The sequence below is a fragment of the Schistocerca gregaria genome, chromosome 10 (assembly GCF_023897955.1).
Source record: "Schistocerca gregaria isolate iqSchGreg1 chromosome 10, iqSchGreg1.2, whole genome shotgun sequence".
Taxonomy (NCBI): domain Eukaryota; kingdom Metazoa; phylum Arthropoda; class Insecta; order Orthoptera; family Acrididae; genus Schistocerca; species Schistocerca gregaria.
In genome coordinates, this window is record NC_064929.1 from 66,201,635 (window position 1) to 66,273,723 (window position 72,089).

The 72,089-nt window shown below is 40.4% G+C and overlaps 2 long non-coding RNA genes across 2 annotated transcripts; one reads left to right on the forward strand and one right to left on the reverse strand.

Annotated features, from left to right (window-relative positions):
- The first annotated feature begins 9,593 nt into the window (after nucleotides 1–9,593).
- On the forward strand, nucleotides 9,594–14,621 carry LOC126293506 (uncharacterized). Its single transcript, XR_007552298.1, has 4 exons — nucleotides 9,594–12,410; nucleotides 12,694–13,032; nucleotides 13,114–13,311; nucleotides 13,420–14,621. It is a non-coding gene; the product is annotated as an uncharacterized LOC126293506 (long non-coding RNA).
- A 6,780-nt stretch (nucleotides 14,622–21,401) lies between these two features.
- LOC126293505 (uncharacterized) lies at nucleotides 21,402–31,839 on the reverse strand. Its single transcript, XR_007552297.1, has 2 exons — nucleotides 31,489–31,839; nucleotides 21,402–23,103 (listed from the first exon to the last, which is right to left on the reverse strand). It is a non-coding gene; the product is annotated as an uncharacterized LOC126293505 (long non-coding RNA).
- Between the last annotated feature and the right edge of the window lie 40,250 nt (nucleotides 31,840–72,089).

Consider the following 72,089-nt stretch of genomic DNA (forward strand, 5'->3'; position numbering starts at 1 on the left):
TGGCCCTTCAGACCTGTGCCATCCCCGCCACACCCTGCCACGGATAATGTCCTGATACTGGCCTCACCGTTTGTGGTTGAAATGCTAATGGATTGTTCCAGCAGCAGGGCAGATTCAGACAGTTTCTGCAAGACGAGGAAATTGATATCTGCCTCGTCTGTGAAATACATCTGAAGGCTGGCGTAAATGTTAAGGTAGCAAACTACTCCTGCTACCGTTATGATAGGCCAACAGCTGGAGGAGGAACGGCCATATACACGAACAGAACCCTCAGACATGACCAGACACACTTACCAGACCTCGACACCCTAGAGGCCCCTGGGGTGAATGTGAACACTGCCAATGGGCAGATCATGTTTGTGGCATCTTGTGGACTACCTAGGGATATACAACACCCAAACCAACATAAAAAGGCGTTTTTCCATTTTGTATTTAATCGTATATTCTAGTTACCATTATCCGGTGAAAACCATGAGAATGAGCTAAATGTAGTCAAACACATTGCAAAAAACAATTATTACCCATCAAAATATGCCATGGACATTTATAAGATAGTCTCCAAAAATATAGTAAAGACAATCTAGAACCAAAAATTTATCACTTTACCATTTTATGGTCCTATTACTAATAAAATAGCTAGAGTATTCAAGAAGAATATTAAAGTGGGTTTCTCAACTGCAAACGGGCTACGTCGGCTTTTATTGAGTAACATTCATAAATGCAATTACTTGCAAGAATCAGTTGTTTGCAAGCTCACGTGTACCATGTGCAACGCAGGTTACACAGGGCAAACCAGAAGTAAATTAGAAACGAGGTTCCATGAACACGTTGCACTTGACGGGAAGACGTTGCGGAAAAATCAAAATTTGCTGCCCATCTGATAGCTACTGGACATACAACCCCAGATTTGACGTCTCAATTGAAGTTGTTGCAGAAGGGCGAAAAGGGACACTTTCTCGACTTTATGGAAGAGATGGAGATTTTTTTGCCATCAGAAATCTCCAGATATAGCGTTACTTAACGAACAAACGATTTCGAGAAGTACGCACATTGAGAACGCTTCCCTGCTTTCCTGTGTAAAAAAGCCGTCAACCAATGGCCAGTCATCACAATTGACAATCCGAAATCAATCGCTTATAAATCCCTCATATATAACGCTTCACTCACAGTCATTACGAGAACATCTACGTTAGTTTCTATTTTAGCTATCTTAATGCTTAGGCATATATGTTCTGGTTTGCACCAATATAGTTCACTAATTTTGTTTTTATAAAAGTATTCTCTATTTTGTTCTTCCAATTCTGGAAGTTTAGTATGCTTATTGGAACATAGTTTTCAATGTAGTCGACATCTCTGAGGCACTAACACGCAGTAAATAGTAACTATTTTCACTTATATGTAATTACTTTTCATGTATCCTTTGAATTCCTTTGCCGTTTGAATGAGTTTACATTAACATGTTGTAATAAGGGGTCTGATACAGCACATATGTATATATCTCATAACAGCATTACAGTATTTTATTATGTTAACATTGTTCTCCCTTGCTAGGTAATACGCGTGAATCAGATAGCTGAACCGTATTACCCATAATTTTCATTAGCTAACATATTTTAATGTACAGCATTTTTTGAGGTTCTTTGTTGAGATTAATTGACTGGTACTTTTAGCACCAGTTTTGTAATAACCTCTGTTAACTGGTGGTCAAGTTACATAACCGACAGTCATAACAGGTCTCTAATAAAATCCATGCACACTACACATTAAGCGTTTGGTTATGACAATCTATATGGTTTCCCAATAGACAAGGGATCAAACCCTCATCGCTTTTATGTAATTTTTGACGTTGCTAGTTTGTCACTACATTTTAATTGCTTCAGTAATTGCTGAAAAATGTGCTTAATGCAGTATCTGATGCTGCAGCTACAACAACAAAAACAGCAACAGCCACAGCCAGCAGCAGTAGCCACTGCTAAACCAACGGTGCTAACATTTCGCACCTTCAACGAAGAGTTTTCATGAGTAGAAAGTAATTGTTGGCTAGTGTGTTTGAGCTGGCATATCAGCAAGAGGATATTCTTCAGAAAGTTCACTGTTAGCACAGTTAAATGCCTGTTTCTTGGTAAGAATTTCATGATAGTTTCATCTTTCTAGAATTTATATTTTAGAGACTCAAGTCTGACTTAAGGGACACTTATTCAATGGGGGCAAGTCGATACGCGTAGCTGGGGCAAATTGATACAGCGTATCAACGTACCGGTACCCCAATATTGTAAAAATTAGAGTTGTCTTTTCTCACAGAAACATGGTGCAGAATTATACCAGGAAGACAGATCGAGGGAAAGTCCCAAATGAGAACTTAGAAAAAGCCTATGAAGCTGTCAATACCAAAACCATGTCTTACGGGAAGCAGCTGTAGCCTTCGAGATCGACAAAATGATTTATAAGAAAAAAGATAATTTGCAAGGTCAATGGGGTATGCCAAACCAAGACAAATTTTTCCAGACAAATTAGAATCTCAATTCGAAGAGTATATAATACACTCTTCTAAAATCTGCTACGGACTTACACCACAAAACATCAAAGTTTTAGCTTACGAACTTGCTGTGGCTAATAGGAATATCATTACATTTCCTGATTCATGGTTTAACCATAAAATGGCTACAAAGGATTGGTTTAGCTTATTTATGAAAAGACACCATCAACTATCAATCAGGGAGCCTGAGGCTACGAGCCTTAAGGTACGATTCTGAACACGGCGACAGCGACCGACCGTGGCTGCAGAAGACAGATGGCAACGCTGCCGCCCGCAGTCAGTGCGTTGCGGAATGCAGCGACAGACAAGCTATGCAATTGCCGGGAAAAAATGCGCGAGGCGACATGTTTGTAAACACCACTGCTGTTGTTGGAAGAGGAAGATGATTACATTTTTTGAGACAGCAGAGCCTGTTCCTAATTTGCTGTTCTTCTTGAACCTCTGGTAACCACCCCTTAAAAATTTCCACTTCTTCTTACAGTCAACACCTGTAAATGGAAATTATATTAGCTGTATGTTTTCCTTTGTTTCAGATTCTTGCCCACAGGAGAAAGTTACCGGTCTTTATCATTTGCCTATCCTATGTCACCATGTTACATATCAAGAGTTGTTAAAACTGTTTTGAAGATATTAAGAATAAGGCTGCTGCCCATGTTGATGCCACCTTCTACTAAATCAGATTTCAGACACATTGAAGAATTTTGACTTAAAATGCAAAATACCTCATTGTGTAGGTGCTATAGATGGAAAACATGTTCCCATAAGGGCACCAGAGAAAAGTGGATCTCTATTTCTTAATTACAAAGATTTTGTTTCAATTATTCTGCTGGCTATTGTGGACACAAATTGTAAATTAATTAGCGTTGATGTCAGTACATACGGAAAAAGAATCTGATAACGGTATATTTCAGAAATCGGCTATGAGCAAGAAAATAGCCGCAAAGGAGTTTAATATACCTCCACCAAAATGTTTGCCAGGCACAAATGTGATATTATCACATTTCCTGATAGGAGACTAAGTGTTTGCTCTCAGTGATTGTATGATGAAACCTTATTCCACAAGAGTTGCTGCATCACATCGAGACAAACAGATCTATAATTATAGATTATCCCGTGCTCGTCGAGTGACAGAAACGCCTTTGGTCTATTAATCCAAGTATTTAGGGTATTTTATAGTCTTATTGCTGTGGCGCCTGAAGTGGCTGACGACCTCGTTTTGTCGGCATGTTGTTTACACAATTTGCTACGAGACGGTTATCTTGAAGAAAATGGTATTCCATTTTATAACTGTAGATTTAACGAAGCAACCAGCCAAAACAACATGCATAGCTTTTTCTCGTTCTGGAGGACTTCTAAAAAGCAGTGATTTTGAAATTAGAGACAAACTTACAGATTTTTTTCTCCAGTGAATATGGTTCTGTGGCGTGTCAAGAGGCAGCAGTTAACAATGGGTTGTGAATAACAATGGATTGTAAATAATGATTTATGTAAGACGAAACATATATAATGTTGACTTTTTAACACCTTCACATACGGATCTATTTGTTAGTAAATAACTGGTTGAATATACGTACTAGTTTTATTCAACTATTGTGTTATAGCTTTCCAGACGTTATCTTTCACTAAAACATTTCCACATTCATCACGCCCTGCGTCATAAATTACGGAATATTTCGCCACACTGTTAATTAACTTTTCTTCATCGGAGTCCGAGAAACTCATTTTCACTGAATTGGATATGTTCAGCCAGTAAAAGCAGTCTCCGGTTGCTATGCAGTTCGGCGGCAGCGGCACTACTGGTCCCTGACCGGATGTGCAGTCTGCCGCCAAAGCAGGTATAGGGCTGCAAATGATGTTGCCGCCGCGTTCAGCACGCCTCACATTGAAAGCAATGGCAACCAGTGGTGCCGCCTGCAGCCGGTCGGTGCAGTCTGCGGTCGTGTTCGGAATCACACCTTTAGTCGCACTACCAGTTTTAATAAAGCCAATGTTTATCTATTTTTTGACAATTTGAAGAGTACTTTAGAGAAATTCAAATTTGAACCTAAGGATATTTGGATTGTGGACGAGACCGGTGAGCAAACAGTTCAGAGACCAAACAAAATTGTTGCTCAGAAAGGAGTACGCCAAGTAGGGAAAGGTACGTCAGTGAAAAGGGAGCAGACTGTCATTATGGTATTGCCTGTCAGTGCTATCGGCAACTCAGTTCCTCCGACGTTCATATTTCCAAGAGTATTCTTCAAGGATCACTTCATCATTAACAGACCACCAGGATGTATTGGAACTTCCTATCCATCCATATGGATCACATCTGGATCGTTTTTGAAGTCCGTTAAAGATTTACATGGCCACGTAAAATCTACCAAGGGCAATCCCTGCTTGTTGGTTTTGGGTAACTATGAATCACATTTATCTATTGAAGTGCTCAACTTCTGCAAAGAAAATGGTATCGTCATGTTTCCCCCACACACTTCCCATCGCCTGCAACCGCTTGAAAGGTCAGTTTATGGGCCTTTCAAGAAATTTTACTTCACTTCAGTCAACGACTGGATGATCAACAATCCAGGGAAAAACTGTAACAATCTACGATATTCCTGGCATAGTAAAGATGGCACTACCTAGAGCAAAAAATCCTACAAATATTATATCTGGATTTCAAGCAACAGGAATCGCGCCACACAAGAGAGAAGTGTTTCCTGATGACTTCTTGTCCAGCGCAGTCATGGATAGAGAGATGTCTTCACAAGACAGCACTGTTAAGACTTCTCAGGCTGGGACAAGCAACGCTGATGGTCTACAGTCCAAAGTGAACCGAACTGAGACTACAACTGCATTTCCATCTACAAGTAAGGATGTTCCTCTAGGTGTCGTCACTGTAAGCCCTCAAGACATCCGGCCCTACCCTAGAGCTGGAGAGCGAAAAAAATATCAAAAAAGGGAAGAAACCTTTAAAATCCGCTATCCTTAGTAGCACACCAGTAAAGGAGAGATTGGAAGAGGAAGCCAAAGAAAAGGAAGCTAAAATGGTAACGCTGCTGGCTGCTACGAGGTCAACAGGACAGACCAAACGCACAGCCAGGGTGAGATCAGCCCGAACTCGTGTAAAACCACCTCACACAAAACCACCGCTGTGCGGCGGCCGAAATACACAGACGCAGTCGGATTGGCCACGCCTGAACCGACCGCACCTGCCAACACAAAGGGACCACGTGTAGCGGCAGTCAGCCAGGCTGGACAGCTGAGCAAAGCGCCAGCGCTGCAGGGGGCTCCAGGCGTCCTGAAGTGGCCGCATGGTTACGTGTCGATGGGGATACGCGGAAGCACGAAAGCTCGGAGGCAGATATGTGCACGCGGTAGAAGGAAACCGATGCCGCTGGTGCAGGTTCACTGTTGCACGAGAGTGTTGGAGCGGAAGAACCTTCGCGCGTTGTCAAAGAATGCGCTGAGGGGGGGAGGTGGGGGGACAGCACGGAAACAGCACTGGAAGCAGAACACACAAAACAAACAACGAAGGATGACAGATGATGAAGGATTCCAGCTGGCAAGAAAAACCACCAGCCGATCTCCCATCCTAGTCACGCTACCCGCAGTCCACACCACCAACAGCTTTGACGTTATGCGAGAACCTGCAGATGACGAGGTAAACAAAGCAGACGATACTGAGGAGAAAGATCAGGAAAAAAAGCCTCAGAATCCCACCTATCGTCGTGCAGTTCGACAGCAACTACAAAGAACTGTACGACATTATAAAGAAAACACTAGGGGAAAACAGGTGCACCGCCAAAACAACCGGTGGAGACAAAGTAAAATTCAGCCTCAAAAATGTCGATGATTACAAGGCAGTCGGGAAGGTGCACGAGGAAAGAAAATTTCACTTCTACACCTTCCCACTAGCTGCGAGAAAACCAACCAGACTCCTGTTCCGTGGCATACCACACACCACTGACACTGCGGACATCGAAAAATTCCTGCAGGAGGAAGGGTTCGAGGTTAGCTTGGTCGTCTTGACGTGACCGAAACAACCCTGGCCCCTCGATACGGTCACCCTCCCAGACTCTGCACAAAACTGAAAGATCTGGGAAGTCAAAAAGATCTTAGCATCAGTGGTCATGCCCGAAAAACTAAAACAGAAATCGTGCCCAGAGTGCTGCTACAACTGCCAGGCCCTTTGGCATCGTGCAGTCTCGCGCGATGTGCCCGTGGTGTGGGTCAGATGGGCTGAACAACACACCTATGAGCAGTGCAAACTACCAAGGGGGGAGGGTAAAGAAGTACGCAAACTGCAACGGAGCGAACCCAGCTAGCTACCTATGATGTCCCGAATACAGAGCTTTAAGGGATAGGCAGAGGGGTAAAAACAACAACAGCAAAACGCCGAATTACAATAACAACACACCAGCACCCAGGCCACCTCCCCCACCACCCAAGAGACGACAAAAGAACACTGTCAAAACACAGGTACTCACTTCCACTGCCTATTCTCACGCACTTGTCGGTGACTCACCAAACCCACCAAACCACCTACACCTCCACCACAACCCAGTAGTAATCAGGTCTCCTTAACTGATGAAAGTCTTCGGGAAGCCCGTACTCCCTGTCCCCCAAAGATCAGTCCACGAGAGGCAGCCGAGTGTCGTCCATCCAACTGCTACAGGCGCAGATGACCCAGTTAGCAGGTATTCTAGCAACACTGATCCAGCTCCCCGCTGACCTCAGATCGGCAGCACAGCAGTCGCCTGTAGCAGCGACAACCACAGGAAAGCCCGTCCCCCAACCATGAATAGAAGACCTAATACACAGGGTCTCAAAACATGCGCATTTAACGCAGATAACCTTTCCCATCAACCCACGGAGTTTAGAGGCCACAGTATGTCAAAAATGGAATTAAGCACCACCAAATACACCCCCCCCCCCCCCTCCTGGTTACAACAGAAACAGAAAGTGCAGCAATAGAAGTGGCTACAGAAACTGGCCCCCTTAACAGTCGTTGCAGTGCATTGGCCCCCCTTCCCAAAGGATACAAGAGGACAACACAGCTGCATTAAGCCGGATTAGAGGTAAACTATTAATCGCAGGGGACCTAAATGCCAAACACACAGACTGGAACTCGAGACACAGAAATCAATATGGTCAACAACAGCAACGGCTCGCCCACACACACACGTGTTACAAATATGGGGCCCAGAGGAACCGACACACTTCCCAAAGAACGGAGGAAGACCAGACGTCCTCGACATAGCCATTACAAAGAATCTGGTGGGCTTTGTATCCGCGACATCAGTAAACACAATGTCGTCGGACCACAAGCCTGAGATTTTCGAGGTTCACGTGGGAGAATGGCTCTCTATCCCACAACGGCATGCGACGTACAAGCGTATCAATGAAGAGGAATTCAGCAATGCAAGAGCTGCTGAACTTGCCCAGACAACACCTCCAACCGCAGAGACCGCAGAACAAGCACTAGACGACGTCACAAGGGTAACCCTACAAGACGCTGAGGGAGCCACACCACCTCCTGCGACAGTAGGATCAGGTCAGAACTCAGGGCTAGACTGAGGTGGTGCTCCGAGAAAGAAGGTACCACGTAAAAGACATCCACCAATATAGACAAAGGACCGATACCGGTCTACGTGGTGTCACAACCAAAAAAGAAAAAAGATCAGAAGATATACAACAAGAAGCTCATGCTCGACACTAGGGTCAGGATTGAAAATTATGAGCCATGCGACGGATCACGCCAATGCAAGAACTACCAGCACCACAGACATAAGGCTAAATACTGCAGACTCCCACCAAGGTGCATAAAATCCACCTGTCATCATCCATCAGCAGCCAGCACAATGCCGCAGATGGAACCGTGCACCTGTATTGAGTGTGGAGCGAAAGGTCACCCGGCAAACTTCAGAGGATGCCCTGTGTTACACAGGGCATTAAAACCCTTAGACCAACAGTAAACTTAAAAGGAATCCAATCGAGCTGCCCAATAACAGCAACAGGACCACCGCCACCACCATCAGCTGCCAGCAAACACGACAACAAACTTCCTCCCACGACGGCAGCGACAAGCAACATGAACAGCAGCCTGAGACTGCCAACTAAACCAGGATCAACAACCGCAACAAAACCAACCGACCGCCGAATCCATCAGCGATGCAATTTAACAGATCACGTCGCTGGTGTTTTCATTCTTCAAACCTGACACACTGACAAAAATTAAGAAGACCACCCAAAACATTAAAAACGCCACTGATCTGTTCTTAAAGATACTCACTCTGGCCTAAGGTGCAATGCCTCTATTCGAGTATTATGGCGCAAAACAGACCAACACAAGACATCACCGTGGCCACATGGAATGCGAATGGTATTAGAGGCAAGAAAATAGAATTATAGCAATTCATAACAGCCCACAAAACTGACGTCCTGCTCGTTAACAAAACACACCTAATAGGCCATGAGCCCTTCAAATTAAGAAGTAAGTACGCATATAGGAAGGACCACTACCTATGACCAGGAGGTGGCACACTGGTGTTCGTGCGACAGTCCCTGATACGTCAAAAGGAGGACCTCCAATTACACAAACGCTCTAGGAGCCACGGCTGTCACCGTCCACACAAACTCTGGGAACATCACCTTCGTAGCGGGTTACCTACCTCCACGAGCGGAGCTGCGGAGACAATATCTCTAAATCATAACAAACCATTCCCTAGCCGTCCTGACGGGGAGGGAGACCTAAACCCCAAGCACCAGATGTGGAACTCCCGAGTAAACAATGCAAACGGGAACTGACCACACGAATTGGTAGATCTGAAACTTAACGTCCATGGACCAGAGGACCCAACATACATCCCAAGATACACAAGAAGCATTCCCAACATACTGGACATTATAATCTCCAAAAGCTTCCCAACGCACATAGAATTTACAGCAATCCAGGACCTCTCATCAGACGACGTATCGGTGCTGATAACACTGAAACAAATTCAACTATCAATAATCAATAATGGACCACCAGAACCACAGACTGGTGCTCCTTCCAAAGGATTCTCAACAACACGGTCTACCCAACACTACAGCTCCAATCAAAAGAAGAAATTGAGTCAGCAGTGGAATATATGGAGCGGAAGATCCAGACAGCGATTGGCAAGGCTTCCACAACAACAGTGAGGCAAGCCCCACATATGTCAGAGAATGGAGAAGCGAACAGTGGGAAGACAAACTGGAACAATTCCACCTTCAACAAAAACAACAATGGGATCTAACAAAAGCAATTAGATGCCTCAAGGATCCCAAGCGTGTAATTCGTACCAACCAAGGACTGAAGTTTGACACCCTGGAGATTGTAGAATCCTTCACAGAAGCCTATGAAGTACAAAACACACTCCCGATCTATGATCTAACAGAAGAAGAAAGATGAGAAGAGCAACAGACGACACAGTTCATGCAAGGCTACAGTAGCAGACCAGCCATCACCCATCCACTCCTTACCAAACCAACAGAGGATAAAACCATCATCAGGAACCGGAAAGCTAAATCTGCACCTGGCATGGATGGCATATCAAATGCCCACCTAAAGGAACTCCCCTGAAAACCCCTGGTGCTAACGACCAGAATTTTTAACAGCTGCCTGGTCCTCAACTATTTCCCACAAAAACGGAAGACAGCACAAATCATCCCACTCCTAAAACCTGGGAAGGATCTCAAACTGGCAACTAGTTACCACCCTATATGTCTACTAAAGAGATCCTAGAAAGAGTGGTGCTCAACTGCATAGAACCATCCCTGACAGAGGACAGAACAATTAGGGCGGAACAGTTTGGGTTCCAGAGTAAACTCTGTGGAAATGCAAGTTATGCAAGTAATAGAGCACATCTCCAGGCACTCCGACGTCTCGGCCTCCACCACTGCGGCATTCCTCAACTGGGATAAGGATACAACTGAGTATGGTATGCAAAATTTATCAAGAAGCTGGCAGCCCAGACGACAATACCCGATTGCTACATACACCTCATCGCAGAATACTTGTCGAATCATAACAGTCACAATTCAAAGGAAAAGATCAAGCACCAAATAACTGGCAGCAAGTATTCCACAAGAGTCAGTGCTATCGCTGATACTATTCAATGCGTTCATGAACAAATTGCCCAGAGCAAACAATGTGTAACTAGTGCAGTTTGCAGACGACACAACATTGTTCACAAGTGGAAGACAACACTTTGGAAAATTTTGTTGACGATATTCTGGTCATTTACAAAGGAACCGCTGACAGTGTTGATCGTATCTATAACCTATTCAATGATCTTCATGAGAAAATATCTTTCACTATTGAATTTGAAAATGAGACCCGGCAATTAAACTTACTTGACTTGACGCTTACCACAGAAACAAAGTTTCTTTCAATATTCTTCATCAAGTAACATATACTGACCAGATCATTCCTGCATCTTCTACTCATCCACAAGTGCACAAAAAAGCCTTCCTTTATTCTGCTGTTCACCGAGCCATTTCCATCCTTCTTTCTAAAGAAAAGTTCAACGATGAAATCAATTTACTTAAAACAATAGCAGTTAATGAGTATGAACAGAACGTTTGCCATATTACTGAGGAATACCCCTTAAAAAGATACGCCGGACCTGTCACTGAGGTTATATATGTGAAACCCTATGCTTTGGATTGGCTGTGCAATCTAGATATTGAGCTTTAAATATATGAATGAGTTTCTAGTCACGCTTGCCATGCTTTTAACGTGTAGTTTTTTGTCTTGAGTGTTTGTACTTTATTCTATTGTGCTATTGCTTGTTCCCCTCCCCCCACATGTACTATTTACACATTGTTTTGTTTTATACATTTCATTTACATAGTGTTTTACTTATATAAAATATTGTCATATGCGAAATAAATAAATAACCTAACATAGTAGATGACGTCCTTAAAAAGAAAACTGCTTAAAGAATTACTATGCAAGGCACTTCTGTTATCAAGTCTCACTCAAGAAAATATTTCTCTATTCCTTTCGTGGGGCCTCTCTCTTATCAGATCCAACCCATTCTTCGAAAGAAATACGATTGCAACATTGCTTTTTCTACTAATAACAATTTGGGGAAAAAAACCCACTTCATAATTTACATTCTATTCGTTCCCCTATAGAAAATTCTGGTGTCTACAAAATTGTCTGCGATACTTGCTCCTCTTACTATACAGGACAAACTGGATGTGCCTTCACTACCAGATATAAAGAACATTTGCTAAGAAAAAATGGCACTACCCTCCAAAATTTGTCTTTTGCTGACCATCTGTGATAGCAACATTTTGCACACCAAAAAGAAAGGGCACAGACTAGATATTCCAGAAGAATTAGAGATTTTCAAACATCTTGCTCGAAAGGATAGCCTCATCCTTAACGAACAGCTACAGCTACGTAACAAAAATTTTTTGAACAGTATAAAGCCATTATTCGATATGTGACTTCGGGTCTCCTTGTGCAGGTTGCTGAAATGTTCTTTTCCTTCTAAGGTTGTCCCGTTTTCTAATTGAAGGGGTTGGAGAGATATAGTCATAAGCCACACTTTTGTCGAAATTGAGATATTCACACTATGACCCTCTTAACAATGCCCTCCTCATCTTTAATTGAAAAAGTTGTCTTTTCCAACAGGTGGCAGTTGATGACAGCGCAATTATTTACTCGTGTCTTTTTCAGAAGCTACAGTCACAAGCCACATCAAAATGCCTGAATGCTCACGTACACCTGAAGGTGCTTCGCACGTTCTAAGCGTACGTGGCAGTGACAGTAGTGTAAATGAGGATTGTGATCCTTCTGGCAGTGATGGTAAGGAGTCTGTGTCCATAAAGCAACAGTACCAGCTCAGAAGATGGTTCGGTAAGTATACAAAAATATTTTTACTGGTGATCATTCTTCAGTGGCTTGTGAATTTGTTTCTCATAACATTGCTCTCACACTTGATCGCCGTCTTTTGTGTTAACGAGATACCTTTAGAGGCTAATTTTAATGACCACTGATTGCAGTAATAATATAGTTTTCATGGGTTACAAACTTTTAAGAATATTTTTATTGTCAATGCCACTTCAGTGGCATATAATTTGTGTGGCTTGTGACTATATCTCACGAAAGTGCTGTGACTATTTTTCTGTTCATATTACAGCTTGAAATAAATAGAGCAAATCAAGTATCACACCAGAAACGAAGCTCTTCAAGAAAAAGAAAGAGCAATATTGATCAGTGAAAAATAAATAAATAAATAAAAATAAATTATTAAAGCCAAATGTCGACGTATCGCGAGTCAATAGTATGTGTCTTCTAAAACCAACAACACTGTCCAGGCAGGATCTTTGGGAAGTCTCTGTAGTTGTTCAAATAAGAGCTACATGAAACTACTTGTAGAAGAAGAGAATATTTTCCACTCGTTTTGGGACACAGGAAACTTCAATTACCCTAATACTTATGTAATGTGTTGTATGGAAATGGTACCAAAAAAGCGAAGGTTCGTTTCACTTTTTTAAATGGACCAATTGTCACAAATTTACTTTTTTTTGTTCTGCTTCACATTCTTTTTTTTTCACAGCTATCCAAAAAGACTAAAAAGCAAAGATCATCTAGAGCCGCGAAATTTTCATACAATGTGAAAGTAAATGGAATGGAAGTCACTATTTGCAAGCAAGCCTCCCTCAGGGTTCATGGCTTACAGAACCACACAAGAAGAGTGGGATTTTGCAACAGCAAATGAAGTTGGTTCGCGCAGTTTCAAAAGAAGAAGGAAGAGGTTTGTATATTACGTTCTTGTATAAGGTATCCATTTTAACCAAATAAAATACTGTTGAGGTATAACAACACAAAGTAATGTATCAACTCATGTGCTCTTTTCTTTCAGGTGTGAACATGTCAATTATCCACATAAATTTCAAGACGAAGCTGTGCAAGGTATCAGAGACTTTCTCAATGCTATACCAAAATATAACAGTCACTATACCAGGCAGCAGAGCCCCAACAAAGTAAATTTTGGATGTGACCTCACAATTGCATCCTTATTTTGAGACATACTCTGAATACTGAGAGGAAAACGGTGTCCCTACTGTATCACAAAGCAAATGCAGGGCAGTTTTTGTGTCCGAATTTAACATAGGCTTCAAACTGCTGAAAAGCGGCACCTGTTCAACTTGTAGTGCCTTTCTGACAGCAACGAGTAACGCAGAATTATGTGCAGAAAGAATTATACAAGGGAGCAAACAACACGAGTCGCATCTAAGAAAGGCTGATAGCAGGCAAAATATGATCATTTCTTTAATTTCTATGGCTAAAGAGAACGCGAAAGAGTACCACGTAATGGAAATGGACATGCAACAAACGTTTCCTCCGCCAAAACTAACAGTTGGCCCAGCGTTCTAGAAGAGAAAAATATGGACGTAGAAGTACGGAATCCACACTTGTATCCACAGTTGTGTGTCAAATAAGGGATACATGTTTCTGTGAAGTGAGAAGGGCAGAGGAAGGAGTTCAGATGAAGCTGGGAGTTGTTAAATACTTGAAGCTAACTAACACTCAAGACAAACATCTCCACATAATCAGAGATAGCTGTAAGGGCCAGGCAAAGAATTGGTCTCTAACTGCCCTGTGGAGGACTCTCGTTGCCACCAAAAGATTTGAATCTGTGCAGCATTATTTCACCATCGCAGGTCATACTGGACTTCCTCGCGATTGTGATATTGGTCGCATTGAAATTTATGTGCTACACAGACATCTAATAGTATTCACACCAGATGAATGGGCGGAAGCAGTTCAGTCTGTTAGTCCAAAGAATTTCATTGTGACAGAAATGCACAGACAAGACTTCAGAAGCTTGGGCAATCTAAAGTCATTAATCTCGATACCCAGTCTATTCAGATCTGGAGATCCCATTCGTTTTAGTGAAGAGACTCAATTTAAATTTGAGTATAAAGATCCCTTCACACTAAATGTGAAGCACTGGTACTCAGATATAGGAACCTTCACGTCAGTGGATCTACGTAGCAAGAGAAAAGGAAGACGTGCTTAACCAGACCTGTTCTAGCTGCCGGTAAAATAAAGAAAGTTGCTTGACATACTGCCTCTTATGGCATACATACCTGCAGCACACCAAAGCTTTTTACGGTCATGTACTTGACATAATGTGAACAAGCATGACATAGAAGAACTTCCTTGATGTCACATTTACAATTTAGAATAAATCATTACACTGATTTATCTGTTATGTATGTGTGTATGCGAATGGGCAAAAATTTTTAAAACTTACTAGTTGTTACATAATTTTCAAAGTAAAACCTTAAAAACGTTTTTTGTGTTCTAAATTATTTTCAGGGAGACACAGTCATAAGCCATTTTCGACAACATCATAATTAAAATGACTCAAATTAATATTACATAACAGAAAGAAGGTGGTGTATTTTACACAAGGTTTGCAATGCATTTAAGTATAATTGAAAGCATAAAGGAAGTGCGCATTTTGTCTTTAACATTTTTACACTTGCGTGAAACTTTAAAATCGCTTTATCTCAAAACTGGTTGAGTGTGGTTTATGACTATCTCTCAGACCCCTTCAATTATCAAATGTTTCTTGGCTGTATTTCACGTCAATATTGCCTTCTACAAGTTGTCATTCAGTTCTATCTACATTTTCATAATGATGTTTTCATGTTTTATGTTACTGTTTATAAGCTTCGATGTAGATTAAATGTTATATTGTATGCTACTATGAAACAAACATTACTTTCCATTACGTACCAAATACCATTCATTTATAATCATTTCTGCCTATATTTCAATGTGAAGTAGCCTAATTGTACCTAAGGCTACTAGATGGTGTGCTTGTTGCAGTGCCACGTTCACCTGGCCGCATCTGTTAACGCGGGCACTTCAGTCCATTTGCAACCTGTAAGCACGTAAGTAACGAGCAGCTCTTACTGGCTTGCCATCACAATTTTTTATCTTAAGTATCTTTGTGACTAATGCGCTTTTGGCATATTTATCATTTTATACTCTATATCAGTCATAATTATGTGACCATTTTATAGACCATTCTTTGATTTAAATTCTGAGGAAGACAGTCCTAGCAGTAATGAAACCTGGTTAATTCGTTAAAAAATAGTGACCAAGGGCTGTTTTCTTTCAATTGACACTTTGCAAACGTCGACTGGCTGCAACACCAAATGGACACGGTAATAGCACGGTGCCGAGAAAACAAGGTCACCCTCAACGCCGAGAAAACGAAGATGGTGTACTTTTCCAAGAAGAAGCCAAGGATAGACTCAGTCCACGTATTAGGCCACAGGATCCCATGGTCGCACTCTATCAGAAACCCAGGAGTTTAACTAGACACAAACCTGTTCTTTCACAGGCACATTCAAGGGAAGAGAGAAATGTATACAAATGGCCAAAACTCTTACCCAATTCTTCATCAGTGAAAGGCTCAATTAAGATACAAAAATCTGCCTCTACAAGGCAACAGTACTACAAGCCCCCCCCCTCCCCCCGTACGGGGGCTCTGCATGGGGTATAAGCATCAAAGACCCAAATTAACTCACTACAAGTTGTCCAAAACAAAGTCCACAGATGGATCTTTCAAATTAATCATAAAAAGATTTATGACATACTGCCTCTTATGGCATACATACCTGCAGCATACCATGTACTTAACATAATGTGAACAAGCATGACATAGAAGAACTTTGTTGATTTCACATTTACAATTTAAAATAAATCATTACACTGATTTATCTGTTATGTATGTGTGTATGCGAATGGGTGCTGAAAATGTTGACATAATAGCACAAAAACAAAGAGAATGGCACATTCGTCGTCCATTTTCAAGTGCTATCGCAAGTGTGGTGACGCGTTCTTGTATCACATTGTGACCGGTGATGAAACATGGATTCCACTCTACACTCCAGAGAATGAATGTCATTCCAATGGGTAGCACCATTCAAAACCCCCTGACGAAACCACGAGTATTCGAACAAGAATCTTCAACACGGAAAATCGTAGCCATGGTTTTATGGTAAAGGCATTCTTCTATTAAAATATTTGGTAAGAGGAATGGCAATAAATGCTAAGAGGTACAGTGAAATGTTATTTTTATTGAAGTTTAGGCGCGCTATTCAAAATTGCCAGTGGGAACTGCTCTCTAGCAGCACTGTTCTATTTCACGACAATGTTTGGTCTCACGTTGTAGTAAGAACAAATATGCAATTGGACAAGTGTCATTGGGAACTACTGGATCATCCATCATACAGCCCTAACTAACTTTCACACGTTTCTGAAATTCAAGGATTTTCTTGGTTTTACTGTTTTGTTTTAGGGTACAAAACAACTAGAATCATGCACACTCATGTCAGAACTGTAGAGCACTAAAACAAAGGGGAGTTAAAAATGACTACACATCAGTTCCAATCAATGGAAGAGAAGACAGCTAGAAACAAGGATGCCATATAGAAAAGGAGGTCCAGAACTAAAAATTAAATGGCCTTCACCATACTGCTATGACGGTACAATGGATAAAGGTAAAGTGCGGTCAACAGCCTGCATGTCATTTGCTGAAACGGCTGATAATTCCAACGGAAAACACAAATGAGAACGTAAGCAGTTGAAAAAGGGCATTCGGACAGGAAATGGTGGACCGTCAAAAGTTGAGCGCAATGGGCACAAAGTGGTGGGGGAGCACCACTTAACAAATGGTGATGGCTAAAGAGACAGTGCTCAATACGCAACCGAGTTAAAATGACATCTCGCACAGCAACTGTTTTGCAGAATTTTAGCTGGGAGCTGCTCTTTTCTTGCACCTCAAGAAATTTCCGTCTTCTGGCCATCATTTTGACGACAACAAAGAGCTGAAGATGACTGACATGCTGGTTACATTCACAGACAGCAGACTTCTATGGCAAGAACACAAAGTTGATCCACGATAAGACAAGTATTTCAGTTCTTTTAGTGACTATTTCAAAAAATAGCTCAAACACTGATGTGCCTGCTGCCAATAAAGTTTTTCATGCAATTATGTTGTCTTTGTTTAAAAGAAATAGGGAAACTTACCTACTGGATGCGCCTCGTAATACTGGGTTACGAGACTAATAATCTACATATGTTTTAATGAAAAACAATGTTGAACCAACTTACTAATCAAACTAAAATCTCTCTTCATTTGTTTATCAGTCTTGCTCAAGGCACTCGAGGGACAAACAAAAATGTGCCTCAGCAGCTACATTCAATACGTAAAGGTGAGCTCCAGATGGAAGAATGAAATAAGTCTGAACAATCAGTTGCAGTGTTGGCTGTCTGAAGGATGCACAGCTGTGGTGTGGTATATGCACTGGTAGCTTCTGTCAAAGGAGCCAGATGGGCAGCCAGATCCACCAATAAATAAAAAATAAAAGTAAAGGTTTTTAATTATTTGTCACACAAGTGATATAACAGCCACCAACTGTTTGACCTTCACATGTTACCCACTACATCATCTGTCACTCATCTTCGCATCTAACATATTGGTAAAATATAGAAGCTTTATGAGACCATTTTCATCCATCAAAATGGCGCCGATAGAAAAGTGTAGTGGCACTCTGCTCTTGTCAAAAAATAAGCAGTTCGTCATGTAAAGAACGTGAAAAGTGAGTGATGAAAGGTATTTTGTGTGTCAAGTGCAACTATTGGTTACACGAAAAGCGCGCGAATATAAACTTCAAATACACTAGTGAGGATTTACCATGGACTTGTCACTTGTTTACGTGACAAAATGGCCGATGTAAGTACAGTGCACTCCAAAAATGAAATTATAAAGTTACTATAAAATGACATTGAGGCATTAAAAACTGAAATACTATATTTATAGGGAGAAAATGCTAGGTTAATACGTGAAAAACAGTCCTGTGTGGGTGAAATCCATCAAACAAAACAACAACAAGAATAGAAAACCACGTGTGAAAGTGCAACTTCAAGTAGTGTCACCAAAACTACAAAAAATTGGCCTAAGCTTAAACAAGCTCAATTTCAGTGTAAAACAAATGTTAAAATTTACGGAGATAGTCATGCACACAAGATTTCAGATTGTATGCCTAACTCAACCACAGAAAACGTGTGAATTTCATCTGTTATTAAACCTGGGGCGAAGCTGGTTGACGTGACAAGCTCTGTAAACAATGACTGCACCGATTCTACAGAAAGTGATGTCGTCGTTATTATAGCAGGTTCAAACAACGTTTATTGCAACGAGGCCAGTACATTTATTAAAAAGTTGATTGTTATGTTAAAGATGTTGTCCCATACAAATGTGATCGTGTGAAATATTCCGGCGAGATTTGATCTGCCTGACTGGTCGTCGTGTGTGAGCCAAGAAATCCGATCTACAAACAAAAAATTAAGCATTTCTGCTCCAAGTTAAAAAGTGTGAGACTGCTGGACCTTAACAGTTATCAAAGAACCAGCTTCACTGTACATGGACTACATTTTAATCATCTGGGTAAGAATACTCAAGCAAAAGACATCAACAGAGCTATTGAGGAAACAAAAAGCAATAATTCAAATCTACTACGTTGTACCTCAGATGTCACACACACAAAAGACGGAAGTGGTAATTATATATACCTGCAGAGCAAGCAAACGGAAATAATTCCTCACTGCAATGTCAAGACTGCTGATTTTTAAGATAAAGTCCCTCGGTGTTCCTAATATAGAAACTTTCAATCTGTGTGATAATATTAACCCTGACAAGGATATATCCTCTCATGATTGTACTAATGTATCATTTTTACATTATAATTTTGAGGGCTTGGGTAACAAAATCGATGTATCTGAGGCCTTAGTTACAGATCTAGCTCCTCATGTAATCGTGGTTACAGAGCATCAAAAAACTAACCATAATATTCAATATTATAAGTTACAGGAGTATAATCTTACATCGTTTTTCTGTAGTACAGAACATAAAGGAGGGGGAGTTGCTACTTATGTAAGGAAATGTGACCTAATATGTCCTGTAGAAAAATTATCATGGGTTATTGATTATTGTATTGAGAAAGATTTTGAAGCAGTGATAATTAAGTTAATGATTGTGTCCATCCCACTTATTGTGGTAGGTATATATCGAGACCCTTCTGGTACTCTCGAGGTTTTCCTGGAAGCACTGGATAGTGTATTGGGGAAGCTAAGCAAGGGTGGCAATACAGTAAATATTATAATGTTAGAAGACTTTAATATAAACACACAAAGCAACAGCCAATAATGCAAAGGTTTACAAGACTGCATACAATCCTATGATATTAAAGATCTACTTGGTCGTGTGCCCACTAGAATAGCTGAGTCAAGCAGCAGTTACACAGATCATGTAATGACCAATTATGAAAATGTTGTGTCGGCACAGACCATATACGGGCACATAACTGATCATCTAGGACAATTATTAGTGATTGGTTGTCTTAATAAACTTAAACAAAACAAAAATATGAGAATAGAAGATTATTTTATGAATACAACATTACCTTGCTAAAAAAAAACTTTGGGCCAAGAACCTTGGGAATCAGTTTATAGAGAAGGGGAGCTGACAGGAAATGGGAAGTATTTGTAAAAAATTTAACTAGACATATAGATATTACTATCCCGACAAAGAAGATAAATGTAAATAAAAATAAACCACCAGTAGTCAAACGTGTAAAACTGCATGAAAAAATGAAAAGACTCAAAGAAGGAATGGAGTATATGTATAAGCTACACAGAGAAACCAGTCTTGTTTTATATGAAGAGGCTTATAAAAAATATGAGTGTCACAAGGAAGTAAGGAGAACGAAAGTAGAACATATTAGCAAACAGATCAGAAATTCTGACTGTGTCTCAAAGTCGTGCTGGGCAGTAGTTAATGATATGAGGGACACTGATTCAAGAACTAAAATTTATAATAGAGTTAAGTATACATAATGATAACTTTTCTGGTCCTTATATAGTTAGCAATATATTTAATGATTACTTTATAGATGCTATTGAAAATGATACTTGCATGAAACAGGACAGGCAGTTTAAATATGATAAGGAAAAGGAACGGGACTCTTGTAAGCTACCTACAGTAACCATGAAGGACGTAACACAGCTAATTGACAGCCTAAAAAATAAAAGATCAGCTGGATGGGATGAATTTCCTCCTTTTCTACTGAAAAAATGCAAGGGTGAGTTAGCTAGACCATTAGTCCATCTAATAAATTGTGTACTTGAAGGTGTGTTTCCGAAGCAACTGAAACTTGCTATAGTTAATCCTTTATTTAAAAAAGGGGAAAGAAAGCAACCACAGAAGTACAGACCAGTTGCCTTAACCTCAGTGTTTGGTAAATTAATTGAAAAAATAATGCTAGAAATCTTAATCGAGCACTATAATACAAATAACTCAATAGGAGATTTCCAACATGGCTTTAGAAGTTGTCGGAGCACCATATCCGCAGCTGTACAGTTTGTACACTGTCTGATGGAGAAAATAAATGAGGGTCACAAACAGCAGCAGTGTTTTTAGATCTTTCCAAAGCGTTTGACAGAGTCCAGCATGGCGCTCTTTTAAGTAAACTTGCTTGTAATGGTGTCAGTGGGAAACTTGTTTTTAATAGAATCTTACCTTAAAGATAGACAACACTGCACAGAAGTTGTGTATGATTATGGAGAGGTAATCTAAAAAAGAAGGTCAATGATAAGAAATATAAATTTTGGTGTGCCACAAGGCTCTACCTTGGGCCCCTTCTTGTTTATTTGCTACGTGAATGATTTCCCAAAAGTATTAGACATCAGTCGTCATATTACTATGTATGCTGATGACACCTCTGGGGTTTGCTGGGTCACAATATGGCATGCTGTATCATGTCATGCTGTTATCGGCCCTTATTTTCTTGAATGTGAGGATGGTAGTGCAGTGATAGTAACATCTGCTCGATATGTTGAAACGCTTCAAACATTTTTTACACCAAGACTGTACGAGCTTGTGGTTTCAGCAGGACGGATCCACGTAACACATTGCTCGACAATCGATGGCAGCAGTTCGTCAATTGTTTGGAAGACTCATTATTTCACGTAATAGTGACATTGCATGGTCTGCGAGATTCCCTGATTTTAGTGTGTGCGACTTCTTCCTGTGAGGTCATCTTAAAGACAAGGTGTACCATACACGTCCTGCAACAATCCATGAACTGAAGGAGAACATTGAAAACAAAATCACTGCCATTCCCCAAGATTTGCTACACCGCACATTCCAGAGTTTTATAACAGGCTGTTAGAGTGTGAACGCCGAATGGGAGCACATCTTTCCGATGTCATCTTTAAAAGTAAAGACACACTTTTGGACATTTTGATTGTAAAGACATACTGAATAATGGCATACTGAATACATTCACTTTCGTTAATAAATTTCCCCGTTTCCCTGCGCCACCCTGTAGATCATGTCTGTGGTAAAATAACATCTAGTCTGTATTTACTAAGGAGATTAGTTCAATATCTAGATATTGAAGCAATAAAAATAGCGTATTTTGGTTTGGTGTATCCTCATCTACCTTATGGAATTGTATTGTGGGGTGGGTGTAGCCAATACAATATAAGAAGGGTATTTGTATTGCAGGAAAGAGTAATAAGAACTTTGGCAAAAGTAAGACCCAGAACTTCATGCAAAAACCTGTTTATTAATTTTAATATTATGACTATCTATGCAGTATGTATGTTTCAATCAATATTATTAGTGAAAAAAGACAAAAAGTGACAAACAGGAATATGGAAATCCACGATTACGAAACAAGACACAAATCAGACTTTCATTTGGTGAGCAGAAGATTGAATCTAACAACAAATACCCCGGTCATTAAGAGAGCAATATTTTATAATTCTGTCAAACAATATGAAACAGCTATCTGGTAGAATTTTTAAAAATGACAAAGAAATGGCTTATATTGAAGTGCCCATACAGTGGTGCTGACATGATTTGACCTCAGGAATGCTATGTTAAATATACTTAAATGATCTTTTACTTAATAGCATGTTATCTATATATATTGTGTATCAATAATCTAAATGTAATTACTGTAACACTGCCCATGCATGTTAAATACATGTTTCGAGCTGTAAGATAGATAAATAAAGAACCTGCAGTAAGAGAAAATTTGGAAGTATTTTAATTCTTCACCACAAGGGGGGTAACGGCAGTGATAATGACAAATGGAAAACATTCCAAGCCGCAGTACTCACAAACATACATAGCCAGGTGCCTTCATTTTGTGTAGTTAGCAAGGTAAAGCGGTAACTACAGAAGTTAACAACCCTAATCTTGCAACAACCGTAGTTTAAACATTACCAAAGAACATGCTATTTTGCTAGCACTACTTCACACTTTGAACAGTCAGAACTGCATAACACACTTTTACTATGTGGGCTACTCACAGTTGCACTGGACTCTGTAGCTGCCTTCTCTTTGCTACAGCTGAAGCTTGTGCCTGGATGAGGTCTATGTACCCAGCGCAGGTATGCTTCAGAGCCGCTAGCTCTCATCTGATAGCAGAAGTTGTTGCACCACTGAATAAACCTGTAACAAATACTGCATTACAACACACAGTAAAACACTTTTGCGCGCACACACGCACACCAATGTGCTGTATTGGATTTGCTCAGCAGGTAAAAGTCCAGTTAGGGTGTCGTGGCTGCTTCATTGTGATCTGCTTTTGTTAACCATTCACATGACCAACTGTAATTAGTCACTAGGAAAAACACAAGTAAGATGTCCATAGTGAATGATTTTCTTGTTAATGACTTTCTATGGTTTGTAAACAAAAGGTAAGTGCTCTGTTGGAATTTTTGGCAAGATTGGAAAGAACAAAAACAAGTTATTGATGTGACAAATTTATATCTTGAGCAACACTACAGATCAGCCTATCATGACAATTGTATTTCTGTGTTGAGATTAACTGGCTTTGTCAACTCTCAAGTACATTATCACATTTCAACCTAACCTAGACCTCAGACTTTACTAGAAGTCGGTCTATCAGCACATCTAATTTGTTCGAATCACTGAAAAAGTCACCAAAAAAATGTGAAAACCAGTAATAAATCTCAGAATTGACAATAACCAGGTCGGAAGGAATTATTTTGGCACTCTCCATGTTGAAAACAAGTGAAATCAATTCACAACTTATATCAAAAGAAATCATTAGCTTCAGGAATTACCATTACCTTCCATATACTATCATCAGAATGCCTAAAGAGACATTATTAACAAACTGGTAACATCAGCATGCAACACAAGAGTCACTGACACAGTAAGAATACTTTAGTCCCTGAGCAGGGTTGTAACAATTTTGTCACTTTCCTGTGCACTTCAGTGATGAGTTTAGGGCATTGGCACAACAGACCCATGCTACACATAAAAACAATGCAGATGACAAAAATTAATCACAACAGTTCCATTACCCACTGTAAGTGTAATCAGCAACTGACTGCCAACTGGTACTTGAGTTACTACAGTGATGTAACAATGTTGCTGTTACTGTTGTGGTCTTCAGTCCTGAGACTGGTTTGATGCAATTCTCCATACTACCCTATCCTGTGCAAGTTTCTTCATCTCCCAGTACCTACTGCAACCTACATCCTTCTGTATCTGCTTAGTGTATTCATCTCTTAGTCTCCCTCTATGATTTTTACCCTCCGCGCTGCCCTCCAATGCTAAATTTGTGATCCCTTGATGCCTCAGAACATGCCCTACCAACTGATCCCTTCTTCTAGTCAACTTGTGCCACAAACTCCTCTTCTCACCAATTCTATTCAATACCTCCTCATTAGTTATGCGATCTACCCATCTAGTCCTCAACATTCTTCTGTAGCAATACATTTCGAAAGCTTCTATTCTCTTCTTGTCCAAACTATTTACTGTCCATGTTTCACTTTCATACATGGCTACACTCCATACAAATACTTTCAGAAACGACTTCCTGACAATTAAATCTATATTCGATGTTAACATATTTCTCTTCTTCAGAAACGCTTTCCTTGCCATTGCCAGTCTACATTTTATATCCTCTCTACTTCGACCATCATCAGTTATTTTGCAAATAGCCAAACTCCTTTACTACTTTAAGTGCCTCATTTCCTAATCTAATTCTCTCAGAATCACCCGATTTAATTTGACTACATTCCATTATCCTCGTTTTGCTATTGTTGATGTTCATCTTATATCCTCCTTTCAAGACACTATCCATTCCGTTCAACTGCTCCTCCAAGTCCTTTGCTGTCTCTGACAGAATTAAGTCATCGGTAAACCTCAAAGCTTTTATTTCTTCTCCATGGATTTTAATACCTACTCCGAATTTTTCTTTTGTTTCCTTTACCGCTTGCTCAATATACAGATTGAATAACATCAGGGAGAGGCTACAACCCTGTCTCACTCCCTTCCCAACCACAGCTTCCCTTTCATGCCCCTTGACTCATAACTGCCATCTGGTTTCTGTACAAATTGTAAATAGCCTTTCGCTCCCTCTATTTTATCCCTGCCACCTTCAGAATTTGAAAGAGAGTATTCCAATCAACATTGTCAAAAGCTTTCTCTAAGTCTACAAATGCTAGAAACGTATGTTTCCCTTTCTTTAATCTTTCTTCTAAGATAAGTCATAAGTTTAGTATTGCCTCACACGTTCCAACATTTCTTCGGAATCCAAACTGATCTTCCCCAAGGTCAGCTTGTACCAGTTTTTCCATTCGTCTGTAAAGAATTTGCGTTAGTATTTTGCAGCCGTGACTTATTAAACTGATAGTTCGGTAATTTTCACATCTGTAAACACCTGCTTTCTTTGGGATTGGAATTATTATATTCTTCTTGAAGTGTGAGGGTATTTCGCCTGTCTCATACATCTTGCTCACTAGATGGTAGAGTTTTGTCGGGACTGGCTCGCCCAAGGCCGTCAGTAGTTCTAATGGAATGTTGTCTACAATATAACAATGAGGAACAAAATAGGACACGGACTGAGCTCATTCTCCGATTGGTGTTGCTAGAGCATATGTCTCGTAAACTAGTAGCTGACAACCACGATACTTGTGTTCCATGTTAGCTAACGCCTGGATTTATATTTTAGTAATGTCCCAGCCATAACTCAAACAACAAAGATGATTTCCACAAACATTAATACCGTTCAAAAATCTGTAACCTTCACCTCTCTAACAGTAGATTATTTTTCTTTCCTGTCCGGCAATAATTTTACAGATTTAAAATTTTTATTTTATGGGTGAGACAACCAACACTAAAAAATAGAATAACCAAAAATGTGTATCAAAGCACACATAAGAAAACAATTTATGGTTTAGACTTTAGATTCAAGATGTGCTGTGTGTCCAATAACCTGGATAGTAGCAAGAATGAATGACTTTGCAAGGAGTCACAAAAATGCATACAATGATGTACAAAATACTGGTTGCAAAGTTAACACTTGACATAAGTGAAAATTGTGATATAAAAAGATGTTACACTCCACCACCACAATGACCCAAAAAATTAAGGCTCTCTCTTACATTCTGGCCAATATAATGCATTTTTTTTTTTTGGGGGGGGGGGGGGGGGGGACACTGAGGTTAAAATGTAGACATGTCCATATGAACAAAATTAGTTATATCTGGTGGAAAATTACAATAAACGCTACAGCCTAAATGGAAGGCATTAGTGACTGTTTCATGAGAGACCAAATTACATCACAAATTAAAGGTTGATGTTATTCATGAATGACTACAGAATCAAAATTAAGAAAAACATAAAAATAAAGAAATTAAGAATACCTGACACGGAAATGAATAATATTAAAATATGGTATCTGCAAACCACTGTGAGGTGCATGGCAAAGGGTACATCCCATTGCACCTATTATTACGGTCTCTTCCTGTTCCACTCATGTATGGAGTGCAGGAAGAATGGGTGATTGAATAACTCTGTGTGTGCATTAATTATTCTAATCTTATTCTCACATTCCCTATGTGAGCAATATGTAGGGGTTTTAGCATATCCCTAGGGTATGCATTTATAGCCATTTTGTAAACAGACTTTTTCGGGATAGTTTACATCTGTCTTAAGGATTCTTCTAGTTCAGTTCCTTCAGTATCTCTCTGACACACTCCAATGGATTAAACAAACCTGTGCCCATTTATGCTGCTCTTCTCTGTATACATTCAATATCCACTGTTAGTCTTATCTGGTATGAGTCCCACACACTTGGGCAAATATTCTAGAGGCAGTCGCAAAAGTGATTTGTAAGCAAGCTCTTTTGTAGACTGACTGCACTTCCCCAATATTCTACCAATAAACCGAAATCTACCATCTCCTTTACCCAGAACTGAACCTATGTGATCATTTCATTTCATATCCCTACAAAGTGTTACACCCAAGTATCTGTACAAGTTGACAGATTCCAACAGTAACACACTGATTTTATACTCATAAAATACTAGTCTTTTTTGGTAAGTGCAAAATTTTACATTTCTGAACATTCAGAGCAAGTTGCCAATCTCTGTACCACATTGAAATTTTATCAAGATCTGGCCGTATATTTATGCAGCTTCTTTCGGATAATACTTCATTACAAATAACTACATCACCTGCAAAAAGCCTGATTTTGCTATTAATGTTGTCTGCAAGATCATTAATATACAACATGAACAGCAAGGGTCACAACACACTTCCCTGTAGCACACATGAAGTTACTTCTACATCTGACAATGAGTCTCCATCCAAGACAACATGCTGTGTCCCTCCTACCAAAAAATCTTCAGTCCAGTCAATAATTCCACTTTATACCCCATATGACAGTACTTTTGAGAATAAGCATAGGTGCAGTACTGAGACAAATGCTTTTTGGAAATCAAGAAATACTCCATCTACCTGGTTGCCTTGATCGAAAGCTTTCAGTATCCCATGTGAGAAAAGTGAGTTGAGTTTCACGTGATTGATTTTTTTTGAAATCCATGGTGGTTGGCATTGAGGAGGTTGTTCTGTTCAAGATACCTCATTATGTTTGAACTTAGAATATGTTCTACGATTCTGCAACAAATCGTTGTCAAGGATATTGCACACTAATTTTGTGGGCCACATCTATTACCATTCTTGTAGACAGGTATGACCTGTGCCTTTTTCCAAGAACAGGGCACAGTCCCCCCCCCCCCCACCAGGGACGTACAGTAGATTATAGTTAGAAGAGGGGGCTAACTCAGCTGCAAATTCAGTATACAATCTGACAGATTCCATTGGAGCCTGGAGTTTTGTTCAATTTTAACAATTTCAACAGTTTCTCATCACCACTGACACTTAATACTTATTTCATTCATCTTTTCAGTGGTACAAATGTCAAATTTGGGCAACTCTCATGGATTTTCCTTTGTAAAATAACATTTGATAATGGAGTTAAGCATTTCAGCTTTTGATTTGTTACCCTCAATTTCAGTTCCTCACTCATTCAGTAGGGGCTGGACACCAACTTTGGTGCCACCAGCAGCCTTTACATACAATCAGAATTTCTTTGGCTTTTGTGGAATGTCATTTCGCAATACTCTGCTACAGTAGTCACTGAAGGCATCACACATTGCTCTCTTGACAGCCAAATGCATTTCATCAGAATCTCTAGCCCTATGCTATTACACCTATTATGCAGTACTCTGTTTCTCTAGAAGTTTCTTTAAAGTGACTGTATGCCATGGAGGTTCCCATCCATTATGCACTGTTCTACTGAGTAGATACCTATCCAGTGTGCGGTCAGCTATTCTTTTAAACTTGAGCCAGAGTTCCTCTACATGCTGCAGGCATGTGCTGAAAGTTTCAAATTCCTCATTGAGATATAAGTAGTGATTTTTTATCTAGTTTATGGAAAATCTATATCATCCTCCTTTGTACTTTGGTCCTTATTGTTACCACGATAATGTCATGGTCACAGATAACAGCTTCTATGTGAACATCCTCGAAGATGTCAGGCCTATTTGTTACCATCTGAACCAATGTATTTACAGCATGAGTGGGGTTCCTAACTATCTGTTGTAGGTAGTTAATCAGAGAAGGCATTTAGTAAAGTTTCGCTGATGTCTTATCAAGCCCACCACTAACAAAACTGCAATTTTCGTAATTGTTGAATTATTAAAGTCTCCACTGAAGATTACAGTATAATTGGGGAACCAATCCTCAAACAAACTTCATTTTATGCCAAACCCTGATACTGAGTCTTGCCCAAACAATCCCACATGCAGCTTCAATTTCTACCTTGGCAGATTTAAGTTTCTTGTCTACTGCAACTAATTCAACACCTCCCATCCCCATTTACCAGTCCTTTCGATACAAACTTAAATTTTCCCCAAAACTATCACTGCTATTCAGGTATTAACCGCCTTTCTGTACATAGTATTATGTGAGGTTCACTGCTTTTCATGAGTACTTCAAACACTGGCACTTTGTTGCGAACGCTTCGGCAGTTTGCCATTAGGATTTTAATACTCTCACCTGTGGGAGGCATTTCTTTCTATCTTACACTGGTACTTCTGGGTTTCCTGCAATTATAGTTATCTGGATTGGATGGAGAGGAATCTAATAATAATAAAAAACACACACACACACTTGTGTGCACCCCAGACAGTCAGCTACCTGAGTAGAAGCCTCTGATGTATAGTGCACACCTGGCATATTTAGGGGGACCCTACAGTTCTCAACCCTAATGGTGTTAGTCCAGGAAGTCTCTACCTAGCTTTGAAGTCTCTCGTTCAGTCCTTCCACTGGACTCTGAACCAAAGGGCCACAATCAGTTCTGGGGACAATGCTGCAAATTGCGACCTTCATTGAAACTCTATATGCAAGACTTGTATTCTCAATCTTCTCGGCCAGCCAGTGGAATGACATCAGAGACCAGATGACAGGCATAATTTGTTTCAACATGTGCCACAATCTACAGTTGGTTGCACCCTGTTCCCTAAATGGCAGTGGGATAGCCTCTTTAACTTGTTGACTGAGGCTTCCAGGCATACACACAGAACTGCCGACAATTAATAGACCCTATCGTTTTCCGATTGCCTCCTACTGACACCAAACAATGTTTCCCCAAAACAGGTGAAGTGTGGCCCACTGGCTCAGTTTCAGTGAAAGACAGCACCGCAGATTTGTTGGTTTGTGGGGTCAGTAAAACACTGAGTCCTACCTGATCCCCATCCAGCCTCTACAGGATGCCTACATCTACCATTGACACACCACCCACAGTCAAATGGACCAGTAATAACATCCTGTACTTTCTGCAGAGGAGACAGGATCCACAGGAGAGGATAATACTTGAAGTACATCTGGTAAAGGTATCAAAGGTACACAACTCTCAGGAGCTCTACCAGCAGGGTCCCCTATATGGTGAGTAGTTGCTACCCTTTTCATAATATTGGTACAATAGGAAGGCACACTTTCAGAGAAAGGCAGTATTACTGAGCAAACCACTTTGTATGAAAAGGAAAGAAAGAAAAAGATAGTCTCCACAGGCATTACACATGCATCTGCACAGTTGTGGAAACAGGACACTTCCCAACAGACAAGGTAACGTCTCTTGGCTACCGAGAAATGGGAAAGATATAACTGGACAACACTTTTTCAAGAGACACTCGACACAGACTGTTCGGATATTCTGCTTTCTCTCTTTGTAAGTCAACAACAAACCTATGACAGTGCAGAACATTTCGACTGAGGCCTTTATCCTAAGGATTTCAAAAGGAGATACATTTACTGAACGTAAGAATGAAAATAATTATGAAATGAAGAGCACAACTCTGAATAGAATGTTACAGTCATAAAGTATTGCTTGGAGAAAATAAATTGTTTCATTTCAAACTTCATCTGGTATGTCACTTTTTCAAAATATGTGTGTTACATGTGTCAGGCATGGCATTTTTTTAAATATTTGTCTGCAGGTAATAAACATTTGATTGTTGGCAGATGCCATTAAACAACAGGTAAAATTGCGTGTACTAACGATTCAAGATCTTCAACACACATAGTCAAACATTTCTGAGAGGTAGGGATACTCGTTTTCAAAAAGAGGAATAACTCAATTCTCTGTAACTAGTCAGATTTCTGTACACATTTCACAGACGCCACTATAACTTATCTGCAAAAACGCAACAAAATTGCTTAAAATTGCCTTTCTTATATTAACTGCTTTGCATATTTACAGTTGACATTCACGTTTATGCCACCTTCCGATGGCAAATCTACTTCTACTGGTTTTGCACCATACAACAAGTTAAGACCTTTATGACACACTACAGTTCTACCACACAAAAAAAGAGCATACCAGTAGGCCTACATCACAATGCAGAACTTCAACTATCTATTGTACTTGTTTGCAGACTCGTTATACTATGTATTGACCATAAAAAGGTCGGAAGGAATCTGCTACAAAACCAGCAAACCTCTCAAAAAAACTCCTTAATATCTGTTGGGACACTTCCATACAATCTGCATGGTAAAGGGATTCCGATAGTTTCGTGGTACTCGGCGACAAATAACATACACAATATGTGGAAGTTTCCTATCGATTATTTCATTATACGGTATTCTGCGTTTAGAAGCAAAAGCTGTGTGTTTCAAAGAAATTTGAGTTTTCATGTCGAACAACTGAATCTACAGTTGCCTCTTTGTCTAAACGTTGGTTCACTATACCGAAAATTAATGAAACAAGAAACAGACCACTTATTTCATAGGTGAATTACAGCACAGTAAAAAGACTTCTCTCTCATGTTACAATTTTTCAAATACAGGTTGAACTGCACAAACTTCCATTTTGTAACGTGTTCTGGTTCAGCTCGACGTAGGCGTGATACATACTATCCAATTCCGAGAACAGAAAATGAGACTAAGACCTAAACGAATGCTGCAATTCATAAGAAGGAAATTGCAGAATGTACTGAAAGAATGTACAACACTTACCAAGTTCTGCAAAGAAGGGTTGCATTAAGTCACAAACAACAGCACTATCCACTGGGAGTAATTGTTTACACCCGGTCGAGCATTAGGCCGATATTACACTATCATTTTTATTAGACAAAATTGATTTGTCCAATATACTGGACGTACAGTAAATAGGAAACTTTAGTCACATGTCACCTTTCGTCCGACGTATTTGATCAAATTTAGCGCTTCCCCATTCATTTGAACATGCAGATCGTTCGTCTTTTGTTTTCTGCAATGCAAGAAGTAGCCACGTGGAGCGCTCGCACAACTGCACCAGTTAGTTTGAGATTTTGAATAAACATGGATGCCAAGTTTTTTCCGTGTGTTATATCACCACTGGTAACTAATCGCAAAGTGGATAAGTATGTACAGAGTATATATAACAACGATGGAAAAGACCTCTCTCTCTTGCTTTAACAATAAAATTCGGAAAATGCTGAGGAAGCAAAGATTCTTGCATTCTCGGTTCAAAAAAAGACGCGCTAATGTCAACAGCCAAATGGTGGTAGAAATTCGAGCGTCTGTAAGATCAGTGCATCTTGAGGAGAAACCGAGAAAATTCTGATTTTAGGTAAATTCGCCAAGCTGGTCAAAGGCTTCTATCCATTCAATTGTCGATCAGTCTGATGTGGCAATAAAAGACAACAAATGGAAAGCTGCAGTTTTAAATTTCGCATTTAAGAAATCGTTCACGCAGGAGGGTCGTACAACCATACCACCGTTTGACTGTCACACGCACTCCTGCATGTAGAGCATAATAATAGGCATCCCTCTCGTAGAAAACAAATAAATTGCCAGATCTGGACGGTTTTAAAGACCATACTCTGTGGCATTATCTTGCATTTACCTCGAATCTCTCACCTACTGTAATCTCCCAAGCGACTGGAAAAAAAGGCAGGTAGCTCCCGCACATAAGAAGCGTCAAAGAACAGACCTGCACACTTACAGACCAATATCCTTAACCTCGGCTTGCTGCAGAGTTCTTGAACAAATTCTGATTTCGAATGAAAAAAATTTTGAGGCAGAAAAACAGCACGTATTTAAAAAGCATCGGTCATGAGAAACTCAGCTTGCCCTTTTTTCGCATGAGATCCTGCGAATCATGGTTGCAGGGCAACAGACCGATTCCAAATTTCCTAAATTTCCGGCAAACATTTGACCTGTGGACCATATGAGACAATTAACGGAGGCACGAACATACGCTATAGGTTTCCAGATGTATTAGTGGCTCAAATACTTCTTATGTAATAGAATTCAGTTCGTTGTCCTCGGTAGCGAGCGTTCGTCAGAGACAAGGTTATCATCAGAAGTGCCCCAGGCCATATGCATAAATGATCTGAACAACAGGGTGAGAATCAGTCTTAGATAAAAAAGTAAACGAGGCTGCGGAGGATGTATGGCAAAAATACATGCAACAGTTGAGCAACTGGCAGCATAGATGAACCAAGGGGCTACCAACATTTTCTCCTCAACGACCTTTCAGCGAACTTTGCTGTGCACGGGCCTCCACAAAATGTGCCTGGTTCATGTACCTATTCTGACTACTGCTCATAGGCATCGAAGACTGGAATTCGCATGCCATCACCGAAACTGGACACCCATTGAGTGGAGACAGATACGCTTTTCAGATGAATAATATTTTATGGTTCATAGGGCTGATGCTGTTGGAGCTGATGGCGTGAAAAGAATGAAAGCAAACACCCTACGACCCTGAGTGGGTGTTATGAGCTGGGGAATGTTTTTCTGGCATTCCCTGATCGATCTCATCATTCTGGAAAACAGACTGGATAGCACAAGTATTTATATGCCCTTGGGAAATAATATCCATCTCTAGATGCAATTTGTTTTTCCTTGACATGATAGCATCTACCAGTAGGACAATGCATCATATCACACAGCTCGCAGTGTACGTGTGTTGCTCGAAGAACACAGAGATGAGTTTACCGTACTTCCCTGAGCCCCAACCGCACCATGGTAGAACCCAATCAAGAATCGTTGGGACCACCTCGATCGGATTGTTCGCTCATGTATCCTCAACCGCGAAATCTAGCACAACTGACCATCAAAACGAAGTTGGTATGGCTCCACATTAGGCTTTTGACAGGTGGTCACATTAATGTGACTGGACAGCCTAAATGACTTTGATAGCTAAAAAAATCCGATTTTATTCATACTTCAAGTTTAATAAAACAGCTTAGTCTGTCCTGATTCTGTTTTGTGATTAGCCGCCAAGAACACGTGCTGCTAGCACACTTTTGATTTCAATGCTTGCGACGCCAACGTGTCTTACTTGATATATTTCGTATTTATACTTGCAGACTACGAAAGTATGCAGTTTAAATGAAACAGCACACTAAAGATCTCACTAAAACACTTCGTTTAATGTACGGTTTGTTGTAATAAAAGTGGCAAAAAGTGCAATACCGGCATAGGATACTGTTACAGTAAGGATTACACCAACATGTATAATTTACCGAAGTAGAATAGACCGTCTTTCGTTTCTCATACATAGCAAATATTAAATATGTACAGATCTCTCGTAGCCAACAAAAATATGACAACAAACTGCACAATAAAGAATTACAAATCAGAATGCGTACCAAGAAGTGACATTACAGCAGAAATTACCATTATTTCACTGCGACATAACCTAAAACACCGAAGGTCTTTGCTACATGATGCACTCATCAGTGAATCTTAAATCTTATAATTTACATCAATGCTCAAAAACTGTAATTCCTGCACACAGTCGAGTTCCTCTTTTGGGCTGCTGGCTGGCTCTGCAGATTTTCCTCAGCTAGATCATTCTTCTTACTGCATCTATCCCTTCAGAGTTTCCCTCCCTTCTAGACTTGAGAACCACAGCACTGTGGCATTATTCAATACAAAACTTACTCAAATACACCAGATTTCCTATGTTACACAAATAAATTACAGGATCAATAGAAGAATTCTTGATTAGAGATAATTAGTCACTTTAAAGGGAAAAACCTGTAAGTGGCGAGTATGATTAATTGATTGATTTATTGATCCATTTTCATCTACGGCTGCACAATGTGCAAGAGATATTTGGATTTTTTTGTTAATATTAACAGTTTTACGTATAATATACCTTTGTACATAATAACACACATTAATATATCAATTAATGATGAATACATAAATAAATGTTGTTACGCTATATACAGAGATATAAAATACAAATGTTCTTCTGAATGAGACTACATTGGGTAAACACACCAAAATTTAGTTTTGTAGGTATTCATTTGCTGTGTAAAAGCAGTGATCAACCAAGTATGACTTCAGTTTAGATTTGAAGTGACCAATGTTTTGTATGTGTTTAATGGTATCTGGTAAGGCATTGTATAGTTTGATACTAGGTTGGATAAGGCTGTTTTGAAATAACTTTGTGTTGGCGCTTTGAACATGTACATCCAATTTTTGTCTTGTATCATAGCTGTGTATTATGTGATTTTGAGTGATGAGTGGTCCTTTTGTATATAAGTTTTGCTTTAAATACATTATATTTTCAAGTATATATACGCAAGGAAGTGGCAGGATCTTCCTTTTTTGAAACAATGGTCTACAAGATTTGCGATTATCTACCCCTTCCATTATTCTTACAATTTTTTTTTTTTTTTTGAATTTTGAATGTTTTGATGGCATCTACAGAATTTTCCCAGGACATAATCCCATACCGGAGGTGAGAGTGTACAACTGCATAATATGCACACTGAAGGGTGTTGTAGCTGGTACAATTGTTTAATGTACACAGCACAAAACAAGAAGTACTTAATTTTTTGTTCATCTGGTCAATCTGTGCTTTCCATTTCAAGTTGTCTTGTAGGTGAAGTCCAAGAAATTTGGTACAGGCTGTTTTGACAATTGTCTGTCCATATACCTCTAGATTGGGTGATATCAGATTTTTTGTTGGTGCTGTGTGTATATGCATAACTACAGTTTTTTCAGTGTTTATTACTAAGTCATTGTCATCAAAGTAACATGTTACCCTGTCAGTGGTTTCTTTTATGTTTTTACAAGAGTTTCTTTCGAGTTTCTTGTAATTAGAACACTTGTTTCATCTGCAAATTGAAATATTTTACTGCTGTCATTGCTTATGTTTAGGTCATTTACATAGAGTAAGAACAGAAAAGGATCCATTACTGATCCTTGTGGCACTCCATATTTAACAGTAAGTAGCTTGGAATTATATATCCTAATGAGTTTGTCCCTTTCTTGATCTATTTCCACATATTGTTCACTGTTTTCAAGATAAGAGCTGAGACAGTTGTTAGCTGTTCCCCTAATGCCAAGATTTTCTAGCTTGTGTAGCAATTTGTCATGATTTATGGTGTCAGATACCTTTGACAAATCTAAAAATATGCCCATGGTAAGTTTTTTGTTGTCTAATGCTATCAGTGCCTCTAAGAGAAAGGAGTGAGCCGCAGATTTGGTTGAGCAGTTTGCTCTGAATCCATGTTGAGATTCTGACACAATGCCATTTACCTCTAAGAAGTCTGTTCGCCACTTATTGAAAAGTCATGTTAACATATTTGAGAAAACAGAAAGAAGTGCCAGTGGTTTGTAGTTGGAAACATCATCTTTGTTTCCTTCCTTTTGCTATTTTCAAACATGAAGGAAAAGTTCCTGTAGCAAAAGATAGGTTGCATAGGTGGGTTAAGGGCTCAGTAATCAAGTCCCCACACTTTTTTATAATGAAATCAGGTGTATCATCTACACCTGCAGAGTATTTCATTTTGAGATTTTTTATTGTATTTCTTTTACATTTGTTGGGTACAGAAACATTGATCTGCTTGAGACTGTTTCCCTGTTTCTGTATGCTATTTTCTGTTAGAAATCTGTTGTAGTTGTTTCTCTGTTACATTTATAAAATAGTTATTAAACATATTAGCTACTTCTCTACTTTTGTATTGTACTATACACTATGATTCTTACTGGAGATAGTTCTGGAATGTTTGTACTGCAGTATTACTGAAAGTTCTGCCCATGCGTGTAGTCTTCTTCATATAATTATAGGATGGATTAGTGTTTACACAAAAGCTGTGCATGATGGTCTGCCAGTCCAGCTTTTATTACAACTGATTTATATTTTGTTTTGGAGCTTATTATTATTTTGTCTATGGAAGTGCTACAATGATTCGTTTCACGTGTAGGGGACTGGATTGTAATCTCCAAATTATTGGCTGTCAATATGTTCATCAGCTCAGATTTTGAATTGCTTCGCTTATTAAAGTCTACATTTAGGTCTCCACACATAAGAACTGTTTTTCGATTTGTTACTAGTTTATTTAGTAAAGTATCAAGCCGAGTATTGAATTTTTTTAGGTGGGAATCTGGAGAACTATATGAACATATTACAACTAACTTGAATGCTGGAATTTCTATGCCTGATATTTCAAAATCTTTCTCAGTGTTTAAGGATTCAACATTGTCTAAGTTATTGAATTCGATATCTTGCTTTATGTATATGCAGTCCCTCCACGTGTAAACTTATTTCTACAAGTTTGTGCTGCTAACACATAATCCGTTATTTTCACTGTCTTTAACTCATTTTCTTTCAGCCAGTGTTCAGTTAAACACAGTATATTAACATATCTGAGTTCATTTGATAGCAAGATTTCAAGCTCTCTTACTTTATTCTTAAGTGACTGTATATTGTGATGAACAAGAGTGAATTGGCGAGATTTTAGGTTTGTTCTGATTGTACTTGATTGACCACTTACCTTTATTCCTTAATTTAAATTGTGTGAGAAATCTTCGTTCTCATCTAGAAGCGCGAGTTGGTTTTTTTCCATTGGTTGTAAGAAACTGTCCTGATGATGAAAAGGGGCAGTTTTCCATCTCTCTGGCCATTTTAGTTGTCTGGTCGATGTTGAGGTGGTTTCTGTTTTTGCTGCAAAGACTGCTACTGTAGGTAAATGAATGAATGAATATAGCGAGAAAGCGCCGGCAGACAGGCACATGAACAAAACACACAAACACACACACAGAATTACTAGCTTTCGCAACCGATGGTTGCTTCTTCAGGAAGGAGAGGGAAAGACGAAAGGATGTGGGTTTTAAGGGAGAGGGTAAGGAGTCATTCCAATCCCGGGAGCGGAAAGACTTCCCTTAGGGGAAAAAAAGGACAGGTGTACACTCACACACACACACACACACACACACACACACACACACACACACACACACACACACACACATATCCATCCGCACATACACAGACACAAGCAGACATATTTAAAGGCAAAGAGTAAGGGCAGAGATGTCAGTCGAGGCGGAAGTACAGAGGCAAAGAAGTTGTTGAAAGACAGGTATGAGCGGCGGCAACTTGAAATTAGCGGAGGTTGAGGCCTGGCGGATATCGAGAAGAGAGGATATACTGAAGGGCGAGTTCCCATCTCCGGAGTTCGGATAGGTTGGTGTTGGTGGGAAGTATCCAGATAACTCGGACGGTGTAACACTGTGCCAAGATGTGCTGCCGTGCATCAAGGCATGTTTAGCCACAGGGTGATTCTCATTACCAACAAACACTGTCTGCCTGTGTCCATTCATGCGAATGGACAGTTTGTTGCTGGTCATTCCCACATAGAAAGCGTCACAGTGCAGGCAGGTCAGTTGGTAAATCATGTGGGTGCTTTCACACGTGGCTCTCCCTTTGATCGTGTACACCTTCCGGGTTACAGGACTGGAGTAGGTGGTGGTGGGAGGGTGCATAGGACAGGTTTTACACCGGGGGCAGTTGCAAGGGTAGGAGCCAGAGGGCAGGGAAGGTGGTTTGGGGATTTCATAGGGATGAACCAAGAGGTTTCGAAGGTTAGGTGGACGGCGGAAAGACACTCTTGGTGGAGTGGGGAGGATGTCATGAAGGATGGATCTCATTTCGGGGCAGGATTTTAGGAAGTCGTATCCCTGCTGGAGAGCCACATTCAAGGTCTGATCCAGTCCCGGGAAGTATTCTGTCACAAGTGGGGCACTTTTGGGGTTCTTCTGTGAGAGGTTCTGGGTTTGAGGGGATGAGGAAGTGGCTCTGGTTATCTGCTTCTGTACCAGGTTGGGAGGGTAGTTGCGGGATGCGAAAGCTGTTTTCAGGTTGTTGGTGTAATGGTCGAGGGATTCAGGACTGGAGCAGATTCGTTTGCCACAAAGGCCTAGGCTGTAGGGAAGGGACCGTTTGATATGGAATGGGTGGCAGCTGTCATAATGGAGGTACTGTTGCTTGTTGGTGGGTTTGATGTGGACGGATGTGTGCAGCTGGCCATTGGACAGATGGAGGTCAACATCTAGGAAAGTGGCATGGGATTTGGAGTAGGACCAGGTGAATCTGATGGAACCAAAGGAGTTGAGGTTGGAGAGGAAATTCTGGAGTTGTTCTTCACTGTGAGTCCAGATCATGAAGATGTCATCAATAAATCTGTACCAAACTTTGGGTTGGCAGGCTTGGGTAACCAAGAAGGCTTCCTCTAAGCGACCCATAAATAGGTTGGCATACGAGGGGGCCATCCTGGTACCCATGGCTGTTCCCTTTAATTGTTGGTATGTCTGGCCTTCAAAAGTGAAGAAGTTGTGGGTCAGGATGAAGCTGGCTAAGGTGACGAGGAAAGAGGTTTTAGGTAGGGTGGCAGGTGATCGTTGTGAAAGGAAGTGCTTCATTGCAGCGAGGCCCTGGACGTGCGGGATATTCGTGTATAGGAAAGTGGCATCAATGGTTACAAGGATGGTTTCCGGGGGTAACAGACTGGCTACGGATTCCAGGTGTTCGAGAAAGTGGTTGGTGTCTTTGATGAAGGATGGGAGACTGCATGTAATGGGTTGAAGGTGTTGATCTATGTAGGCAGAGATACGTTCTGTGGGGGCTTGGTAACCAGCTACAATGGGGCGGCCAGGATGTTTGGGTTTGTGAATTTTAGGAAGTAGGTAGAAGGTAGGAGTGCGAGGTGTCGGTGGGGTGAGGAGTTTGATGGAGTCAGGTGAAAGGTTTTGTAGGGGGCCTAAGGTTCTGAGGATTCCTTGAAGCTCCACCTGGACATCAGGAATGGGATTACCTTGGCAAACTTTGTATGTAGAGTTGTCTGAAAGCTGACGCAGTCCCTCAGCCACATACTCCCGACGATCAAGTACCACGGTCATGGAACCCTTGTCAGCCGGAAGAATGATGATGGATCGGTCAGCTTTCAGATCACGGATAGCCTGGGCTTCGGCTGTGGTGATGTTGGGAGTAGGATTAAGGTTTTTCAAGAAAGATTGAGAGGCAAGGCTGGAAGTGAGAAATTCCTGGAAGGTTTGGAGAGGGTGATTTTGAGGAAGAGGAGGTGGGTCTCGCTGTGATGGAGGACGGAACTGTTGCAGGCAGGGTTCAATTTGGATAGTGTCTTGGGGAGTTGGATCATTAGGAGTGGGATCAGGATTGTTTTTCTTCGTGGCAAAGTGATATTTCCAGCAGAGACTACGAGTGTAGGACAGTAAATCTTTGACAAGGGCAGTTTGGTTGAACCTGGGAGTGGGGCTGAAGGTGAGGCCTTTGGATAGGACAGAGGTTTCGGATTGGGAGAGGGGTTTGGAGGAAAGGTCAACTACTGAATTGGGGTGTTGTGGTTCCAGATTGTGTTGACTAGAATTTTGAGGTGTTGGGGGGAGTGGAGCTGGAAGTGGGAGATTGAGTAGATGGGAGAGACTGGGTCTGTGTGCAATGAGAGGAGGTTGAGGTTTGTTGGAAAGGTTGTGGAGGGTGAGTGAGTTGCCTTTCCGGAGGTGGGAAACCAGGAGATTGGATAGTTTTTTGAGGTGGAGGGTGGCATGTTGTTCTAATTTGCGGTTGGCCTGTAGGAGGATGCTATGTACAGCCAGTGTGGATGTGGGAGACGAAAGATTGAGGACTTTGATTTGGGATACGAGTTGACGGTGAAGCAAAGCAAGCGCTGTATCATGTATAAGATACAGAGGCGAGCGAGTGCACGGGACTTACCCTAGTTCACTGCTAGTAGCGTCACGTCATCGTAACGCGCCTGCATATAGTATTGCACCACATTTAACATAAAAGTAAAAATTAAGATTTGTGTGTAAAACTTTGTTAAAGTATAGTTCTATGTAATAATGTTTCAGGTAACAAATCTTAATGTTATAAAATTAGTAGTTTACGTAAAATTCACGTTTTGAAAGAAAAATAGGAGGCGCTAAATAATAACGCTAGGAAGCCAAAATTTGGTGAGAAGGTGCAGTAAGAAGTCATTAATGAGTGGTGCTGGTTTCCAAAACCATAAAACTAAAATTGACTCCAGAATCCGCGTTTTTCGGAAAAATCAGAGGCGCGAAATAATAGAGCTACAATATTGAAAATTGGTAGGATGCTTCAGTTCACCCTAATAATAATAATGGAAATACCACAATCAGTTACCTCTTCTAGTTTTTTAGTAATTTAGTAAAAACTACTTTTGTGAGTAAAATGTACATAAGCATTATAGATTAAGTACTTTAAATTTTAATGATAAAACAAATTCTTTAAGACCAATGATCAGATAGGACAATTAACAAAGCTACACCAAGTTTTAGTCTTGTAGCATAATTAACAGCTGATACAAGTCTTGATAAAGCTATGGTTCAGAGGTAACAATCTACCGTTAGTTCCATTGTAAAAATTCTAGAGAGTAAAGTTTTAATTTTAGCGGGCTGAGATTTTCTACGTGCTTCTGTACTGCTCAGATGTATGTATACAAAAATTGAGAAGTTTGTAAAGCTATTATTAAATGTGATATTTAAGATTATGTGCCTGAGATAGCGATCATTTGGACGCTGCAGGCATCTGCATAGGAACGGAAAGAACAGATGCTCTCTTGGCGGTACGCGCCGGAGCTATATAAAAAGAGCGGCAGAGGCAGTAGTAAGCTCACTCCGCATTAGACCAACGCCTAGTCCACGCGAGCTTAACGTCCGATCGCGCCTCGCCTCGGGTGACGTCATAGCGGGCTGTGACATGTGCGTACTTAGCAATGTAAACGGACATTGAAAATCGCGAGGACTGTACACCGTCCTGGATCGTTTAGACTTCGGTAACAAACTGTTATTGTGCCGTCCGTGTGAAGTATAATTCCGCGTGGCAAGTGGTGACTAACTCCACTTTTAAGGCGAGCATTAATCTTTTTTTTTAACATTATTGCGAACTATTAATAGAGCACCGTTAGTTAGAGTAATGAACTATTCGGGAGGAACTTGCTGTAGAAGTCGCCTCTGAACTATTAAACGATTGGCTGAATTAACAATATTTAATGTCTTTAGCATTTTCAGAAGTTTCGAGTAATTTGTGTGAGCCTTTAAGATAATAAAATCTTGTTTGGAACTTTAAATTTTATTGAAGCAGCCCTAATCCCGTGAAGAACTATGGATATTTTTCGTTTAGCTGGGCTGTACAGGAATGTGGCCGTGCAGACTGGGAACTAAGGTCAGTAAGTTTCCCTTCGCTTTCTGACTGGCCACCAAATTAGTTGCCAGGCTCGCGTGATTTAAGGTGGCAATGTTCAACTGTCATTCAACATTAAACAACGACTTCTTCGCCGTCCCACATATGTTGCATCGGCAACAGTCTGTTACGTGAAATGAACATTCAAACAACTCATTCGACGACTTCTTCGCCGCCCCACATATGGTGCTTATCGGCCGGGAAAACTGAATTAAAAGCAAATAAAAGTGCTCGATGTGTGAAAGCGATTGGTATAAATTAACGAACTTGGTAGGCAATAACAGGACACTGAATTGAACTAGTGTGGGAACAGTGTTACCAGTAAAGGCGGGTGTAGTGTATAAACAATAAGTGTCTACCGCTGTACGTTGGTTAGTGACGATGGTGAGGAAGGCGACGATGCTGGATCGCGGCTGCCGACGGCGCTGAGACTAAAGGAAGACGGTGCGTCATCGCGGAGCTGCGCTGATCTGCGAGACAGCTGCCGGCTGCGCCGAGCGGTCAACGGTGCCTTGCTGCCCCCCCCCCCCCCCCCCCCTGGAGCTATTGCAGTAGGCGATTCCTGTGGCGGTACTCGACGCTACGGCTGCTGCTGCTGCCTTCAATACGTCGCGACGCGTCGCATCACGATTGCTGGTACACCGCGACGACATCATTCGTCGAAATCAAGCATTTAAGTTAAGTCAAAGACTTTTAAAATATTTATTAACTGCTGCTAACAAACTAAAAGATATGGAAAGTAGTGTACATTTCAGAAGGGAACCGGTCTCTGACCAAGAATCCTCACGATCAGGAATTGAGTTTAATGAGGATGGTTCCATTAATCCCTCAAATATTGAACTAGAACGTAATTTGTCACCAGTAAATTATGACTTTAATTTAAATGAGAGTGCAGGGATGCAATCAATAAGTGAAATAGAAGTCAAAAGGGAGCCAGTAGAGTTGCTAACTTTGTCAGGTAGTGAAACTGAGCTCAATATATCTCCAGCTCAGTCAAGTCAAGAGATACAAAGTATCAAGGTAGAAGCTCCGGATTGGATGCAAATACTGTTTGCCAAACTCGAATCAAACCAAAATAAAATTGAGGCTAAAATTGAAAATAGTAATAAAGAGTTGGAGAATAAAATTGAGGTTAGTAATAAAGGGTTGGAAAATAAAATTGAGGATAGTAATAAAGAACTAAAAGAAGAACTGCAATCAAAATGGAATAGTTTGAATTATAAGATAGATGCTATTCATCATGACATTCAAGTAAAAGTAGGGCAACAGTTAACTAAAATGCATAGTACTTTCAAATGTGAAATAGATCAAATTAAAAAAAATTATCAAGAGGCAGATGAACTTTTGGAAGTGAGGTTGTCCGAAAGATTGAGCAACGAGTCCAAACTTTGCTCTGACAAAGTTAAAGAGGTACAAATTAAAGTAGATACTTGTCAGAAAAACATTGAGAAAGTAAAAGAAACCTGTACCGAAATTCGTGGTGCAGTGGAACAAAGATGTTCTGCCAGGATAGAAGCAGTAGAGTCACAAGTAGAGGAATTAAATACTAACATTGCTAACCTAGAAAATAGAGTAACCTCTGTTAATTCTAGTCATTCTACTGTACAGCATGTGACTTCAGTTGACGCCGCTTTTATAGGGTGTCGACAGTTTTTGCGCTTTGATCCTGATAAGTACATTCACCCTCTTGAATTTTGGAATGACTTTGAGGATGTTCTCCCCAACACTTGGTCAGAAAGAGAAAAAATTTCATTTATAAGAAGTCATTTGTCAGGTGATGCTTTGCGATGGTCAGCGGATGTAATGATCAAATGTAAAACTTTATCTGAATTTAAGTCTGCATTTCTCAACGAATACTGGTCACATAACAAACAAAATGATGTGTTAAGGGAATTCTGGAGTGGTAAGAAGTTTTTCCCAGGGCGTGAATCAGTAAAGGATTTCGCTAGGAAGTGGGTTTCAAGACTGTCACATTTGACAGAAAAGATGAAGCCAGATATGATCATTATGGGTTTAGAAGGTAAGCTGCCGTGGTACTGGCAGAAGAGGATCATTTCCGCCCCTAGAGATAATATAGACAAATTTATTGAATATCTGGAAAGAGTGGAAAGAGTAGCTGCTGCTGAGGAGCAGGTGCAGCAGAATAACAAATCTTCTAACAATCACGTACAAAATAATGGAAACGTGAACGTTAGAAATATGGAAGTTAGGCACACCAAAACAAACTATCGAAACCAAAGCCGTGGCAGAGGAAGAGGGGGTAGATACTCACCACGCTTTCGTAACAACTACTATGACGAAAGTGGAGAAGTAAATCCTATGCCATTAAGACAAGAAGGGAGTCATGATGCTACTATATCTAGTGGTGTCACAGATGAACACAACAGGCCGCGTGTGGGAAACTAAATCCCGTCTATGAGGAAACTGGCGCTCACCAGGCGGTAACAGTAACACAGCCAGTAACGGAAACACAGACAATCAGCCAACATACACAGACAGACAACATGGATGACGAAATAAATACAGATAAAACCAGTGATGTGTTAAGCCACTCTCACAAAATAGTGGATAGTATTTTGGATACACTAGAAAAATGGGTCAAGGAAGAACAGGAACTCAAGGTAGATAATGGGGAAGAAATAGATAATGGGTTTGAGTCTGATGGGAATAATGATGAAGTAAAAGCCTACATCTTCGATGAAAATGGCAATCTAAAAGCTGAAGTAGAAGTAGCAGAAGTAGAATCAGTACTGCAAAACTTTTGAGAGGAGGAAATGATGAATGAAGGGGGTAGAAATAGTAACGAGGTGAAAGAATCTAGTAGCTGTGTAAACGTGCCACAAATGGTTGAAGGTGACGACATTCTTATGAACAGCAATATTGCGCAGGGACGCAGTTGCTCAGAGGTAGAGGATAGTTTGGCTGATGTGCAGCAAACAAAAGTATAAAAAGTCGTCAGATGCTTCGATTTAAAGTTAGTGGACAGATTAGAGAAAGCAGCTAAGATTATAGAGCATGATGAGCCCCAGGATGTAAATGTAAATGTAATTGCAACTGATCAGAATTACTTTAGCTGGAAGAACATAGAACGAGATTTATTAGACGAGGTGTGTGAGCAACCTGTTCAATGTAAAATAACTCACCCTGTTATCAAAGTAAACATATCAGGAGTCACTGTGCGTTGTCTGCTTGACAGTGGCAGTGAAGCAAGTGCTTTATCACAAACATTTTTTGACACCATACCCAATAAAGAGAAGTTAACAGTTATGAAAGTAAGTGGCTTAAAGATTATAGGTGCTACTGGAAAAGTCTCTAGACCAGTTCAACACGAAGCTTTGATACCCATTGGTATAAATGACGTAGTAATAGATCATCCTTGTTTGATTGTGCTAGGCTTAAGTGTTGATATGTTGATTGGTACTGATTTCTTATCAAAGTACCAGGGAAAGATCAATTTTGATCAGAACAACTTAATTTTAACTTTACCTGACTCTAAAGTGATAAGAGAGTCTTTTATAGGAAGTCATATAGGCGGTAGTAATGAAATTTGGGAACTGCCTATTAGAGTAATAAAGAATAGAGGATACTTGCAGGAAAATTTGGTTTTCTGTGAGAATGAGGAAAGTACATTGGATGAGAAGAAAGCACAGGCCAGGGCAAATATACGCAAAAGAGCTTTAGATAGGAAAAAGAGGCATGATGCAAGGGCTTCCCCCACTAGTTTTAAAATTGGTGAGCTAGTGCTGGTCAAAACAAAAGAAAAATCAAAGAAAATTTCTGCAGAAACTAAAAAGTTTATGCATGTATATCATGGACCATTTAGAATAGTAAGTAAACCTCATGCAAATGCCTATCGTTTGGAATATCCAAAGAGTAAGAGAGAACTAGGTCTAAGAAATATTGTGGATCTAAAGGAATTTAAAATTAACAGTAATTAATTACTGTAGGGAGTCTGCCACTCTTTGGCGGATACACGGTTTGGCGTACCGTGCAGTCCCAGCTGGGTGAAACTTTATTTCCTTTTCAAGTTTCATTCCCTTCTTCTGGTCTATCATAACAGGTAAGAATCACATATGTCTTCATGTTGTATATATGCTATTAGGTTTTAAGTATTCTTAGTAAGGATCTACCTAGTGAATGGCAAAACAAAAGTCTGAGTACCAATAAGAGGCAAACATGGCTAAAATAAATAAATTAAAATATTTCATGTAATTGTAAAGGGTTAGAAACTACAACTAAGAGAGACACTTTGCAGTATACGAAGTACGGTATGAATATGAATAATCCATGAGATTATGCAGAAGGTAGTATGTTGCTAGAAATAAGGTTGTCTGAAGGAAAACAGCGTAAGAAGGTAATGCTCATAGAGGCAAGCAATGGCGTTTTAGAATTAAATAAATGGAGATGTGTGGAAGTGGTGTGAGGATCGCACCAAATATATAGAAACAGGACGTCAATAGGCTGACAAAAGGAAAAGGGAGAAAGAAGTGGAGAAATGAAGTATTTTGAATCTGGAAGAAAAGGGAGAAAATGAATAAGGTGAAGAAGTGAAGTAAGTAAATTGAAGTAAATGATGTAGGATTAAAGAATAATTCCCTCACGTCTCGTGAAATGGTGAAAAACGCTAAATCTTGCTTGAGGCAAATAAATAGTTAAACAGACAACAGAAACACACAAATATTGGAAAATGCAGAAATTTGGAATCGGTATACTGAAAATAACTAATTTCTTTAGTAATTCATACAATAAAGCAAAGTGCTGGCAGCAAATGACTTCTTTGATGAACTAATCCATACGATAATTAAGCCAGAGTACATTAAAACTAAAAGGTTACTCAATTTTCTAAGTTGAAGCAAGATCTTAATATATTAATTTGCTAAAAGAATTTTCACTATTTAGGAACCTAAAAGATTATTTATGAAAGAAGAAAGTAGGAGCTATTGTATCAGATACGACTTAGTGCTAAATGTCTTTCTGACAACTTCACAATTAGTAAAATAGTGCCAGAATATAAACTATAAAATGTACTTTGTCCTACCTTAGATATAAGTTGAAAACAGAAACTTAGACTGTATTGTCTGTTTCTCAGGGACATGCAGGCTGCATGAATGACTGACAACAAGCGGTAGGGAGATTGGAAGTAGAGACGCAAACCACAGTGAATACAATTTCCTCCCACAATTTTGTCAATCAGTGAAATTAAATGAGTGTTACAATAGGACACCCACCACAGTGCCGAGTATTATAGTAAAAGAAAAATGTGAGTGCGTTGCTGTGATAAAAGTCGTGTGTATTTTCTTTTTCAGGAAGAGACTGATTTTAAAGAAAAAAAAATAACTATTTTGTAACCATTGAAAAATTTATATTTCCATGTAAATGTATGTAAATAATTTGTGAATATCTTCTGTACTAGGTTTTCTATGTGTATATGAATATGATTATTTTGTGTATGTAGTAATAAGGAATTTCCTAAGAAGAAGCAACTTAAGTTGAAAGAGGTATACTAAAGTAATCCATCGCTTGTTTGTTCTTTTAGAAATTTAATTTTGTTCAAAAATAGATTTTCACGAAAATTAAAAAGGGGGTGATGAAGCAAAGCAAGCGCTGTATCATGTATAAGATACAGAGGCGAGCGAGTGCACGGGACTTACCCTAGTTCACTGCTAGTAGCGTCACGTCATCGTAACGCGCCTGCATATAGTATTGCACCACATTTAACATAAAAGTAAAAATTAAGATTTGTGTGTAAAACTTTGTTAAAGTATAGTTCTATGTAATAATGTTTCAGGTAACAAATCTTAATGTTATAAAATTAGTAGTTTACGTAAAATTCACGTTTTGAAAGAAAAATAGGAGGCGCTAAATAATAACGCTAGGAAGCCAAAATTTGGTGAGAAGGTGCAGTAAGAAGTCATTAATGAGTGGTGCTGGTTTCCAAAACCATAAAACTAAAATTGACTCCAGAATCCGCGTTTTTCGGAAAAATCAGAGGCGCGAAATAATAGAGCTACAATATTGAAAATTGGTAGGATGCTTCAGTTCACCCTAATAATAATAATGGAAATACCACAATTAGTTACCTCTTCTAGTTTTTTAGTAATTTAGTAAAAACTACTTTTGTGAGTAAAATGTACATAAGCATTATAGATTAAGTACTTTAAATTTTAATGATAAAACAAATTCTTTAAGACCAATGATCAGATAGGACAATTAACAAAGCTACACCAAGTTTTAGTCTTGTAGCATAATTAACAGCTGATACAAGTCTTGATAAAGCTATGGTTCAGAGGTAACAATCTACCGTTAGTTCCATTGTAAAAATTCTAGAGAGTAAAGTTTTAATTTTAGCGGGCTGAGATTTTCTACGTGCTTCTGTACTGCTCAGATGTATGTATACAAAAATTGAGAAGTTTGTGAAGCTATTATTAAATGTGATATTTAAGATTATGTGCCTGAGATAGCGATCATTTGGACGCTGCAGGCATCTGCATAGGAACGGAAAGAACAGATGCTCTCTTGGCGGTACGCGCCGGAGCTATATAAAAAGAGCGGCAGAGGCAGTAGTAAGCTCACTCCGCATTAGACCAACGCCTAGTCCACGCGAGCTTAACGTCCGATCGCGCCTCGCCTCGGGTGACGTCATAGCGGGCTGTGACATGTGCGTACTTAGCAATGTAAACGGACATTGAAAATCGCGAGGACTGTACACCGTCCTGGATCGTTTAGACTTCGGTAACAAACTGTTATTGTGCCGTCCGTGTGAAGTATAATTCCGCGTGGCAAGTGGTGACTAACTCCACTTTTAAGGCGAGCATTAATCTTTTTTTTTAACATTATTGCGAACTATTAATAGAGCACCGTTAGTTAGAGTAATGAACTATTCGGGAGGAACTTGCTGTAGAAGTCGCCTCTGAACTATTAAACGATTGGCTGAATTAACAATATTTAATGTCTTTAGCATTTTCAGAAGTTTCGAGTAATTTGTGTGAGCCTTTAAGATAATAAAATCTTGTTTGGAACTTTAAATTTTATTGAAGCAGCCCTAATCCCGTGAAGAACTATGGATATTTTTCGTTTAGCTGGGCTGTACAGGAATGTGGCCGTGCAGACTGGGAACTAAGGTCAGTAAGTTTCCCTTCGCTTTCTGACTGGCCACCAAATTAGTTGCCAGGCTCGCGTGATTTAAGGTGGCAATGTTCAACTGTCATTCAACATTAAACAACGACTTCTTCGCCGTCCCACATATGTTGCATCGGCAACAGTCTGTTACGTGAAATGAACATTCAAACAACTCATTCGACAACTTCTTCGCCGCCCCACAACGGGTGTGTTCATTGGCCGAGTCGATGTATAGGTGAAGGATTAGGCGCGTGAGGGCTATGGATTGTGCTGTTTGGAACTGGTATAAGGACTGATGGAAAGAAGGATTGCAGCCAGAGATAGGAACTTTAAGTGTGAGGCCTTTGGGAGTAATGCCAAATGTCAGACAAGCCTGAGTAAATAAAATATGAGAGCGTAATCTGGCTAGGGTGAAGGCATGTTTGTGGAGGGAATGTAAATAAAATTTAATGGGGTCGTTGTAGGGATGTTGTGAGGTTGACATGGTATTAGTAGGTGGAAAGGGTAATATGAGGTTAAAGTGAAAGTAAATAGAGATTTATATAGGGAGAGATAAAGGTGTGAAAAAGGTCGAAAAAGTGTTGGTTTGAGATGAGCTATGTTGATCATGTGCTGAACTTAGGTTGGTGAACAACAATGGGTGCAAAGGTTGGGTAGTAATGTTGTCTCCAGATCACGTTAAAGGGTTGGGAAATTCAAGAAAATTTCGAAAAAAATTTTTTCGAAAAAATAATTTGCGAAAAAATAAAATTCGAAAAAAAATTTTTCGAATAAAATCTCGTAGAATATGTGTGTAAATGTATTCAAAGGACTGGTTATGTACTGGCAGGTTATGATAATGAGGCTAACAATTGTTTGATGAAGAAATAATAACGTGTAAACCTGTGGGAAGCTGCTAAAGAATGATCGGTTATGTGGGAAAAATGGGAATGGAAATAAAACGAAAGTTGTTGGAAAAAACTGAGATGGTTGTGTAATGGGTGAAAGGAACTGAAGCTGTGAAATAGTATTCACGAGTTTACACGAAATGTTTGTAAACTGGGAACAATGGATTTTATAGCAGCGGTTATGTTGAAAGCATTGAAAATTTTAGGTTATGGTTTGGAAGTAAATTACGTATTATTGAGTATAATTAGGCAGGATAAAATGTATGGTAGATTACGGAAAAATGGAAGATGAATACAAATTGAAACTTCTTGTACAAACGAAAAGAGAAAGTAAGACGATAGAGAAGATTTCGAAATGCAACAGAGACAATAACAAACGTAATTGTTGGGTTCAAATTAATGATGATGTAAATAAAATAGAAAGAAACTTCCACATGGGAAAAATATATTAAAAACAAAGATTCCAAGACTTACCAAGCGGGAAAGCGCCGGCAGACAGGCACATGAACAAAACACACAAACACACACACAGAATTACTAGCTTTCGCAACCGATGGTTGCTTCTTCAGGAAGGAGAGGGAAAGACAAAAGGATGTGGGTTTTAAGGGAGAGGGTAAGGAGTCATTCCAATCCCGGGAGCTGAAAGACTTCCCTTAGGGGAAAAAAAGGACAGGTGTACACTCGCACACACACACACACACACACACATATCCATCCGCACATACACAGACACAAGCAGACATATTTAAAGGCAAAGAGTAAGGGCAGAGATGTCAGTCGAGGCGGAAGTACAGAGGCAAAGAAGTTGTTGAAAGACAGGTATGAGCGGCGGCAACTTGAAATTAGCGGAGGTTGAGGCCTGGCGGATATCGAGAAGAGAGGATATACTGAAGGGCGAGTTCCCATCCTCGGAGTTCGGATAGGTTGGTGTTGGTGGGAAGTATCCAGATAACTCGGACGGTGTAACACTGTGCCAAGATGTGCTGGCCGTGCATCAATGCATGTTTAGCCACAGAGTTATCCTCATTACCAACAAACACTGTCTGCCTGTGTCCATTCATGCGAATGGACAGTTTGTTGCTGGTCATTCCCACATAGAAAGCGTCACAGTGCAGGCAGGTCAGTTGGTAAATCATGTGGGTGCTTTCACACGTGGCTCTCCCTTTGATCGTGTACACCTTCCGGGTTACAGGACTGGAGTAGGTGGTGGTGGGAGGGTGCATAGGACAGGTTTTACACCGGGGGCGGTTGCAAGGGTAGGAGCCAGAGGGTAGGGAAGGTGGTTTGGGGATTTCATAGGGATGAACCAAGAGGTTACGAAGGTTAGGTGGACGGCGGAAAGACACTCTTGGTGGAGTGGGGAGGATGTCATGAAGGATGGATCTCATTTCGGGGCAGGATTTTAGGAAGTCGTATCCCTGCTGGAGAGCAGGCTCTGGCTCCTACCCTTGCAACTGCCCCCGGTGTAAAACCTGTCCTATGCACCCTCCCACCACCACCTACTCCAGTCCTGTAACCCGGAAGGTGTACACGATCAAAGGGAGAGCCACGTGTGAAAGCACCCACGTGATTTACCAACTGACCTGCCTGCACTGTGACGCTTTCTATGTGGGAATGACCAGCAACAAACTGTCCATTCGCATGAATGGACACAGGCAGACAGTGTTTGTTGGTAATGAGGATAACCCTGTGGCTAAACATGCATTGATGCACGGCCAGCACATCTTGGCACAGTGTTACACCGTCCGAGTTATCTGGATACTTCCCACCAACACCAACCTATCCGAACTCCGGAGATGGGAACTCGCCCTTCAGTATATCCTCTCTTCTCGATATCCGCCAGGCCTCAACCTCCGCTAATTTCAAGTTGCCGCCGCTCATACCTGTCTTTCAACAACTTCTTTGCCTCTGTACTTCCGCCTCGACTGACATCTCTGCCCTTACTCTTTGCCTTTAAATATGTCTGCTTGTGTCTGTGTATGTGCGGATGAATATGTGTGTGTGTGTGTGTGTGTGCGAGTGTACACCTGTCCTTTTTTTCCCCTAAGGGAAGTCTTTCCGCTCCCGGGATTGGAATGACTCCTTACCCTCTCCCTTAAAACCCACATCCTTTTGTCTTTCCCTCTCCTTCCTGAAGAAGCAACCATCAGTTGCGAAAGCTAGTAATTCTGTTTGTGTGTTTTGTTCATGTGCCTGTCTGCCGGCGCTTTCCCGCTTGGTAAGTCTTGGAATCTTTGTTTTTAATATATTTTTCCCATGTGGAAGTTTCTCTCTATTATATATATATATAAGTTATACAGCATATATACATGGGTTAAGGATCAATATGTGACATAGGTTTTACATAAAATACAATATTTAAAATGAAATAATATGAAAACATTGCATCATAACTGATTTAGTTAAAGAAATTATGCTGCACTCTCCAAATCGGTACCACTATGATATTTTACAGTCGTAAAATTCCTGAAGTGAGTAGTATGTGTTTGCAGCTAACTAATTGAACAATATGTCTTTAAATAAATCAAATGGAGCTTCTACCCATTCTAGTGGCAAATTATTAAACATCTTCATACCCACAACTTCGTAGCTGTTCAATGATTTGGATAATCTGTAGTAAGATATGTCAAGATTGCTACTATTTCTGGTTCCATGAGAGTGTACATCTCTTCGACGCTGGTATTCTGATAAGTTGCTCTTTATGTGCAGTAGGACAGTGTAAATATACATGGTTATAACAGTTAATATTTTTAAGTTGATAAACAGTGGTTTGCAGTGGGGCAGTTTATCACTGTTTGTGATAATTGGAATTACTTTCTTCTGAAGTACCAAAATGTCCTGAAGGTGTGAGCTATTGCCCCATATTAAAAGCCCATAAGATATAATACTTTGAAAATGACAGGTGCACTAGTTATCGTAATTTGGTCTTGAGGCTTTTTGGGAATAAAAAATCTTGTAGATGACATGGTCGCCTTACATTTCTTCTCATTGGAATTGCTGAACTTCCTCCTGTTGCTCGGGTGGCAGTAGTTGATTGTGTTCACTGATACATGTAAAATTAGATGTCCTTTGTGATACTTTTGAGACTGGATCTGCTGATATCTTTAGTTGGTCTCCTGTAGGTACTGCTTCTGGTTTCCAGTGCCCAGTTCTTCTTGTTGTATCTTGAATATCTTCGGGTGTGGAACTATGTTCTGCTGCTTTTTTTGGGTTAGATACTTTTGCCGGTATCACATCTTGGTTTAGTCGATGGTAGTTTTGTTTCGCTGTGTCTTCTTTGAGTGATGAAGGTGTAGTACAGTTCTTTTTTGCGCCTACTCGTTTATCTTTCATAACTATCGAGTTGGATAAGTCCGTTTCTGCTGCTGATTTTTCTTGTGTTTTCACTGTCATATTTGCTGAAAGGTCTTCAAATTGTATGTATGTATGTTGGAGCTGGTGTTTGCAGATTGGCACCTACTGCTAGTTGTAAATGTCTACATAATTTCTGTTTGCCTTCCATTGGCAAGTGTAGGCCATGCTTTGTATAATCGCTTCTACTGAGGAATGTATTGACGTCCACTACCATTACATGCTCATAATTTTTTGCTGTCCTCATTGAGAATTCGTTTGCAGCATAGATTCTGTTGTTCAGTTTTCGTACATCGTATCTGTGCGGAATTGTGCACAAGATAACTTTTGTATGGATTGTCTTATGAAGAGAATCTATTAAGGCACATTTGAAATCCCGAAATTTCTTTAGGATGTCGTTTGTCCCACCTAGAATGATGACACTGTCATTTTTCGTTTATTCTCTCATCTTCCCGTCTATGTTACAAACAACGTCCTTTAACTGTGCGTTTTGTTACAGAAGAGATGCAGTGTTTTTGATTTTGAGAACTGTTCATAATTTTTGCACAGTGACGACCAACACTGTCAGAAAGAATTAATACGTTCCGTCTCTTGTTATCACTGTGTATCATTTTTTGGGGCACTGGTCGATTGCTTTTTTTAGAGTTTTCATTTGTATTAACGCTGTTGGTTTTGTCAGGGCACTTCATAACACAAACACTTGTGTCCTTAGCTGTAGTATTTTTGCTTCTGGTCCATTCATGCTGCTTTTCTTTCTCACTATATACAGTGTTTGTCGGTTTTGTTTAGATTGGTGCACTCGTTTTCAGATAACCTAACAGTTCGGTATGTTCATTTCGAAGTTTCGTTAAATCATTCTTTAAAGTGTTAATCGCTGTTTGCATGCTTATGATACACTCTTTTAAATGTTCAATATCTGTTAAACGTTTGTGACATGGAATATTTTCACTTTTAACGGTTGTATTTCCGCGTGGTAGAACATTATGCACATCACACTCGTGAGCCATTTTATTTGACTTCATATACGTACCAGTAGTTTACTATTTGTATACCGAATTTCCTGACACTTGAGTTATAATATCACGCACAATGCATTTACGACTGCAGTATTCACTGATTTTTACGTATGTCGTACATTTTCGTTCAATTTACGTTTATATTTGTAGAGCTAACACACTTGCAGTTTACACTTTCCGCCGTAGTAATACCAACATTATTTCTTATTATTATAGGTGGACGTTAGCGGTCTATCTCTTTCTTGACACGTTCCAAATGTGCCGTTTTGTTTTATGTGAATTTGATATTCGAACAACTAACGAATTATGGAGCAAATACCTTGTGACTAGATTTCAGCCAATCACGAACTGCAGACCCGGCAAACAGCCGACGCAAAAGAATGGCGATACTGCCCTGTCGATTGTAGGTAGCAACACATCTGACATCTACCGACAAAATTACATAACATCCCGTCGGTTGCACCGTGCAGCCGTTTGAGGGCAGCAAACGCTTCAAGCGACAGAAATTAATTACTTGTGGAATTGTGAGAACAATATACAAAATAACTTGTATTTGTTTGATCAATTTCACGTGTTGTACTAATTAATACATAAAGTCAATGTAACTACAAATATGCGACATCCTTGTGCAACAGAAATGATTTCCCTCTCGGCAACAGTACGGACACTGTTATCTATATCCGTATGTTGAAGCTAGCTGATTATTTTGTAAGAATCTTCTAGGGCTTTGAGACAATTTTTGAAGGTAGCGGATTGCAACCAATCTGCTCCATAAGTTGTCTTGACGAAGTTGTGATTATAATGAGTGTATTCTTTGTAAAGTTAATGGAATCCTGTTTTCCACGAATTTTACTAGCGGAAGCTTGTGATAACTATTATACTCAAGCGCAGAGGAGCTGGGATACCACATAAAATCTTGGCAGTTCTTATAGTTCTGCACCTCAGTCGGCAAAAGCGGAAACCTATAGGATCACGTTATTCAATGCCTGTCTTCCGAACAAGTAGACGTATCAAATTGAAATTTGGCACATAATAAGGTCTATGGCCCCTTTGCGATGTAAAAAAGTGAAGCATCTAAATCAATGCAGTCAAAACATGCGGCTCTTTATGTCACATATTTTGATATCAGCAAATTCACTCGTCAAAACCTCAGACCGAGACCCTTGAAATTTTCCAAGAGGCAAGACTTCGCGCTACAACCATAGGGAAAAATCTGACAATAGTTAATTTGTAATTATATTACACGAAAAAAACTTTTTGTCACGCTTGTTATCTGTCTGTCTATTCGTCCGTCCGTCTGTTGAGAACCCCCTTTTCTCAGGAACCTATAGACGCATAAGTTGAAATTTATGTCACTAACTAAGATATACACAACGTGATCAAAAGCATCCAGACATCCCCAAAAATATGTGTTTTTCATATTAGGTGCAGTGTGCTGCCGCCTGCTACCAGTTACTGCATATCAGCGACCTCAGTAGTCATTAAACATCATGAGAGCAGAATGGGGCACTCCGCGGAACTCACCGACTTCGTACGTAGTCAGGTGATTGGTCTCATTTGTGTCATACGTCTGTACGTGAGATTTCCCAACTGCTAAACATCACTAGGTCCACTGTTTCCAATGTGATAGTGATGTGTAAATGTGAAGTGCCACGTACAGCAAGAAAGTGTATAGGCTGACCTAGTCTGTTGACTGACAGACACCGCCAATAGTTGAAGTGGGCCGTAATTTATAACAGGCAGATATCTATCCAGATCATGACACAGGAATTCCATACTTTATCAGGATCCACTGCAAGTACTATGAATGTCAAGCGGGCGGTGAGCAAACTAGAACTTCATGGTGGAGTGGTTGCTCATAAGCTACACATCACACCGGTAAATGCCAAATGACACCTCGCTTGGTGTAAGGAGCATAAGCATTGGACGATTAAACAGTGGAAAAACGTCGTGTGGAGTGACGAATCACGGTACACAATGTGGCAATCCGATGGCAGGGCGTGGATATGGCGAATGCCCGGTGAATATCTGCCAGCGTGTGTAGCGCCAACAGTAAAATTCGGAAGCGGTGGTGTTATGGCGTGGTCGTGTTTTTCATGTAGGGATTGTTTTGCATGACACTATCACAGCACAGGCCTACATTGATGTTTCAAGCATCTTCTCGATTCCCACAGTTGAAGAGCAATTGGGGGGTGGTGATTGCATCTTTCAACATGGTCAAGCACCTGTTCATAACGCACAGCCTGTGGTGGAGTGGTTACATGATAGTAGCATCCCTGTAATGAACTGGTCTAGAAAGTCCTGACCCTAATCCTACAGAACACCTTTGGGACTTCGTTGCAGGCCTCACCGACTTACATCGATACCTCTCCTTAGTGTAGCACTCCGAGAAGCATGGGATGCCATTCCCCAAGAAACATACCAGCACCTGATTGAACATATGACTACGAGAGTGGAAGTAGTCATGAAGGCTAAGGGTGGGCCAACACCATACTGAATTCCAGCATCACCTATGGAGGGTGCCACGAACTTTAAAGTCAGTTTCAGACAGGTGTCTGGATACGTTTGATCCCTTTGTGGTAAATTGGACAAAAGCTTTGAAGTCAATGCAGTCAGTTACGGCCATTTATCCTACATATTTTGATATAGCAAATTCGCTCATTAAAATCTGTAGGGTGCTTTCCCTTGACGTAAATTGTGAAATTTGACGAGAAGCAAGGTTTCTTAGTACATGTAAAGAAAAAAAATAAGAAAATTGTTAACCACATGGAAAAAATATTTTTGTTGTCATGTGTTATCTGACTTCAAACTTTAAATTAAAACATTCTCTAATCCATGGGACCGATATCTTGCCAGTATCAATGTCAATAAGAGGCAAAAATCGTTGTGATCTTCGATTCACGGAATGGATGAACTGTCTGTGCTCGAAATCTACCCATACCTGGCCAGTTGTTTAGCAGTCGTCTCATTGCAGAAGAGCTCACGTTGCCACTCAAAACTTGAACTGATTTTTAGCGGTCATCTTGTTATCCTCTAAAATGAAGCCGAAGTTCCTCACGATGATGCACCATGATTGCTACTGTACAGACACTACATTATGGTGGATCTTCGTACAGCAAGAGCTAAGCTTCTCATTGAGTAGTGCTCTATACGAAGATGAGTGGGAACCACTTGATTCCTTCATTGAGACTGGAAGGAAGTGCGCCATGGTCGGATTATCGTCCAGTTGTTTCTCACTTCTTGCCAAGGGGACAATGCCTTCTTTGGTACCCATGATAATTACAGACACGAAAAGAAGTTAGCAGTCATACGTCTTTGAATACTGATACTTTTCAAATGATTATTTTAAACGCATCAGAATTTTAAAGCAGGTATTATAGCAATGATTTATCACATGCCTATTATTTACCCAGACGTTTGGCCACATAATTTGTTTCTGACACTTTCAACAATTCGAATATCAACAACCATGATTTGAACGAAAGGCGTGCATGCGAGCGAAAGGTTGAGGGCAGAAAAACATCTGCGATGCTTCAGCAACCTTGGCTATGTTTCGTACACTTGCAGCCTCCTTGCTTTATCAACTCATCTTGTCTGGTTTTGAATTGTTGATTAAAATGTGATATAACAGATTACAGTGGTTGATAATGAATGTTTTTCGTAACAGTATACTTAAAACGTCCAATATCACCCAGTTGTAACACAAATGCAGAATTTCTGTGAGATGGGCAAAATGTAGCTACCAGTATTTAATCATTGCATTAACACCAGACTTATTTGTTGTGAAGGTATGCAATGTAACCTGCTACAAAAAAGAGATTTAATCTTATCATCTATAATACAGCTACCTATATTGACCCCCCCCCCACCCAAAAACAAAAAACTCCAATAAGCTTTAGGGACAGGTCCTTTACACCAAAGCACGAAAAAAATATGTAGTAAATATAGGCTCTAAAATGTATACCTTAAAAGAGGTATGAGTGCTTGTTCAGTAGAAGAAATGTTTCACACTAGTGAAGATGAACAGGTGCTCACCTTAAAGTATGTGTTCATGTTTTGGTCCACACTACCTCCTCCCAAAATATGGAAAGCAATGTCCTTCCAGTAGATCTGTTTCATGGTATCGAAGATGGCTTCAACAGGTTATATTAATCCTTATGAGCACATTTAAATCGCCTGTGGCATACCTGTAGTGAAAAATAAGCTGCAGGTAATCTCATAATTTGCCAGAGAAGTGTCTTTTTGCATACTTTGGCATGAAGGTTGGGGATCAGGACACATCATGGGCTCCACATCAAATGCGTTCAATTTGTGAGAAGAGACCATTCTCCCCCTCCCCCATGTATATGGGACAACTGTGCAAGATACAAGCATTGGTCTCAAAAAAATCTGGCCAGTAAGAATGCCAAACAATGAAGGGAAAAGTGTAGTATTTGATACAAATATCGCTCCCCCCCCCCCCCCCCCCCCCAAAAAAAAAAAAACTTTTGCCTACACTTCATCTTGGTATTGTGAAACAATCGCTTCTTAAAGCCCTGCCAAAAGATGGTGAGACTCTCTAGTATGTGGCAAGTAAGTTACCGTGGCTATCAGATGCAAAGATAAAAGAAGGGGCTGTTGCTCAGTCCTGACAACCTAATGAGAGACAAAACTTTTCGAGATAAATTGACTGATATTTAAAGACAATCTTACATCTCATTTAAAAAAGTTGTCAAAAAGTTTCTTGTCGCTGCAAAGATCTTCATTACAAGAATTAGTAACAAACGTGTTGGACAACTTCAGAGTATTGTCTGCCTCAATGAGCTTAAAGCTGCACACTATGGGTTCCCTTGTCAGTCTTTTCTAGAAAATCTATGTGCTGCGGGAGTCAAACAGGGGTACGGTTCTATCAAAACATTAAACAAATGGAATGATAGTATCAGCACTGATGGGATGTCAGCACAACAACTGACTCTCCTGGGTGATACAAAGGGATTGTCCTCAATCTGTGCTCAGAACAAAAGGCATTGTAAATTTGAGGGAAAACAGAAGAGACATTAATTATTATTATTACTATTATATAATTATTATTATTCAACATGAAATAATAAAAAACTAATCCACAGAAATAACAGTTTCAGGGCATTGTACAGATTATTCTTCTGAATACCTTGGTTTACAAATTACAAACTAAAGATTTGTGTGTAACAACAAATTGTACATTTCAATGCCTGACAGATAGTCAACCAACATTTAAAAATAAATTAAAAGAATTTCTAGATGACAACTCCTTCTACTCACTGGCTGAATTTTTAGATATAAATTAAGGGAGGGAAAAAAACTAACTTAAGCATTAGTGTCATGCAATATCTTGTGTAATGTAATATCTTGTACAGACATCTTTCATTAACCTGACACGTTCCACATCATTACAAAGTGTCGTATTCATGATCTATGGAACAAGTATTAATCTAATCTAATCTAATCTATTACATTTATTGATATACAGATACTTTATTATCTTTAGATCACTTGTGAATTACTTAAAACTATGAGCGAGGCATACTTACAAAGCACTTTTCATACAGATAAATGCTCATCTAGGGAATAAAATGGTAGCTGGTCTTTTAATTTCCTATTAGGAAAGATTGTATGACTTTTTGTTAGGACAATGGCTGGTTTCAGCCCAGCATGAAGTGCATTTTTTTCATATAAAGTCTTTCTGTGGCTATTTACAAGTAATCTGGATGTTTTTCTTATACCATGCACAGTCGAAGTTTGGATTTATTTTTTTCACCAGCACGTCTAATTTTGTAAATGTCTCTAGGTTTGCCACCACTGATAATTCTTTATACGTTTGAAAAAAATGTGAAGACGAATGGCTGATTTCAGTTTATTGGGAGAGTTCTAGGAAAGAGTAGCTCTCCTAGAGGGGAAACCATCAACAGAAACTTGTGCAATTCATTCTTGAGTACTGTTTGAGAGTTTGACATCCCTGCTAGTTCAGATTAAAGGAAGATAGTGAAGCAATTTAGAGGCATGCTCTGAGCACTATGGGACTTAACAGCTATGGTCATCAGTCTTAGAGGCATGCTGTTAGATTTGTTAGAAGTGAGTCTGACTAACACATGAATATTACCGAACTGCTCTGTGAACTCTAATCAAGACTGCTGGATGGAAGAAGATTTTCTTTCCATGTAATAGTGATGAGAAAGTTAAGAAAACTGACTTTTGTGACAAACTGCAGACTGATCCTACTGTCACCAACATACAGCTCATGTAATGACTGAAAATACAGAATAATTACTGTAAGAACTTGATGTTATGGGATTAGGGACATGGAAGTCTCCCTCACTGAATCATATCTCAGTAACATAAGAAGCTGTAATGTACACTCCTGGAAATTGAAATAAGAACACCGTGAATTCATTGTCATAGGAAGGGGAAACTTTATTGACACATTCCTGGGGTCAGATACATCACATGATCACACTGACAGAACCACAGGCACATAGACACAGGCAACAGAGCATGCACAATGTCGGCACTAGTACAGTGTATATCCACCTTTCGCAGCAATGCAGGCTGCTATTCTCCCATGGAGACGATCGTAGAGATGCTGGATGTAGTCCTGTGGAACGGCTTGCCATGCCATTTCCACCTGGCGCCTCAGTTGGACCAGCGTTCGTGCTGGACGTGCAGACTGCGTGAGACGACGCTTCATCCAGTCCCAAACATGCTCAATGGGGGACAGATCCGGAGATCTTGCTGGCCAGGGTAGTTGACTTACACATTCTAGAGCATGTTGGGTGGCACGGGATACATGCGGACGTGCATTGTCCTGTTGGAACAGCAAGTTCCCTTGCCGGTCTAGGAACGGTAGAACGATGGGTTCGATGACGGTTTGGATGTACCGTGCAGTATTCAGTGTCCCCTCGACGATCACCAGAGGTGTACGGCCAGTGTAGGAGATCGCTCCCCACACCATGATGCCGGGTGTTGGCCCTGTGTGCCTCGGTCGTATGCAGTCCTGATTGTGGCACTCACCTGCACGGCGCCAAACACGCATACGACCATCATTGGCACCAAGGCAGAAGCGACTCTCATCGCTGAAGACGACACTGTCTCCATTCGTCCCTCCATTCACACCTGTCGCGACACCACTGGAGGCGGGCTGCACGATGTTGGGGCGTGAGCGGAAGACGGCCTAACGGTGTGCGGGATCATAGGCCAGCTTCATGGAGACGGTTGTGAATGGTCCTAGCCGATACCCCAGGAGCAACAGTGTCCCTAATTTGCTGGGAAGTGGCGATGCGGTCCCCTACGGCACTGCGTAGGATCCTACGGTCTTGGCGTGCATCCGTGCGTCGCTGCGGTCCGGTCCCAGGTCGACGGGCACGTGCACCTTCCGCCAACCACTGGCGACAACATCGATGTACTGTGGACACCTCACGCCCCACGTGTTGAGCAATTCGGTGGTACGTCCACCCGGCCTCCCGCATGCCCACTATACACCCTTGCTCAAAGTCTGTCAACTGCACATACGGTTCACGTCCACGCTGTCGCGGCATGCTACCAGTGTTAAAGACTGCGATGGAGCTCTGTATGCCACGGCAGACTGGCTGACACTGACAGCGGCGGTGCACAAATGCTGCGCAGCTAGCGCCATTCGACGGCCAACACCGCGGTTCCTGGTGTGTCCGCTGTGCCGTGCGTGTGATCATTGCTTGTACAGCCCTCTCGCAGTGTCCGGAGCAAGTATGGTGGGTCTGACACACCGGTGTCAATGTGTTCTTTTTTCCATTTCCAGGAGTGTATACAATCTGTGTGTGTGTGTGTGTGTGTGTGTGTGTGTGTGTGTGTAAAGAGATGTGGAACTGTTTGTGGGGGGAGCGATCTCCAACACTGGCCGTACACCTCTGGTGATCGTCGAGGGGACACTGAATACTGCACGGTACATCCAAACCGTCATCGAACCCATCGTTCTACCATTCCTAGACCGGCAAGGGAACTTGCTGTTCCAACAGGACAATGCACGTCCGCATGTATCCCGTGCCACCCAACGTTCTCTAGAAGGTGTAAGTCAACTACCCTGGCCAGCAAGATCTCCGGATCTGTCCCACATTGAGCATGTTTGGGACTGGATGAAGCGTCGTCTCACGCGGTCTGCACGTCCAGCACGAACGCTGGTCCAACTGAGGCGCCAGGTGGAAATGGCATGGCAAGCCGTTCCACAGGACTACATCCAGCATCTCTACGATCGTCTACATGGGAGAATAGCAGCCTGCATTGCTGCGAAAGGTGGATATACACTGTACTAGTGGCGACATTGTGCATGCTCTGTTGCCTGTGTCTATGTGCCTGTGGTTCTGTCAGTGTGATCATGTGACGTATCTGACCCCAGGAATGTGTCAATAAAGCTTCCCCTTCCTGGGACAATGAATTCACGGTGTTCTTATTTCCATTTCCAGGAGTGTGTGAGACACCTGTAATAGGACCAGCCTTAGGCAGTTCAAAAAAGCGCAGGTGACTCATGAGTATAAGAAGAGTAAGAGAATTAGCCTGCAAAATTACAAATCAATATCCCTAACATCGGTTTTCTGCAGAATTATAGGGCATATTCTGAGTTCGAGTATAATAAATTTCCTAGAGGCTGAAAAAGCTTATGTTCACAAATCAGCACAGTTTTAGAAAGTATCGTTCGTCTGAAACTCAGCTTGTCCTTTTCTCACATGATATACTGCTAACTATGGATGAAGGGCAACAGGCAGATTCCATATTCCTAGACTACTGGAAAGCATTTCACATGGTACCCCCATTTCAGACTGTTAATGAAGGTGCAACCATATGGAGTAGGTTCCCAGATATGTGAGTGGCTCAAACTAATAGAACCCAGCATGTTGTCCTTGATGGTGGGTGTTCATCAGAGACAAGGGTATCACCAGGAGTGTTCCAAGCAAGTGTGATAGGACTGCTATTATTTTATACCTACATATATGATCTGACCAACAGTTTGTGCGACAATCTGCAATTGTTTGCAGATGATGCCATGGTGTATGAGAAGGAGCCAAAGAGGAGTGACTGTAGAATGATACAAGATGACTTAGACAGAATTTCTAATTGCTGTAATGAATGGCAGCTGGCTTTAAAATTAAGAAAAATTTAAGTCAATGCAGATGAGTAGGAAAAACAAACCTGTAAGGTTTGGATACAAAATTAGTAGTATTCTGCTTGATGCAGTCATATCATTTAAATATCTGGCCATAACACTGTAAAGCGATATGAAATAGACTGAGCATGTGAGTAATGTGATGGGGAAGGCAAATGGTCAACTTCAATTTATTTGCAGAATTTGAGGAAAATGTGGTTCACCTGTAAAGGTGACTACATATAGGGTGCTAGTGTGACCTATTCTTGTGTACTGCTCGAATGTTTGTGATCCTCAACAAGTCAGATCAAAGGCAGACATTGGAGCAATTCAGAGGTGGACTGTTTGATTTGTTATCGGTAGATTCAAACAATATGCAAGTGTTACGGAGATGCTTTGGGAACTCAAATGGGAATCCCTCAAGGGAAGGCAATGTTCTTTCTAAAGAACACTATTGAGAAAAACTTAGAGAGCCAACGTTTTAAGCTGACTGAAGAACAACACTATTGTCGCTAACATACAGGGTGCGTCAAAAAAATGTATACACACTTTGAACTGTCATAGACAATTTATTTCTCGTTCTACAAGGTTAAATATCTGTTAGAAAGTAATGTTATGTTTCTTCAACAGGTGGCAGCAGTGGTAAGGAAGTAACTGCAACATGGCAGACGTGCGTTTGTGCTTTGAAGCACGGAAGAGGATAACTAAGCGGTACTGGAAGTTTGAGAATGAAGCTGCGGTTCGAAGAAAGTGGAGAAGTGAGTATGGTACAGAACCACCTTCAAGGTTAACAATTACACATCTATGAGACAAATTCGAAATTCATGTAACAGTGTGTGATGTGCATAAAGGTCGATCAGGATGACCTCGTACAGCTACAAGTGATGATTCCACAACTACGATCTTGGAACTGTTTCAGCATTTGCCTCAAAAATCTTCAAGGCAAGCAGCACGTGAGAGGAATGTAAGTGCTAGTAGTATACTACACATTCTGAAGAAAGGCAAGTTTTGTGTGTGAATTCCCAGGCTGCTGCAGCAGCTAAGTGACGATGATCCAGATCGAAGGTTAGAATTTTGTGAATGGGTTCAGGAGATAGTGAGATGTGAACCGGGATGTATGGGTAGCATAATTTGTTTGGATGAAGCCCAATTCAAACTCAATGGAACTGTCAATAGGCACAATTGTGTGTACTGGACTGAAGATAATCCTCACATTACAGTTGAAAAGGCTGTGAATTTGCCTGGTGTAAATGTGTGGTGTGGTTTGTCTGCAAGGGGACTCATTGGGCTTTTCCGCTTTGAAGGTACTGTTACTGGAGAAACGTACCTAACAATGCTTGCTGACTCCATATTCCCTGCCATTCGTCCATTATACAGTAATGATGAGTTTTATTTCCAACAAGATGGCACCGCACCACACTATCATAGGGACGAATAAGCATACCTGGATCACAATGTGCCAGGCTGGTGGATAGGATGCAGGGGGCAATCGAGTTTCCTGCGTGCTCTCCAAACATCATGCCACTGGATTTCTTCTTATGGGGCACAGTAAAAGATGAGGTGTACAATCGTAAACCACGTAACCTGGACACCCTTTGAAATTAGATTCTACATCTACATCTACATCCATACTCCGCAAGCCACCTGATGGTGTGTGGCGGAGGGTACCCTGAGTACCTCTATCAGTTCTCCCTTCTATTCCAGTCTCGTATTGTACGTGGAAAGAAGGATTGTCGGTATGCTTCTGTGTGGGCTCTAATCTCTCTGATTTTATCCTCATGGCCTCTTCGCGAGATATACGGAGGAGGGAGCAATATACTGCTTGACTCTTCGGTGAAGGTATGTTCTCGAAACTTTAACAAAAGCCCATAAAGAGCTACTGAGCGTCTCTCCTGCAGAGTCTTCCACTGGAGTTTATCTATCATCTCTGTAATGCTTTCGCGATTACTAAATGATCCTGTAACGAAGCGCGCTGCTCTCCATTGGATTCAGGCGGTGTGCGCAGAAATCTCATTGGACACTTTAGTACGATGTACGGAATCAGTGGTGACTCGTACTCAGAAATGTACTGATGCTGAAGGCCACCAATTTGAACATTAATCACATTTGCAAAATACATTTATTTTTCCAATTGGACTTTAAGCTTTCCATTTCCAGAAATTTAACTTTGTTGTTGTTGTTGTTGTTGTGGTCTTCAGTCCTGAGACTGGTTTGATGCAGCTCTCCATGCTAATCTATCCTGTGCAAGCTCCTTCATCTCCCAGTACCTACTGCAAACTACATCCTTCTAAATCTGCTTACTGTATTCATCTCTTGGTTTCCCTTTACGATTTTTACCCGCCACAATGCCCTCCAATGCTAAATTTGAATTACCTTGATGCCTCAAAGCATGTCCTACCAACCGATCCCTTCTTCTAGTCAAGTTGTGCCACAAACTTCTCTACTCCCCAATCCTATTCAATACCTCCTCATTAGTTACATGATCTACCCACCTAATCTTCAACATTCTTCTGTAGCAACACATTTCGAAAGCTTCTATTCTCTTCTTGTCCAAACTATTTATTGTCCATGTTTCACTTCCATACATGGCTACACTCCATACAAATACTTTCAGAAACGACTTCCTGACACTTACATCTATACCCGATGTTAACAAATTTCTCTTCTTCAGAAACCCTTTCCTTGCCATTGCCAGTCCACATTTTATATCCTCTCTACTTCGACCATCATCAGTTATTTTGCTCCCCAAATAGCAAAATTCCTTTACTACTTTAAGTGTCTCATTTCCTGATCTCATTCCCTCAGCGTCACCCTACTTAATTCGACTACATTCCATTATCCTTGTTTTGCTTTTGTTGATGTTCATCTTATAGCCTCCTTTCAAGACACTGTCCATTCCGTTCAACTGCTCTTCCAGGTCCTTTGCTGTCTCTGACAGAATTACAATGTCATCGGCGAACCTCAAAGTTTTTATTTCTTCTCCCTGGATTTTAATACCTACTCCAAATTTTTCTTTTGTTTCCTTTACTGCTTGCTCAATATACAGATTGAATAACATTGGGGAGAGGCTACAACACTGTCTCACTCCCTTCCCAACCATTGCTTCCCTTTCATGTCCCTCGACTCTTATAACTGCCATCTGGTTTCTTTACAAATTGTAAATAGCCTTTCGCTCCCTGTATTTTACCCCTGCCACCTTTAGAATTTGAAAGTGAGTATTCCAGTCAACATTGTCAAAAGCTTTCTCTAAGTCATCAAATGCTAGAAACGTAGGTTTGCCTTTCCTTAATCTTCCTTTAAGATAAATCGTAGGGTCAGTATTGACTCACGTGTTCTAACATTTCTACGAAATCCAAACTGATCTTCCCCGAGGTCAGCTTCTACCAGTTTTTCCATTCGTCTGTAAATAATTCGCGTTAGTATTTTGCAGCTCTGACTTATTAAACTGATAGTTTGGTAACTGTCACATCTGTCAACACCTGCTTTCTTTGGGATTGGAATTATTATATTCTTCTTGAAGTCTGAGGGTATTTCGCCTGTCTCATACATCTTGCTCACCAGATGGTAGAGTTTTGTCAGGACTGGCATTCCCAAGGCCGTCAGTAGTTCCAATGGAATGATGTCTACTCCAGGGGCCTTGTTTCGACTCAGGTCTGTCAGTGCTCTGTCAAACTCTTCACGCAGTATCGTATCTCCCATTTCATCTTCATCTACTTCCTCTTCCATTTCCACAATATTGTCCTCAAGTACATCACCCTTATATAGACCCTTTATATACTCCTTCCACGTTTCTGCTTTCCCCTCTTTGCTTAGAACTGGGTTTCCATCTGAGCTCTTGATATTCATACAAGTGGCTTTCTTTTCTCCAGAGGTCTCTCTAATTTTCCTGTAGGCTGTATCTATCTTACCCATAGTGAGATAAGCCTCTGCATCCTTACATTTGTCCTCTAGCCATGCCTGCTTAGCCATTTTGCACTTCCTGTCGATCTCATTTTCGAGACGTTTGTATTCCTTTTTGCCTGCTTCATTGACTGCATTTTTATATTTTCTCCTTTCATCAATTAAATTCAACATTTCTTCTGTTACCCAAGGATTTCTACTAGCCCTCGTCTTTTTACCTACTGGATTCTCTCCCGCCTTCACTACTTCATCCCTCAGAGCTACCCATTCGTCTTCTATTCTATTTCTTTCCACCATTCCTGTCAATTGTTCCCTTACTCTCTTCTTGAAACTCTGTACAACCTCTGGTTCTTTCAGTTTATCCAGGTCCCATCTCCTTAAATTCTCACCTTTTTGCAGTTTCTTCAGTTTTAATCTACAGTTCATAACCAATAGATTGTGGCCAGAGCCCACATCTGCTCCTGGAAATGTCTTACAATTTAAAAACTGGTTCCTAAATCTCTGTCTTACCATTATATAATCTATCTGATACCTTTTAGTATCTCCAGGCTTCTTCCATGTATACAGCCTTCTTTTATGATTCTTGAACCAAGTGTTAGCTATGATTAAGTTGTGCTCTGTGCAAAATTCTACCAGCCGACTTCCTCTTTCATTTCTTACCCCCAATCCATATTCACATACTATGTTTCCTTCTCTCCCTTCTCCTACTGTCGAATTCCAGTCACCCATGACTATCAAATTTTCGTCTCCCTTCACTGCCTGAATAATTTCTTTTATCTCATCATACATTTCTTCAATTTCTTCGTCATCTGCAGAGCTAGTTGGCATATAAACTTGTACTACTGTAGTAGGCATGGGCTTTGTGTCTATCTTGGCCACTATAATACATTCACTATGCTTTTTGTAGTAGCTTACCCGCACTCCTATTCATTATTAAACCTACTCCTGCATTACCCCTATTTGATTTTGTGTTTATAACCCTGTAGTCACCCGACCAAAAGTCCTGTTCCTCTAGCCACCGCACTTCACTAATTCCCACTATATCTAACCTTAACCTATCCATTTACCTTTTTAAATTTTCTAACCTACCTGTCCGATTAAGGGATCTGACATTCCATGCTCCAATCTATAGAATGCCAGTTTTCTTTCTCCTGATAACGACGTCCTCCTGAATAGTCACCACCCGGAGATCTGAATGGGGGACTATTTTACCTATATTTTACCCAAGAGAACGCCATCATCATTTAACCATACAGTAAAGCTGCATGCCCTCGGGAAAAATTACAGCTGTAGTTTCCCCTTGCTTTCAGCCGTTTGCAGTACCACAACAGCAAGGCCGTTTTGGTTAATGTTACAAGGCCAGATCAGTCAATCATCCAGACTGTTGCCCCTGCAACTACTGAAAAGGCTGCTGCCCCTCTTCAGGAACCACACGTTTGTCTGGCCTCTCAACAGATACCCCTCCATTGTGGTTGCACCTATGGTACGGCTATCTGTATCGTTGAGGCACGCAAGCCTCCCCACCAACGGCAAGGTCCATGGTTCATGGGGGTGGGGGAATTTAACATTGTAGAACGGGAAATAAATTTTCTATGACACTTCAAAGTGTGTATACATTTTTTTTTGACGCACCCTGTATACTTTGTGTAAGAACCAAGATTTGATTTGATTTGTTTTCTTATTTGGTCCAGTTGACTACATATTGTGCAATGGGTTTTACTGGTAATATAGGACAAGTCAAGTGAAATAATACAAAAGTACACTATGTGATCAAAAGTATCCAGACACCCCCAAAAACATATGTTTCTCATATCAGGTGCATTGTGCTGCCACCTACTGCCAGGTACTCTATATCAGTGACCTTAGTAGTCATTAAACATTGTGAGAGAGCAGAATGGGGCACTCCGTGGAACTCGCGGACTTTGAATGTGGTCACGTGATTGGGTGTCACCTGTGTCATACATCTGTATACGAGATTACCACATACCTAAACATGCCTAGGTCCACTGTTTCTGATGTGATAGTGACATGGAAACATGAAGGGACACTCACAGCAGAAAAGTGTACAGGCTGACCTGGTCTGTTGAGTGACAGAGACCACCGACAGTTGAAAAGGATCGTAATGTGTAATAGGCAGATATCTATCCACACCATCACACAGGAATTCCAAAGTGCAAAAGGATCCACTGCAAGTACTAAGACACTTAGGCAAGAGCTGAGGTAGCTTGGATTTCATGGTTGAACAGCTGCTCATAAGCCATCCATCATGTTGGTAAATGCCAAACGACACCTCACTTGGTGTAAGGAGCATAAACATTGGATGATTGAACAGTGGAATAATGTTGTGTGGAGTGACGAATCATGATACACAATGTGGTGATCTGATGGCAGGGTGTGGATATGGCGAATGCCCGATGAAAGTCATCTTCCAGCATGTGTAATGCCAACAGTAAAATTCGGAGGTGGTGGTGTTATGATGTGGTCATGTTTTTCAGGGAGGGGTTGTCTTGCGTGGCACTATCACAGCACAGGCCTACATTGATGTTTTAAGGACCTTCTTGCTTCCCACTGTTGAAGAGCAATTCGGGGATGGCAATTGCATCTTTCAACAACATTACTGAGCACCTGTTTATAATGCACAGCCTGTGGCGGAGTGGTTACACAACAATAACATCCCTGCAATGGACTGGCCTTCACACAATCCTGACATGAATCTCATAGGACACATTCAGGATGTTATTGAATGCTGACTTCGTACCAGGACTCACCGACTGACATCAATATCTCTCCTCAGGGCGGCAGTCTGTGAAGAATGGGCTGCCATTCCCCAAGAAACCTTCCAGCACTTGATTGAATGTATGCCTGTGAGAGTGGAAGCTGTCATCAAGGCTAAGGATGTGCTAACACCATACTGAATTCCGGCATTACCAATGGAGGGCACCACAAACTTGTAAGTCATCTTCAGCCAAGTGACTGGATACTTTTGATCACATAGTGTATCTGAGCATTTTATATATAAGACAATTACATGTTTTCTATGAAAAACTGGTTGTGGACAATATTGCAGTGTCCATTTTATCCTGCATATTACTGGTACAAGTTCAAGTGAATATTTAAAATAGCAGAATAAATGGCAATACACATTTTTATTCCACTACCACAAATATATAAATAAATTAACACCTTGTCATTATGATTTAAATTAAAATACAAAATTTTTGTCTTTGTCACATAAGTAAGTTCTGGTGAATACTTAATAGCATAGAATAAATTGTAGCACACATTTTAAACTATAATACAGATAAATTTACATTTTATCGTTACATTTTATGTTAAGAATACACAACTTTGTCTTCATGACATAAGTAAAGATTTTCTTTTAAGAATGTTTTCCATCTTAGTGGTTTCCTCTATTTTTACTCAAAGGATGCCTTATTACTCTAGGAATTCACTCACTTTTTAAAAAGTTTGTTGTCTGGTGAATGTTTTTAGTTTCCTTTTGAATACATGTGTGTTGTTATTTTCCTTTTTTACACTGATGGGAAGCTTGTTGTATACTTTTATTCCTGACACAGTTACTCCCCTATGAACTTTTGTGAGAGTTGCAGAGCTTGGGTGGGCATTTTCCCCCTGTCTTGTGTTATGCTTATGAATGTCACAGTTTGGCTGAAATAATTCCTTGTTGTGTACAATCATCATCAATGAGTATATATATTGATCTGTAACAGTAAAAAGCGTAAGTCTTACAGAAACTTCTGCGGGATGTTCTGTCAAGAGGCCCAACATATTAACCTCACTGCTCGTTTTCGTGGTTTGAAGTCTTTTTCAACTCCTGCAGCATTACCCCCAGAAGATAATACCATAGGAGAGTACAGAATGGAAAAATGGAAAATATGACAAAAGTAATATTTCTGTATCAACAAGGCGCAATAGCTGTCAGGACAAAACACACTGTGCTATGTTACTTGATCAGTTGATCAATTTGCTCTTTATACCTTAGCTTACTGTCTATGCAGATGCCTTCAAATTGTAACAATTGCCCTACACTAAAAGATGTTAACTAACTACACGTGAAGAAAACAGCTACATGTAAATTCTTAAAGGTGGACAAATAAATAAACAAAAAAATTTAAAAGGACACTGCAACAACACGATGTGTTCACATTGCTGGAAAAGCTTTGTTGAAGTCTTTTTTATTGTGTTTGGTAGCTCATTTAATATACTCACAAGTAAGACATCTCATATCACACCTTACAGCAAAACACCTTTGGCATTCCTTCTATTTCTACACCTATAGCAAGATCCGTATGCTGCAAACCACTGAAATGCAGGATAAAGAGCACCAGCTATTAGCACCTTTCCCCTTTCCATTCACATATGAAGTGCAGGATGAATGAGTGCTTAAATTCTTCTGTGCATGCTGTAATCAATCTAATCTTGTCTTCATGATCCCTATGGGAGTGACACATAGGGGGTTGTTGTATATTTCAAGATTCATCACTTAAAGTTGGTTCTCAAAACTTACTAAGTAGACTTTCACTGGAAAGTTTGCATCTGTATTCATGTTTTTTTCCAGTTTAGCTATTCCAGCAACTCTGTAGTGCTCTCCCACCTTCAAACAAATGTGTGACCATTCATCTTGCCCTTCTGTATATACATTCAAAACGATTATGACTGGTCTAGATCTTCACTTGAACTGTTCTCGT